At 40.5% G+C, this 60012-nt stretch overlaps 1 protein-coding gene across 1 annotated transcript; it reads right to left on the bottom strand.

The window, feature by feature from the left end:
* Positions 1-11397: 11397 nt before the first annotated feature.
* LOC117303226 (LIM/homeobox protein Awh-like) lies at positions 11398-46059 on the bottom strand. Its single transcript, XM_033787370.1, has 6 exons — positions 45673-46059; positions 33978-34165; positions 16945-17171; positions 14430-14620; positions 12597-12684; positions 11398-11966 (listed from the first exon to the last, which is right to left on the bottom strand). Exons 1-6 carry the CDS (start codon positions 45748-45750, stop codon positions 11887-11889), a joined length of 852 nt encoding a protein of 283 aa, XP_033643261.1. The 5' UTR covers positions 45751-46059; the 3' UTR covers positions 11398-11886.
* Between the last annotated feature and the right edge of the window lie 13953 nt (positions 46060-60012).

Below are 60012 nucleotides of genomic sequence, written 5' to 3'. Positions count from 1 at the left end.
TGTTCAAGATGCTCAACTTGGTCGATTTGCACCATCAAAACGCGATTTCCGGAGTTGACTATTAGAAAAACAAGATGGCCGCTCTTCCCTTTTCCCTGCCCGGGGAATAAACTTTTTAATTTTCGAGCCACCCCGAAAAGCCAAATTAGCGTGATTACTTCTTGCGGATACCCCACCCGAGTGTGCCGGTGCAAATTTGAACCCCTTCAATGATCTACTTTGGCGGTAGTCGACGATTTTTTGTCAAATTATGACGTCACTTTTGCACCAAAAAGTTGTAATTTCCAAGGTTTTACGAATTTTGCATGACTCCAGACAAGAAAGTTTTTCAGGATGGTCAACTTGGTCGATTTGCACCGTCAAAACGCGATTTCAAGCGTTGACAATTAGAAAAACAAGATGGCCGCTCTTCCCTTTTCCCTGCCTGGGGAATAAACTTTTTAATTTTCGACCCACCCCGAAAAGCTAAATTAGCGTGATTACTTCTTACGGATACCCCACCCGAGTGTGCCGGTGCAGTTATGAACCCCGTCAATGTTTTGCTTTGGCGGTAATCGACGATTTTTGGTCAAATTATGACGTCACTTTTGCACCAAAAAGTTGTTATTCCCAAGGTTTTGCGAATTTTGCGGGACTCCACACAGGAAAGTTGTTCAGGATGGTCAACTTGGTCGATTTGCACCGTCAAAACGCGATTTCCAGAGTTGACTATTAGAAAAACAAGATGGCCGCTCTTCCCTTTTCCCTGCCCGGGGAATAAACTTTTTAATTCTCGAGCCACCCGAAAAGCCAAATTAGCGTGATTACTTCTTGCGGATACCCCACCCGAGTGTGCCGGTGCAGTTTTGAACCACGTCAATGTTTTACTTTGGCGATAATCGACGATTTTTTGTCAAATTATGACGTCACTTTTGCACCAAAAAGTTGTAAATCCCAAGGTTTTACGAATTTTGCATGACTCCACACAGGAAAGTTGTTCAAGATGCTCAACTTGGTCGATTTGCACCATCAAAACGCGATTTCCGGAGTTGACTATTAGAATAACAAGATGGCCGCTCTTCCCTTTTCCCTGCCCGGGGAATAAACTTTTTAATTTTCGAGCCACCCCGAAAAGCCAAATTAGCATGATTACTTCTTGCGGATACCCCACCCGAGTGTGCCGGTGCAAATTTGAACCCCGTCAATGATCTACTTTGGCGGTAGTCGACGATTTTTTGTCAAATTATGACGTCACTTTTGCACCAAAAAGTTGTAATTTCCAAGGTTTTACGAATTTTGCATGACTCCAGACAAGAAAGTTTTTAAGGATGGTCAACTTGGTCGATTTGCACCGTCAAAACGCGATTTCAAGCGTTGACAATTAGAAAAACAAGATGGCCGCTCTTCCCTTTTCCCTGCCTGGGGAATAAACTTTTTAATTTTCGACCCACCCCGAAAAGCTAAATTAGCTTGATTACTTCTTACGGATACCCCACCCGAGTGTGCCGGTGCAGTTATGAACCCCGTCAATGTTTTGCTTTGGCGGTAATCGACGATTTTTGGTCAAATTATGACGTCACTTTTGCACCAAAAAGTTGTAATTCCCAAGGTTTTGCGAATTTTGCGGGACTCCACACAGGAAAGTTGTTCAGGATGGTCAACTTGGTCGATTTGCACCGTCAAAACGCGACTTCCAGAGTTGACTATTAGAAAAACAAGATGGCCGCTCTTCCTTTTTTCTCTGCCCGGGGAATAAACTTTTTAATTTTCGAGCCACCCCGCAAAGCCGAATTAGCGTGATTACATTTTGCGGATACCCCACCAAAAGTGTGCCGGTGCAAATTTGAACCCCGTCAATGTTTTACTTTGGCGGTAATCGACTATTTTTGGTCAAATTATGACGTCACTTTTGCACCAACAAGTTGTAATTCCCAAGGTTTTGCGAATTTTGCATGACTCCACAGATGAGAGTTGTTCAGGATGCTCAACTTGGTCGATTTGCACCGTCAAAACGCGATTTCCAGAGTTGACTATTAGAAAAACAAGATGGCCGCTCTTCCCTTTTCCCTGCCCGGGGAATAAACTTTTTAATTTTCGAGCCACCCGAAAAGCCAAATTAGCGTGATTACTTCTTACGGATACCCCACCCGAGTGTGCCGGTGCAAATTTGAACCCCGTCAATGTTTTACTTTGGCGGTAATCGACGATTTTTGGTCAAATTATGACGTCACTTTTGCACCAAAAAGATGTAAATCCCAAGGTTTTACGAATTTTGTATGACTCCACACAGGAAAGTTGTTCAAGATGCTCAACTTGGTCGATTTGCACCATCAAAACGCGATTTCCGGAGTTGACTATTAGAAAAACAAGATGGCCGCTCTTCCCTTTTCCCTGCCCGGGGAATAAACTTTTTAATTTTCGAGCCACCCCGAAAAGCCAAATTAGCGTGATTACTTCTTGCGGATACCCCACCCGAGTGTGCCGGTGCAAATTTGAACCCCGTCAATGATCTACTTTGGCGGTAGTCGACGATTTTTTGTCAAATTATGACGTCACTTTTGCACCAAAAAGTTGTAATTTCCAAGGTTTTACGAATTTTGCATGACTCCAGACAAGAAAGTTTTTCAGGATGGTCAACTTGATCGATTTGCACCGTCAAAACGCGATTTCAAGCGTTGACTATTAGAAAAACAAGATGGCCGCTCTTCCCTTTTAACTGCCCGGGGAATAAACTTTTTAATTTTCGACCCACCCCGAAAAGCCAAATTAGCGTGATTACTTCTTACGGATACCCCACCCGAGTGTGCCGGTGCAGTTATGAACCCCGTCAATGTTTTGCTTTGGCGGTAATCGACGACTTTTGGTCAAATTATGACGTCACTTTTGCACCAAAAAGTTGTAATTCCCAAGGTTTTGCGAATTTTGCGGGACTCCACACAGGAAAGTTGTTCAGGATGGTCAACTTGGTCGATTTGCACCGTCAAAACGCGATTTCCAGAGTTGACTATTAGAAAAACAAGATGGCCGCTCTTCCCTTTTCCCTGCCCGGGGAATAAACTTTTTAATTTTCGAGCCACCCCGAAAAGCCAAATTAGCGTGATTACTTCTCACGGACACCCCACCCGAGTGTGCCGGTGCAGTTATGAACCCATTCAATGTTTTGCTTTGGCGGTAATCGACGATTTTTGGTCAAATTATGACGTCACTTTTGCACCAAAAGGTTGTAATTCCCAAGGTTTTGCAAATTTTGCGGGACTCCACACAGGAAAGTTGTTCAGGATGGTCAACTTGGTCGATTTGCACCGTCAAAACGCGACTTCCAGAGTTGACTATTAGAAAAACAAGATGGCCGCTCTTCCTTTTTTCTCTGCCCGGGGAATAAACTTTTTAATTTTCGAGCCACCCCGCAAAGCCGAATTAGCGTGATTACATTTTGCGGATACCCCACCAAAAGTGTGCCGGTTCAAATTTGAACCCCGTCAATGTTTTACTTTGGCGGTAATCGACTATTTTTGGTCAAATTATGACGTCACTTTTGCACCAACAAGTTGTAATTCCCAAGGTTTTGCGAATTTTGCATGACTCCACAGATGAAAGTTGTTCAGGATGCTCAACTTGGTCGATTTGCACCGTCAAAACGCGATTTCCAGAGTTGACTATTAGAAAAACAAGATGGCCGCTCTTCCCTTTTCCCTGCCCGGGGAACAAACTTTTTAATTTTCGAGCCACCCGAAAAGCCAAATTAGCGTGATTACTTCTTGCGGATACCCCACCCGAGCGTGCCGGTGCAATTTTGAACCACGTCATTGTTTTACTTTGGCGGTAATCGACAATTTTTGGTCAAATTATGACGTCACTTTTGCACCAAAAAGTTGTAATTCCCAAGGTTTTGCGAATTTTCATGACTCCACACAGGAAAGGTGTTCAGGATGCTCAACTTGGTCGATTTCCACCGTCAAAACGCGAATTCCATAGTTGACTATTATCTACCTGGTAGATAATGGGCTACGTGAGGAACAGGCAGGTTTCAGACCGAAACGCTCCTCCCGTGCAGAACAGATCTTTACTCTCCGTCGCATAATTGAGAAGAGCCAGGAGTTTCAGGTGCCTCTTGCAGTCAGTTTTATTGACTTCAGTAAGGCTTTTGACAGTATTCACAGGCCTTCCTTGTGGGGAATACTCCTTTCATATGGCATTCCGGAAAGGATAGTCAAAGCGATAGGAAACATCTATGACAACTCCCGCTGCCGTGTTCGGACCGCAGACGGTCTCAGTGACTGGTTACAGGTACTAACTGGTGTGCACAAAACGCGATTTCCGGAGTTGACTTTTAGAAAAACAAGATGGCCGCTCTTCCCTTTTCCGTGCCCGGGGAATAAACTTTTTAATTTTCGAGCCACCCTTAAAAGCCAAATTAGCGTGATTACTTCTTACGGATACCCCACCCGAGTGTGCCGGTGCAAATTTGAACCCCGTCAATGTTTTACTTTGGCGGTAATCGACGATTTTTGGTCAAGTTATGACGTCACTTTTGCACCAAAAAAGTTGTAATTCCCAAGGTTTTGCAAATTTGGCATGACTCCACACAGGAAAGTTGTTCAGGATGCTCAACTTGGTCGATTTCCACCGTCAAAACGCGATTTCCAGAGTTGACTATTATCTACCTGGTAGATAATGGGCTACGTGAGGAACAGGCAGGTTTCAGACCGAAACGCTCCTCCCGTGCAGAACAGATCTTTACTCTCCGTCGCGTAATTGAGAAGAGCCAGGAGTTTCAGGTGCCTCTTGCAGTCAGTTTTATTGACTTCAGTAAGGCTTTTGACAGTATTCACAGGCCTTCCTTGTGGGGAATACTCCTTTCATATGGCATTCCGGAAAGGATAGTCAAAGCGATAGGAAACATCTATGACAACTCCCGCTGCCGTGTTCGGACCGCAGACGGTCTCAGTGACTGGTTACAGGTACTAACTGGTGTGCACAAAACGCGATTTCCGGAGTTGACTATTAGAAAAACAAGATGGCCGCTCTTCCCTTTTCCCTGCCCGGGGAATAAACTTTTTAATTTTCGAGCCACCCTTAAAAGCCAAATTAGCGTGATTACTTCTTACGGATACCCCACCCAGGTGTACCGGTGCAATTTTGAACCCCGTCAATGTTTTACTTTGGCGATAATCGACGATTTTTTGTCAAATTATGACGTCACTTTTGCACCAAAAAGTTGTAAATCCCAAGGTTTTACGAATTTTGCATGACTCCACACAGGAAAGTTGTTCAAGATGCTCAACTTGGTCGATTTGCACCATCAACACGCGATTTCCGGAGTTGACTATTAGAAAAACAAGATGGCCGCTCTTCCCTTTTCCCTGCCAAGGGAATAAACTTTTTAATTTTCGAGCCACCCCGAAAAGCCAAATTAGCGTAATTACTTTTTGCGGATACCCCACCCGAGTGTGCCGGTGCAAATTGGAACCCCGTCAACGTTTTACTTTGGCGGTAATCGACGATTTTTGGTCAAATTATGACGTCACTTTTGCACCAAAAAGTTGTAATTCCCAAGGTTTTGCGAATTTTGCGGGACTCCACACAGGAAAGTTGTTCAGGATGGTCAACTTGGTCGATTTGCACCGTCAAAACGCGATTTCCAGAGTTGACTATTAGAAAAACAAGATGGCCGCTCTTCCCTTTTCCCTGCCCGGGGAATAAACTTTTTAATTTTCGAGCCACCCCGAAAAGCCAAATTAGCGTGATTACTTCTCACGGACACCCCACCCGAGTGTGCCGGTGCAGTTATGAACCCATTCAATGTTTTGCTTTGGCGGTAATCGACGATTTTTGGTCAAATTATGACGTCACTTTTGCACCAAAAAGTTGTAATTCCCAAGTTTTTGCGAATTTTGCAAGACTCCACACAGGAAAGTTGTTCAGGAAACTCAACTTGGTCGATTTGCACCGTCAAAACGCGATTTCCAGAGTTGACTATTAGAAAAACAAGATGGCCGCTCTTCCTTTTTTCCATGCTCGGGGAATAAACTTTTTAATTTTCGAGCCACCCTGAAAAGCCAAATTAGCGTGATTACTTCTTACGGATACCCCACCTGGGTGTGCCGGTACAATTTTGAACCCCGTCAATGTTTTACTTTGGCGGTAATCGACGATTTTTGGTCAAATTATGACGTCACTTTTGCACCAAAAAGTTGTAATTTCAAAGATTTTACGAAATTTGCATGACTCCACACGGGAAAGTTGTTCAGGATGCTCAACTTGGTCGATTTGCACCGTCGAAACGCGATTTCCAGAGTTGACTATTAGAAAAACAAGATGGCCGCTCTTCCTTTTTTCCCTGCTCGGGGAATAAACTTTTTAATTTTCGTGCCACCCCAAAAAGCCATATTATCGTGATTACTTCTTACGGATACCCCACCCGAGTGTGCCGGTGCAAATTTGAACCCCGTCAATGTTTTACTTTGGCGGTAATCGACGATTTTTGGTCAAATTATGACGTCGCTTTTGCACAAAAAAGTTGTAATTCCCAAGATTTAGCGAGTTTTGCATGACTCCACACAGGAAAGTTTTTCAGGATACTCAACTTGGTCGATTTGCACCGTCAAAACGCGAATTCCAGAGTTGTTATTTAGAAAAACAAGATGGCCACTCTTCCCTTTTCCCTGCCCGGGGAATAAAATTTTTTTGAATACAATTTTAAGACTGTGACGTCATCACATGTTAATTTATGCTAATAATAAGCTTTAATGAGTTTTTCTTTGCAGCACTATATCTCAAGAAGTGTACGGCCGATTTCAAAGTTTTTTTCAGTATTAAACTCATTAGTCTTAGGAGAATTGCCTCGGGTAACCGTGACCCCGATTTGACCTCTACTTCCGGGTCAACCGGAAGTGGGACCATATCTGAAGAGTTATACAACCGATATAATTTTTTTCTTTAGTTATAGATTCCTAAGGCATTAAATTTTGTTGGGGAAAATGCGTGACCCCATTTTGATCTTTTTTCAGTTATAGACTACTAAGGCATTAAATATTAACTTTGAAAACTAAGACCCCCATGTTGACCTTTATTTCCGGGTCAACCGGAAGTTGGACCTTATCTCAAAAACAACCCAACCAATTTTCAGACTTTTTTATAGTTATGGGCTCCTTTGGCATTGGACAATCGCATCGGGTAGGTATGACCCCATGTTGACCTTTATTTCCGGGTCAACCGGAAGTGGGACCTTATCTCAAGAACTGCACAACCAATGTTAAAGTTCATTTCAGTTATAGACCCTTTGAGCTCTAAAGATTGAAATTGGGTTACCTTGACCCCAAATTGACCTTTACTTCCGGGTCAACCGGAAGTGGGACCATATCTCAAGAACCATGCAACCGATCTTCAGTTTCTTGTCAATTATAGACCCTTGAACATTGAAAATTAAAAACGGAACAGCTCTGTGTTTGTTCACAAACACTTGATGTCTAGTTTTTATTATTATTATTCTTTGTTTCCGCCTAAAACCCCATAGCGTTTGTACAGCTTTTGTTTAGGCCCCGTCTCCTAAAGTATAAGGATAAAAGAGTTAAATCATATATCAAATTGAAGCTTAGAACATAAGCTTTACTGTAACAAAAAAGTGTTAAAATTCTTAATTAATTAACCACGTGGTCTTCATTTGAATTTTTAATTTGTAAATTTGATGCAGTCACTTTCATGTTATTGTGAAATATTCTCTTTGGTAATACAACACAGTATGTATGGGGCGCCGTTTGTCCATTAATTGTTTGACACTTTTAAGGCATGTTTTTACCATGGTTTACAGCAATTAGATGTAAACCATAGAAACTGTTGCCAAATCCTGTTATGGTTTACATACCAGTAAAGTATTTGTTGTGTATAATTTTATGGTTTACAAACCATGAACATACAAAAAACATTTACAAATCGTGGTTCATGAACCAAGAAAATTTACGCATCTTAAAAACATGGTTAAAAAACCATAAAAACTGAAGCATCAAATTCATGGTTTACAAATCATGGTTTATAAACCATGAAAATTGAGACATCTAAAAAACATGGTTTATAAACCATGAAAATTGAAGAATAAAAATCGTGGTTTACAAATCATGGTTTATAAACCATAACAAATGAACCATAAAATCATGGTTTGTGACCATGGTTTATAAACCATAAAAATCGAGACTTCTTAAAAAACATGGTTTATAAACCATGAAAATCGAGACTTCTTAAAAAACATGGTTTATAAACCATGAAAATTTACACATCTCAAAAACGTTGTTTGTAAACCATAAAAATATGTGCACTTACAAATCATGGTTTACAAACCATAAAAATGTGCACTCACAAATCATGGTTTACAAACCATAAAAAATGTGCACTCAGAAATCATGGTTTACAAACCATAAAAAATGTGCACTCAGAAATCATGGTTTACAAACGATAAAAAGTATGCACTCACAAATCATGGTTTACAAACCATAAAAGTGTGCACTCACAAATCATGGTTTATAAACCATAAAAACGTGCACTCACAAATCATGGTTTACAAACCATAAAAGTGTGCACTCACAAATCATGGTTTACAAACCATAAAAAATGTGCACTCAGAAATCATGGTTTACAAACCATACAAGTGTGCACTGACAAATCATGGTTTATAAACCATAAAAAACGTGCACTCACAAATCATGGCACTGGCCCTCATAGCCTAGTGGTCATCAGTCGCGCTTATTTCACTGATACATGTGAGTTCGGATATGCGCACGGGAACAATATTTTTTTTTATCCCCCAAAACTAAAAAAATATTTCTTTTTGTAATATTTAAGTTAGATTCTTATCTTTATATCGATAGTGTTGCCTTTTCTTTTTCTCAATTGTTAGCCCAACATAACATGTGTGCATGCATGACACGATGATGTTTGAAAAACACAGTAAGCGGAAAATGGTGATCATATAAGCGCAGAGTTTGGTGGTTAAGAGTTCTGTGAAATCAAATCGTACTAGATCAAACATCAAACCACCGACCACCAAAAATGTTAAAAATCGTAATTAATTAACCACGTGACCCATATTTGCATATTTAATTGGGAAATCTTTGTAGTACCATATCTCAAGAAGTAAACTGCCGTTTTTTAGACTGTTTGTAGTTAAAGACTACTTGGGGATTGGAGATAAATTTTGAAAAACCGTGACCTCAAGTTGACTTCTACTTCCGGGTCAACCCAAAGTGTGGCAATATCGATTTTCAAACTGTTCTCAGTTAGAGACTCCTTGGGCATTGGAGATTAGCCTTAGGTTACCATGACCCCATGTCGACCTCTACTTCCGGGTCAACCGGAAGTGGCACCATAACTCATTCAGCATTTTCTTGTTTTTTTCAATGATAGACTCCTTGGTCATTTTAGCTCATAATCCAAACAAAAGAACACGGAACAGCTTACTGTTTGTTCACAAACACCTAATGTCTAGTTATCCTTCATTTTTTAATTTAACAGATTTCGCACTTTGAGACAGAAAATACACATCTTGTGATTTCATGAAAGAAAGACAATCCTTGAAAATCCTTACAATTCATTTATTACACAAACATCAACATATTGCGTAGAACATTAAAAGTTTATATATCGACGTTGCTGAAACTGAAGTTTAATAACTAAAGTTTAATAAGGTAATACACATTGGATGGTTAATATCAGTTTGTTATCGGTTCGTTGCGCTTAAGTTCCGTCTTCTTTTTGAAGAACTTTACAGTGGTAATTAGGTGTACACTCTATATGTTGTAAAATATAAACAACTTGTTTCTTTGTATAGATGCATATATCATCAATGTATTCCAGCATACAGCTCAGGTAAACAATATTGCACATTAAATAACACACATTTTATGTGAAAATTATACTCCTGCTACAAGCAGACCGTAGGCCTACTGCTTAAAAAGAAAGACAAAACAGAAGAAGACGAAAACATTGAAAACCCCAATCACTGACGATAATGGGCATTGTGATTCCTCCCTTTCCACGAAGGGTTGGATCTCGAATATCACTAGACATTGTACGTAATACTATAATGCACAGTCATTCTTCTACCACAAAATACGGGCGGCATCTTGAACATTACTATGGGGACATGAAGGCACTAATTCGTCCATCAAATACAACCAGGGCTCAATTTCATAGAGCTGCTATTAAACACAAAAACTTGCTTAGCATGAAATTTCTCCCTTGATAAAAACAGGAATGCCAACCAAATTTCCACGTGATTCAGGACCAGCAAACAACAGCTGAATACCAGTAAGAAAGCAACACGCAAAAAATGGAAATTTGGATGGTAATCCTGTTTATATCAAAAAATAAACCTCATGCTAAGCAAATTTTTGTGCTTAGCAGCTCTACGAAATTGGGCCCTGAACAGTAGGCATTTACCCAGTGATCACTGTTAAAACTTTACAAACAAATTACTTGAAAAGAACCCACAAATCTTACTAAAAAACAGGATTCCATGTTACCATGGGGATATAACAATGGATTTATAGCGTAGGTGAAACAATGGCGAAAATAAAAGACTGCAGTTTGTTGGTGTTTTATAGCAAGATAATTATATTTTCCCGTTATTAATGTTTTTTGTACTTACTACCCTGTATTAACGTAGTTGATAATCTTACATTTACAAGTCTGCCCCTTGGGCCAAATGGTAGCATTTGGTAACAATATTTACAAAATACTCTAATAATAATTGTACAAAACATATGATCATTTACACTGCATTATATTGTGAATTTCATACCTAAAGCGGATTGAAAACTGTGTTTTTATGCCGTCTCTGTTACCAATGTTGTGACACAATATCCTTAAAAATTGAATATCAAATACTGGATATTGACTGGGTATATCTTCCTTCATTGACTGCAAGAATAAAGTGAATATTTATCCTCTTAGTTTCTCACAATTACCTGAAATGATCGGTGGTGGAATGTATTATACAAAGCGTCAATGGATTTAATGATTCTGAGGACAAATTTCTTGCGAATTCTGGTTAAGGTACTGGTTGCTATATTTCTGACTGAACATTTGCTGTGTTGTTATGTTTGGACTGTTGTTTGTCTCGCCGGTTATGACCAATCCTTGAAGGGATACGTTGCCTTGGATCGGTCGAGTTGGTCCATGAAAAGCATTTGAAACCGTTTGTTATCAACTGCATTTTGGTTGGAAGGATGTATAATATAATGATCCTCACGAAAATGCACGGTTTTCCTTAATCACACGGCACGCAATTTAACCCCACAAAATGGCCGACCGTGTTAGTTCGCAAAGTAAAGAGAAAACCACCCAATTTCGAGGCATTTTTGTGTGGATCATTACATTCTATACTCTTTCCAACCATAATATAATGCATTGCATAACAAACGGTTTCAAACGCTTTTCATGGACCAACTCGACCGATCCAAGGCAACGTGTCCCTTTAACTTCCAATAGTCCCAATGCTATTGTTTGGAGTTTCTGTTAAGTTTATTCACATGACTCTGCAGCGTATCCAAAATTGTTAAGGAAATTATCCCTCAGGTAAGTTGGAGGAACGTATTCATAAACAAAATTACAACAAAAAAGAGGAAGAGGGGAAAACTCCAGTCGGTAAATTTAAACGGTGTGTAAGACCACGGTGAAACGGAAACTTTGAGCACATCATGTAGGCATACTGTACTACAGTGAATATAATAAAGGGGTTGTGAGCACTTCTTGGTCAACATTTGCATGGTCTGAACAAGAAGAGGGTCAGTTTAATCATTAATAGATTATTTAATAGATTGCCTTTATCGTTGCGTTTAAACTTGTGGTGGTTTTTGCTCAAACCGAATTGAGTTTGTTTATGATGAAGAATCAGCAGCAGATGTTGGGTCTTGGTTACGAGGAGCAAGTAGAGACTTCTTTTATACACAAACAGTAAACAGTACCACATTTCCTGCATGTATCTCTCCTGGTATCTGCAAAAGAATTTAAATGAATAATAAGTGGTGAAGTCTTTTATAGTTATGGTCTTATAAGTGCACTGCAGCCATTCGATCGTATAGAGCGTTAACAAACCTTGGATGTCACAACCAGGGCTGAGAGTCATTACTAACCAAAAAGACTGAAACTTGGATACAACTTCAAAGGTATGTTGAAATGATTCCATTTCTACATTTTGGTAACCCCTGGGGTTATAGATTCCAAGGAGCTTTTGGAAACAGTATCCAAAGAACTAGAGAACTAGACCAATGAGTAGGATTTCTCTATTTGTGTAAAAAATATTGTCTGATTTTCTTCACCAGGCCGAAATAAAAAGTCTGAATTCAGCCAAAAGACTGAACAATCTCATCCCTGCACAACGTTTTGCTTAAGGACACAAGTGTCATGACTATGGATTCGAACCCATACTTTGATGATCAGCTGAACACCAGAGTTTGAATTCGGTGCGCTTAACCGCTCGGCCACAAAACTTCCTTAGTAACACCATGTAATTGTTTCTGTAGGTTTTAGGAGGTGAGATATTTTTGTACCAAATGATATATCTTTTGAGATTATTTTAATTATTATTATTATCCTTTAGCTCTCAGTGATGATGACAATATTACCTTCATCGCCAGATGCTGATCCATGAAATACGTCGCTTGGGGAATCCTTGTGCTTTTTTTGACGAGCACGTGAGTTCTGAAACCAAACCTGCAATATAATAAGCAGAATTCTACAATTATTACGCATGACAGATACACCCGATAACCCTTCTCAAATTGTTTAAAATTTGTATTTCAATTCTTCTTGGTTTAGGATATTTTTAAATGTGGCAGTTACGCAAACTAAAAGTAAACTTACACTGGCGTTTGATTAAAATTCCCATCATAATGGGAATGGGGAATGGGCATGGGTCCGAGCTCAAGGACCTGAGGGACGCCTCAATGAAAATGAGATCGTGTAACTGGAAGAAGTATGCCCCCTTTTGGGTGCACCACATGCGCTAATTCATCTGCCAAACCTATTATAGATGAAGCGTTATATTGGTTAAATGTGTAAACTGTAACGCTTTAATTTGGCTCTCAAGTCCGTCTACAATAGAATATTTCGAGAAGCAAACAATGTTTAGGCAGCCGACGCTCTGTTCTCCCTGTGGAATGCACCCTTCTAGAACTTTGTGAGAAGCAAACAATTTTTAGGCAGCCGACGCTCTGTTCTCCCTGTGGAATGCACCCTTCTAGAACTTTGTGAGAAGCAAACAATTTTTAGGCAGCCGACGCTCTGTTCTCCCTGTGGAATGCACCCTTCTAGAACTTTGTGAGAAGCAAACAATGTTTAGGCAGCCGACGCTCTGTTCTCCCTGTGGAATGCACCCTTCTAGAACTTTGTGAGAAGCAAACAATGTTTAGGCAGCCGACGCTCTGTTCTCCCTGTGGAATGCACCCTTCTAGGACTTTGTGAGAAGCAAACAATGTTTAGGCAGCCGACGCTCTGTTCTCCCTGTGGAATGCACCCTTCTAGAACTTTGTGAGAAGCAAACAATGTTTAGGCAGCCGACGCTCTGTTCTCCCTGTGGAATGCACCCTTCTAGAACTTTGTGAGAAGCAAACAATGTTTAGGCAGCCGACGCTCTGTTCTCCCTGTGGAATGCACCCTTCTAGGACTTTGTGAGAAGCAAACAATTTTTAGGCAGCCGACGCTCTGTTCTCCCTGTGGAATGCACCCTTCTAGAACTTTGTGAGAAGCACAACATATTATCCACTAGTTACGCATTATTTTGTAGAAGCTTTATTTTTAATAGGTGAAAAAATCGTACCCGAAAGCTTCAAATGGTTGCAGAACGTCGGGTTGCGTTATATGCGGCCGGTGTTGAGAAGAACCGCCCCCCCCCCCCAACCCAACACACGCACGCATGCGGAGTGTGTAGGAAGTGGACCAACAACAATTCAAGAACAAGTTTCTACATCACGATGTTGCGTATAAAGTGAAAACACTGATGTTGGACACCATGGCTATACTACAACGATACAAATGATGGAAGAGTCGCGGTGCACCGTGGAAGAGTCGTGGCCGAGCGGTTAAGAGCACCGAATTCACACGCTGGTATTTCTGATCAGCAGAAAGGGGGTTCGAATCCCCAGCCGTGACACTTGTGTCCTTAAGCAAGACAATTTTGCTTCATCCATTGCTTCGTCCATTGCTTCGTCCTTCGGATGGGACGTAAAGCCGTTGGTCACATTGGGATTGTGTTGTGTTACGCATGTAAACGAACCCAGTGCACTTAGCGACAAGCTGCTGTATGCGCTGTAGCACCTTATAAACCCTTATAATGTGCTAAATAATTGGAACTCTGAATTAATCACTGCTTTCTGAAAGTTTGTATATACTCAGCGCCTTGAGTACCTTATTTGGTAGATACGTGCACTACATAAGAATTGGATATCGTTATTACTTACTTGTGTAACCCTTTTGCTAAGGCCTGTTTGTTGGGCAATTCGCTCCAAGTCTTGACCGTCTGGATTACTATCTACGTTAAAGTTGGCTTGTAACACCTCCAACTGCTCCTCCGAGAACGTAGTCCTTATTCGCTTCGACTTATGAATGTGTCTGTTTTCGCCATTTTCACATCCATAAAAAGAGCCAGAATCTATACTAACACAAAAATTGTATAATTAACCTCACAATAATTTTACTTGTATGCATTTCCACAATCGATTAAAACAACCAAAGGAATGAGGCGATTTATTGAACAAATTGAGAAAGGTGCGATTATAAAACGATAAGGTCCTGGAATGGCATTTTTTATACATAACTATGTTACGAATTATTGTAGCCTTTTATTTTAGCCCTCAAAGTTTGCTTTATCGATTTCGATATCGCCCAGTAGTCAATACAGACGCAGGGGTGACACTGCACATCCTGATAATTAAGCAATAACGAATTCAAATGTATTTGGGTTCTAATTAGAATCTGTGAAGAACAGTGTCGTCTTCAGCAACAACAACCTTCGCGAAATGTTCCATTACTATAGACCAGAATTACACACGAAAATCTCTATTTAAGGGGGGGGGGGGTGAGCGGCATTGTTTAGTATCAATCAACAACCGACAGGTCACAATATTTGGCACATTTATGATTTTGTACACTTTTGCTCTCAAATTTTTCCAATATATTTTGAGGGCATACACACAATTATAATGTGCTCACATTCGGGTTTCGTGTTATTTAGTGGGGTGCACTCTATAGATGACGTTTCCTTCACTGTTTGACGGGATACAACATTCAGGACATTAAGATCAATTTAAGGATCTTATTTCTTCAGGAAATTTAGATTTGTGTTTAATCCGTTGCGAAATGGCTAGCTTAAACAAACGAACGGACGGACGGACGGACGCAAAAGTGTGGCAATTAAAAACGAATTAAAGTAATTTTAAATTACGACGCGGGATAACATTGTCAATGTACTTTACTTATTATTTATGTGTTAGTTTTTTTTTTCTTTCTTGAAAAAGAATGGGCCTTGAAACGTTCAAATGAAAAGGAGTTTTGTTATCGCACATAAAGCCCTATCCAATGTCCAGCCATACGCTGGCAGTACTGCACTGATATCTCTATTCAATACCATGTTGTCAAGGCCAAACACTGACATGCAGTGACATTTATCGTGTAATTGAAAGGTTGATCAAAATGATCAAAACGCAGCACTTGAATTTAAAAGAGTACGGACTGCCATTCTTACGTCTCAGACTCCTCTGATCATACTCCAAACATGGGTGATTTATTTGTGTAACAAAGGTGCTTCATCTAAATGTGTAACTAAAGGAACGTAACAATCCCGCTTAACCATATTAATAATTCAACATTAGGTACATCATTGGGAGCTCCTATTCAACTTCTTGTCACCCGCGGATGCAGTTATAACTTTCGTTTCAGGTAAAACGAAATCGTAAGCAAAGGCACCTCTCGGGGGCTTGGGGTCAAGTAGAAACGCACACAAAGTATAACTAGTTTTTTCTACACAAGTATTTCAGTCATGGGATCATTGGTTCCATCATCAGAAAGACTTGAACAAATTTAAAGTAAAATAAACCGAGCCAGTGTACTCGATTAAGACCTGATTGCATTATAGATTGCTATATGTCGATCTTGTTACTAATAATCAGATTAGCTTATATTAAATTAGTGCTTCGACGCTCGTAATTTTTAATGAAATAACATTTAGAAAGGAACTGCAAAATCTAAACTGTAACACTTGGCCTTTATAAGACATAATTTCGAAAGATGTATAAGAACCAGTTCATTATGGATTAAAACAGAAGCCACCTCTCCAAACTAAAGATATTACTTGAAGTGCTGGATCCGGCCCGTTCTGAATTCACCACGTAGCGTTGGACGACGACCGTGCCAGTAGATGTATAATATTATTATACATCTACTGGCACGGTACAGGATATTATTTTGATATGATGCCGTCGGGTCGAACTACGGTTTTTCGCGGTTTTTCAAGCTCGAACAACGAAGCCGAAAACGAAGCCGCAACATACGGCTTCGTTGTACGAGGTTGAAAAACCTCGATAAACCATGTTTCGACCCCACGGTATCAAGTATTGTATATCAAATACCAAGTACCGTGCCAGTAGATGTATAATATGCAGTTCGTCGTAAAGAGCCCTGGACAAGGCTAGGGGTTCACTGGTAAGCAAACACATCGGCTGCTCTCGAAAAGTAATAATTGAGATTAAAAAATAGTAATAACTGCTCTTGAAAAAAAAATAATAACAACATTTTGTAACAATTGAAACACTCTTTTTACCATGTGCCTTTGTCGTGAATGAATACAATTTAGGGTGACAATTCGTGTTCTCTTTCATAACCAGTGACGTAACAAGACGACCACGCCAAATCCAGTCATTGCAAATACGATAGCAGAGATCACTCCCTCACTCCAAGATTCCTTAAAGTTCAACTTACCATCTTTGCCACTACTTGATTGTAAACTGCCTTCGACCATTTCAAGGTAATGCGCTTTACATAGTACTTTGTTCTCTATCATAGCAAATTCTTCACCTGTAGAAAGTTGGCGCTTGCAGTCATCGCAGGCAAAACACGCGAGATGATAAACATGATTCTTAGCTCGGCGAACCCAATCACTCGAGTGGATAGTGCGTGCACAACCAGCACACTTAGTACTAAAGCTCCTAAACAAAATACAAATAAAATAGATGTTAAGTTTGCATCGGGGATAAAGAATATTAATTTGGGTTTTTACCCATACACCGATGTGCGTTAGCACTGTTTACACAGTACTTTCCCGAGTCTTGTGAACAAAGATAACATGCATATTACTCGGGTGGGAACCCACGACCCTTGCAATTCTAGAGCAGTGTCTTACCAACTAGACTACCGAGATGTCCCGGTAGCTAGAAGCAGTTCGAATCGACATTGGATTTGGGGGGCTAATCATCCTTCTTGCAGCTAAAAGAGAATAATGAAAGAAAAACACCATTGTTGCACAAGTTTGTGTGCTTTCAGATGCCTAAAAGGTTGTTTTTTAGGTCTGAGGTCTTAAGAGCACATAATTTAAGCTCTGCTGATTCTGTTCAGCAGAGTGTGGGTTCGAATCCAGGTCGTGACACTTGTGTCCCTGAGCAAGACACTCGACTATGATTGCTTGTACCATAACACCAATGGGTAGTATGGTTCTTGTGATTGATATAGCCGACGAGTTAATGCACATGCTGTGTACTCCCAAGAGAGCTGATAAGGTTTAAGGATTGATTTAAGGCCCAGTGACCAGCGGTAATAATTTGAAGCGCTTTGGGCCACCCTTTGGTAGTGAAAAAGCGCTATATAAAAACTTAAATTTATCAAAAAGATTAACAAATAGTTATTGTCATGATAAAAACATGAAATTTGTCTTCCCTGTGTAAAGGAGACTATACAATACATACAAGAAAGGCATAGCAAAAATAGACAACAAGAATAAAATTAAAATTTACAGATATATACAAATATAAAGATATAAATATGTGGGGAGCTTGTAAAAAGTACAACAATGAGAGTGAACCAAATTATCTCGACCATCTTCTGTTAAAAAGCTGAATTGCACTAGGGAGAAAAGAATCCTTAAACCTGTTGGTCTTTAGGCATAGTTGTCCGCTCCTGCCTGAGTGGTTTTGGATAATGTGAGGGTGCAGAGGGTGGCTGGGGTCGCAAATGATCTTATTGATTTGAGAAATGATACAATCGTCCATAATCTCCCACATGCCTTTAACGTCAGCTCCAATAATCCTGCTAGCTCGTTTAGTAATACGTTGGAGCTTCTTAGAGTTAAATTGGGAGAGGGAATTAAACCAACAGACACAACAAAAGCTTAAAATAGATTGAATTGTACTTTAAAATTAAAAAAGCTTAAGAATATTCGTGTTTACGTTAAACGATTTCAATTTCCTTAAAAAGTAAAGCCGTTGATTAGATCTTTTATACACATGGGTAGTATTTGCATTCCAGTTTAGTTTGCTATCAATAAATGTAACCAAATACTTCAACTCTTTGACAATCTCAACAGATTCTTCCTTGATTGTAACAGGTTCAATAGTGTTTGCAGTTTTACGGAAATCAAACACAATTTCTTTAGTTTTGTTTACATTCAGAACTAGATAATTGTTTTCGCACCAAACAAGAAACTTAGTTATTTCATTTCTGTACCCAACCTCATCATTATTTGTAATGAGCCCTGTTAGGTCTGTGTCGTCTGCATATTTGGTAAGAACACATTGATTATTATCTAAAAGGAAGTCACTGGTATACATAAAAAATAACAATGGTGACAAAACACAACCTTGGGGAACACCTGTGCTAATGTGAGTGGTGTTGGAAAACGTGTTGGCAAATCTGACCCTTTGTGTCCTAAAATTTAAAAAAATCAGCAATCCAGAGGGCAAGATGTGGGTTAATGTTCATATTTAGCAATTTACTTCGAAGAATATGTAGTTTAATGGTGTTAAAAGCTGATGAAAAATCAATGAACAAGGTACGCACATAGGTTTTAGGTTTGTCGAGATGTTCGTAAGTATTATGCAATAATGTAGCTAAGGCATCCGATACACCACGGTTTGCCCGGTAGGCAAACTGAAAAGGGTCCAACAAGTTATAAGTTTCATCTAAAAGTACATCTTTAATAATATGTTCGAAACATTTCATCACGGTGGCTGTGAGAGCAATTGGTCTAAAGTCATTTAACTCCTTTGGCTTTGGCATCTTGGGGACAGGAGTGATGGTCGATGCTTCCAAAAGTTGTCTAAAGATTTCAGCCAGTTCTTTACAGCAGGTTTTAAGGATCCTTCCAGAGATCCCGTCTGGTCCTGCAGCTTTATTGGGTTTGATATTAATTTTTGAAAGACTTTTCAACTTGGGCAGTTGTCAGCAGAGTTCTATTGTTATCATTGATGTTCGAAGCAAATGTAGCACACAGTTGATCTTTAGCTAGGTCATGGAGAGGGCTATTGTTATCAAACTGCCGGTAGAATTGGTTCAAGTCGTTCAAGTATTCTTTTGGATCTCCTTGAGGACCAGCCCATTTGTTACTATTTCCATAACCTGTGATGTCTTTCATGGCATTCCATCCACTTTTGGGGTCACCATCATTAAACTTTCTTTCAAGTTTCTTGCCATACTGTTTCTTGCAGAGACGGATTTGTTCTTTGATTTCCGAATTTAACTCACGTTTCACTTGATCCTCATTATTGTAATGTGCCCGATGCTTTTGTTTTATGAGATGACGAACTTCTTTATTTAGCCAGTTTTTATTGTTGGGGTAAATTTTAACTTCAATTTCTGGGATGACTAGGTTTTCACAGAACTTTATGTAGTCAGTGATGACATCAGTAGTTTGATCAATTGAAGCAGGGTCTATAAAGATGTTCCAATTCGTGGTTTCAAAACAGCATCGTAAGGTTTCGATGTTCTGTTTGTCCCATTTCTTGACCTTTTTGATGACTGGTTTTGTTTGCTTAAGTTTCTGTTTATATTTTGGAAGCAGGTGAACCATGTCATGATCAAACATGCCGAGAGGTGCCTTTCCATATGCCCGATATGCAGCAGGAATGTTTCCATAACACTTGTCAAGAGTACGTTGACCTCTGGTGGGAATGTCCACATATTGGAAATAGTGGGGCATCACTGGTTCAAGATCACAATGGTTGAAATCACCTGTTATTATGTTAACTGCATCGGGTGATTTATTTTCCAGTTGGAGTATAATCCTTGCGATTGTGGCCACAGCATTGTTAGCATCAGCTTGAGGTGGAACGTAAACAACAGTCACAAAGATCTGAGGGAATTCTCTTGGTAGATAAAATGGTCGTAGCCCCACCGTTATAAGCTCGATATCAGGCGAGCAAAGTTTTTCTTTAATACAGATGTTAGTACACCACTTACGATTCACGTAAATGCAGACTCAACCGCCAATAGTTTTTCCCGATTCTTGGGTTCTGTCCATGCGTTCACATATGAAGCCATCAATATCAGTCGAAGTATGCATATCATTAAACCGGGTTTCACTGAAGCACATAAAACTGCAATCTCTATACTCGTGTAAGTACTTTGTATTTGCATTAAGTTCATCAAGTTTATTACAGAGAGAACGGGCATTATCGGTAATAATTGTCGGAAGTGGTGGATTTAGCTTCCGTCTTTGGAGACGCACTCGTAGTCCACCTTTCTTTTCCCGTTTGCGTGGTTTCCGTAGCAATTCCTCTGGAATATCAAAACTGGGTGTGGCAGAAGCTGCTGGTGACCCGCGGAAATTCAATAGTTCATTTCGTGTGTATTCAATGCGTGCATGTTGTAATGGCCACTCGCATTCATACGTAGACTCGGAGGAGAGTGTAAAAACACTGCTAAAAATGCTCGAAACACATTACTAAGATGGTGTAGATCCAAAACAGTTTTGCTCTATCTGCCATATTTAAGTGGACGGACAACCCAAACGTTAAAGGGACTTACCGGCCGAATTGGGCTATTTGGGCTGCAAAATAGACTAAGATATGACTTCAACGGTCTTCCAGGAATTAAGAAGAACAGTCCTTAAAAAAAATCATCAAATTTAGCCGTTTTTGAGCATTTAAAGACAAAAATTTGATTGATTATGTCAAAACTTAGGAATACCGCATTTTGTTATATTGACGGTGTTATTGTGTGAGTAGCTTTACAAAGAAGAAAAAAGGATAACAAAAACAAGAGCCCCGATCGTAAAAAAGGACAGGTGAATAAGAATTTTGTAAAAGGTTGAAACAAAAATAATGATAAAACAAAATTTCATCAAAGCATTATTTTGTCAAAAAAGTATAATTTTTTAATTCTGTTAATGAAGTGTTATTTTTGAGATTGTTGAGGTATTATTTGGTTCTGTTCCAAGCTATGCAGATACTCAGCTACGCTTAATCCAAGATACAATTAGGTTCCAGTTTCACTATAATCAAAAGGTACGCTTTCAATACCGAGTCAAGCTAGGCTTACGTTTCATACGCAGCTACGTTTACGTATTCCTTCAAGTTACGCTATAATATCAACAGGTACGTTTTCAAGCCCGAGTCAAGCTACGCTTACGTTCCAAGATATGTTTACGTTCCAAAAGATAAGGTTACGTTCTAAGCTACACAGCTACTCAGCTACGCTTACATTCCAAGTTTTGCTTGCGTTCCTTCAAGTTACGCTATAATAACAAAAGGTACGCTTTCAATCCTAAGTCAAGTTACGCTTACGTTCCATACGCAGCTACGTTTACGTTCCAAAATACCCAGCTATGCTTACATTCCCAAAAATATGGTTACGTTCCAAAAGATATGGTTACGTTCCAAGCTACATAGCTTCTCAGCTACGCGCAATCCAAGATACAATTAGGTTCCAGTTACGCTATAATCAAAAGGTATGCTTTCAATCCCGAGTCAAGCTAGGCTTACGTTTCATACACAGCTACGTTTACGTTCCAAAATACCCAGCTACGCTTACGTACCAAGATATGCTTACGTTCCAAAAAATATGGTTATACGTTCCAAAAGAAATGGTTACGTTTCAAGCTACGCAGCTACTCAGCTACGCTTATACAATCAAACTTGATATGTTTAGGTTCCAGTTACGCTATAATCAAAAGGTACGCTTTCAATCCCGAGTCAAGCTAGGCTTACGTTTCAAGATTTGCAGCTACGCTTACGTTTCAAAATACATTCTCACAAGGACACTTTTGAATCCCTCAAGTTGCACTCCCCCCCCCCCCCCCGAGATAAAACAATATTTCACTGAACAGGGCCCATTGATCAGTTTCATCTATTTAGCAGAAAATACTGCTAACAAATTTTCTTTACTGTTTAAAAATTTAGTCGGGCACCAGCCAAAAGTTTTCAAATTTAATTAAAATTTGGCTGGTAATCAGTTTCAGCTTTGCAATACTATTTTGTGCTAAGCAAATTTTGTGCCACTATGAAGGCATTATGAAATTGGGTCCTGGCACGTCGGGAGCACGTAACGCCACGATCGCATTCCAAACTGCATCATGGCTGTGCGGTAGTATGCCTAGTTTATTGGGGCCAGGAATGCTTTATTTACTTGTCCCTGTCCCATCATATTCTGGGTTAGTTTCTTTGTGTTCTTCGTGACGATCTTTGGATGTACGTCGAAGCACGAAGGTCTACCTCCATCGTCGAAGGATTTGCCTGATCCGTTTATGCTGGTTGTATGGATATACTGGATCCTTATGCTGCGTCATAGTAAACGTTGCTATAAACAAAGCACCAGTCTACTTACAACATTGTGCGACAATTTCACGAAGATTTGACAGTTGCAACGGCTGGAAACACTTATACGCTGGCCTTATACTGCTTTGGTTTTTTAAAATCGTTTTTCGCTAAATACGTGACATTTTGATGATTTTTTTTTTACAGCAACCATCTATAAAAACATTATTTATGATTCTACACCCCTAAATTGCGTAAACGGTGAGCCTGTGTGTCCCTTTAAGGAAACACAGACGATAAGGTGAAAATAGCAGAAATAAGGCAAAAAGTACAGAATTTTTTTTACACAGGGTGGACGTCACAGAGCAGCGCCCTCTATGTTATTTACAAGTTAGTTTTTATGCTTACAATTATTTTGAGTGTCAAGTGCCTTTAATGTGTTTTTTATTCTGGCAGAAACAATGGAAAGTGCACGCCCAGTGGCAACTCAATTGCCACCAGACAGCACATATTATTCAAAGCTATAGTGTCGGGGCATGTGTCAGATGCAATTGTGTCCACCATGCAGTATTGTTATACCTCGGTAACAAATTGTGAAGTTTGATTGGTCGAGAACCAATCACGTGTACAAACACAAAGACGCATATTACATGGCTTGGGGTCTCGTAACGTGAATAGTGATGTACACCGGTGTACATCACCTTGATAATTCCCAGCGTTGGTCGATTTCTAGTACTGTGTACGAACCACCGGCGGGTTCGAGGGAACAGTGAGGAATTGTTTCTTATTTGAACTGTTCGTCTACTTATTAAACTATGCATACTCCGTCGTAATAATGTTGTGACAACATAACTTTGAGAAGAGGAATGACATCGTACCAAGGTATAACAAAACAATTGTTGCACGCTGTGTGATTTGGTTTCGCCTCGGGTGCCATTTGCCCCCTCCTCGGGCTGACAAAACGCCATGGATCACGTCACAGCGTGCAACAATTGTATACTGTCCGCTCTGGAAACTTTTGCATATGCAATTGTGTCCGGGGCTAGTATACAAAACCATCCGACGTACAAGAAAGCCAACATAGGGAGATAAGCTGCACGTTCCGCGTGAACGTGAACGTCAGAAAAATGTGTCGTTAAAATCTCAACAGAACCAAGAACCACTTTGAGCTTTATTTTTATTTGTCCGATGTCATAGCCCACCTGAGAGGAGAATTTCAAGCCCGTAGAACGCCATCGAAGCACAACGGAGGTCGTCGTATGCAAACGACCACACTTTGTCGGCATACGTTTTGCGTCACATAAATTCACGCACGTCAAAACGGGGACCCTTTCTATGCCGCCTTTTCTTCTAAGCACTCGGGTCAGTGCGGCAGGGAAACTAGAAGGCCAATACTGCCAGTTATGACTATTTACCCCATCAATTGTTGGGTTTCTACCAGGCTAATTAGCTGAACCCCCATCTTACACCCGGCCCAACCTGTGGTGAAGCCATCAATTTACAAAACTAAGTTATACACTACTAACATGCTGTTTTTTCATGGTTAATTGTATTATAACAAGTTATGAATAATAAATGAGCGTATTTTTTATCAATAAGGCTTCTGAGGTTTTGGGGTTTTGTTTTTTACCCACGTGCAAATTACAATAAAATCGTAATTTCTAGAAATGTTCCTAAAAGGCGCACGTCCACTTCAACCTTCCACAGTTTTTTGTATCCCCTCTGTTGTCATGTAAAAATCATATGATCTTGTAATTGAAGTAGTGAAGTATGGCAGACAACAAACGCAAAGAACTTTCAGGGTTTTTTAAGTGTTTTTATCAACCATTTTAGCTAGGCATATTTTGTGTTTAGTCTAAAGGTAAGATTTTCTACTAAAATTATAGATTATCTAAAATATCAACCAGACAGGCTACGATTTGTCCCATCTTTGCAGGAGATTGAAGATTATGTTGTATACTTTCATGAAAGCTAAACATTATGTCATTGCGTTTTGTAAACAAAAAGTTACGCGGCGGGAATATTTGTAACGCGCATGCAATCAGCCCAAAGTGTGGCGACGTCAACCAGAAACAACACATTTAATTGTTTTGACAATATTAAAGCCGGCCTGATGGGACCTACACCGTCCATATTGATTTGCGCTTCGCGTTATGCGTTGGCGTATAGTTCGTCTTGTTGAAAAGCCAGCTATATTTTCATCCTGTGGCCCCATTTCAAAGCGCTGCTTACCATTAAATGGTAAGCAAATTTCCGTGCTACTTATAACAGGAAATGTTGCTTAAGCGAAGCGTATTTCACAGGTTGGTTACAGTAAGCACCGGAAGGTATAAGCATGCCTTTTCGTGTGCTTATGGAACCTTGAGCAGTAAGCGAAACAACATGTTTGCTCGTCCCCAGCGCCTTGCCTTAAAGGAACACGTTGCCTTGGATCGGTCGAGTTGGTCTTTGAAAAGCGTTCTGTAACCGTTTGTTATAAAATGCATATGGTTAGAAAGATATTGTAAAAGTAGAATACAATGATCTACACAAATATGACTCGAAATTGCGTGGATTTCTTTTTACCTCGTCGACTAACACGGTCGGCCATTTATGGGAGTCAAAATTTTCGTGATAGTTCGCGACGTAAAAGGAAAACCGTGCAATTTTGAGTGATAGTTGTGTGGATCAGTATATTCTACTTTTAAAACATCTTTCTACCCATATGCATTTCATAACAAACGGTTTCAAACGCTTTTAATAGACCAACTCGTCCGATCCAAGGTAACGTTTCCTTTAAACAAAGGCGCTGGGATGGGCAAACGTATCAAGCACGCTCATTCGTTGGGCGACGAACTGCACGGTACTGCAGGGAGTACTTTCTACCGCGGGGTCGAGGCATATAGTTTTTCAACCTCGTACAGCGAAGCCGTTGTGCGATGTTGACCCCCCCCCCCACCCCCCCCCCCCAAAAAAAAAAAAACATGCTTCGACCCCACGTCGGTGCAAAACTGTATCAAGTAAGTACATGTATCTATATGCAGTTTATAGGATTTGAGGCATTGCATGGTGAGGTATCAATGTATATGCGGTTTTTCGTCCAACGCTACTTCATCTGGGCCCAATTTCATGGCTCTGCTTACCGCCGAATTCTGCGCTTACGATCACGATTGCCTAGTAACACCGAGTACGCACGCGCAGAAGCCAAAATTCGCCGCTTACCCGTGAAATACGCTTGCCGTAAGCACATAATTCCCTGCTTCCGTAAGCGCCGATTCTGTGCTTACGGTAAGCAGAGCCATGAAATTGGGCCCAGGTTAACTGAGCGGGCCGGTGCTTGCGTAAAGATAGAGCCATGGACAAGGCTCGCGTGATAAGTTGATACCTTCTTAAGTACAAATACCAGATGTATTGAAACAATGATATAGATTTAAAAGCAAAACCAGGAAAAATAGCCTTTTGTGTGTGAGAGGAGTAGGTATAGACATTTAAACCGAGGACCTAAAACTAATAGAGTCCACGGTTCCACAGTTACAAAACCAAGGGGAGCTGTTGCAAACAAAGTAGGGTATAAAGAACAGAGGGACAATAGGAGGTACACGGTTGCACGCGTTACAAGCTTTTGTGTGTATTGACAATAGGAGGTACACGGTTGCACGCGTGTACAAGCTTTTGTGTGTATTGTGTGTGGGGTGGGGGGGGGGGGGGGGTCACGGGCTCAAAGGGTTTTCTAAATACCCCGTAGCAGCAATGTTATTAACGTTTATATAAAAGTGTACATTCCTAACTTGTTGAGTAACATGCCTACGTTACAATACGTAACCCAATAATGTTTAAATTTTGAGCCGTAAATGTCAGTAACTTGTTGGGTGGGAAACCTGCCATAAGTCAGATGTGTCAACAGAAAGCCAGACAAGTTTAAGATAGAACGGTGAAGTTTGATGCAACTACGCCATGGTCCCGAGGGAAAAACAAAACAGGATAGCCAATAATCACTGGCCGACTCGAGTTACATTTCGTGCTTCATTTGCCAATGTCACGTCTGATTTCACATTCTCCGAAGAAACACAAATATTTACTAATGGCCCTTTTAATTAGGTAGAATATTATATAAAATAAGATGAAACATGCACTAGATAACAAACGGTCATTAATTTGGCTTGGGGACCGGGAGACGTTCGATACTAATCAAGGACATACTCAACGCAACGGTGATGACTTCCACTCAGTTTGAATATACAAACCTACAATGGACCTACGCGGTGACTAACCAACCTCGGTTAATTACAAGGTTTAAACAATGGACAGTAATGAGCTAGGAATGTTACTCGTGTACAACAAAAGTTTACGCGTATAGGGCGACCTCACAGGATCTTTAAAACAACCTGTACAGAACCCCAGATATTTTCTTCAGCGAGTTTGTATTTGTGTGGATACTGTACACACCACAAAATCTATCAAATTACATCAATGCATTTTATTTTGTATTTTCCATGATGGATTAATGATACATGCACTCCGTGCAATGTTCACAAGGATCTCTAACCATCAACTTGTATGATTATAGTTAAAACTCATATTTATGGAATTGGAACCGTCATACAACAGTCCTACTTAGTAGGAAATCATCAACAATTACAATCCATAAACCTTAACTAATTATAATGCGACATCCAAACCACTCATTAATTACCATTATAACAGTTGGAGAGGGTGAGATATGTCGTAAATGTTTGTGTGCATGCAGATGACTCGTCATATATAGCGTGTTACTAAGTCAAAGACAACAACATGCGTAGTGGACTGATGTTGAGTGTTCAACCAAAAGGGTCCAATACGAAATATGGATGGAATCAAATGTTGGCAAACCCAATTCCATGGTCATCGAGACATTTTGGAAGAAGCCAAGACTTATTTTTCTAAATGAACCTGCGTTTAAATGAACATTACAGAATTGGTTTTTGCTATCAAAACAATTGATGGCAGTGTAAGCGCTTTATGTATTCCACCATATACAACTGACAAACCTGTAGAAGTTTGAGATCGATCGGCCATCTGGGTCACGAGAGAATAGTGAAAAACCGAATACAAGTTTTGCATTCCATCGATGCCAAAACAAAAAATGAATAAAACGCTCACTGAGCGATAAACTCCAAACGCGAAATTAGATTATTTATTTCTCATCAAGGGATGTTTTCAACTATCATCATCATTAGACTGTGTAAGTTTTATGTAAATATGTGATCTTCACGATTTTTGTTTCTTACCAATTCTGTAACGTTCATTTAAGTTAAAAAGCAACGAAATCATGCCCCGTAGCATGATTTCAATATACAATTGTTGAAAATCTGTTGTAACGTTGAGATTGGTGACAAGTTGGCAACTTGTAAAATCTTTGAGAATGACGGTTTTTGTTTCTGTAAATATCTGTCTCACTGACCAGGGGTAATAATGTTGGAAGTGCTTTAAGACGACCTACATGTGTGAACAGCGCTATACAAAAACTGGCTAGTAGGAAATAGACGAAAAGTTTGTTTGTTTGAATGATTTTCCCATCAAGGGAACTCGCCAAACTCCCACAAGGGATATAAACACCAAGCTGGCAACAACCAATCTCTCTCATACAAACATTGCTTTAACGTCTATGATTATGAATTACACAAATCAAGAAATTGTGATTCATTATCTAGACGACAAGATCTATTCCAGTCATTGTGAAATGGGCGGTAAGCTGGGGGAGTAAATGTAACGCAATTTTTACACTTGAATTTCGCAAACAACTCTACGTTAAGAAAGTACACCGCTAATCAAATCAAAGCACAAATGACATTGTTTTACTCTTTTCCCAAAAACTACATTACATCACCAAGTTATATTTTAAGAGAAGCTTTCTACCATAACTATTTTCAAACCGTGAATGTAAATATGTGGACATAATGTTTTGTGCTACAGCTTTTTAAAACATATCAATATAAACCACAAGGGAAACTGACTGGGTAAATTTTGAAATGATTTTTGGGGTTGAACAAAGAATTGACTAGAGCGGGATTTGAACCAACGACCTCCGGATTAACGTGCCGGCGCTCTACGAACTGAGCTATCTAGCCCTATATTGGCGGTGTCCCTATTTTGTCAATATCTTTGTTCGGGGGTAGAGCGCCGGCACGTTAATCCGGAGGTCGTTGGTTCGAATCCCACTCTAGTCAATTCTTTGTTCAACCCCAAAAAGCTTTTTAAAACTATACACTCCAAAAACGGCCAATAATAATGGCAACAAAATATTTAACTTCCGAATGCCCAAAATATCGTCAAAACAGTAAATTGGTACATGATATTCAATCGGAAAGGACTATTACTGGATGCAATGTCAATTCGCCTTTATAGTAGGACTACATTGATAATTTTTGGCGAAAATGAAGGCTAAAATAACCGAACCCGAGATAGTATCTCCTTTTACGGATGTTAAGCTCTCTTGGCAACAGCTATTGTTTTGTTTTGAGTGTCTGCTCTTCACAATAAGCTATGAACAAAATTCTAAACCGACCAACCCTTCATTCCTTTGGTGATGTAACCGGAAATAAATTTTTCCCTTGTGTAATACAAGCATTTTGAAAGAATCTGATGCCTTGCACTATGTCTTAAGGGAATAAAAGGGTAGCGACGAGTTCTTCAACGGCCGTTTAAAGCCGGCAGGGTCGGCGCGGCCGTGTGATAAAGGCCCGAGCACGGCAACGACCCTGCAAGGTTTTAAACGGACGTTTAAGAACGAGTCAATACTCTTTTATTCCCATTTATAAATGCCTATTTGTTAAAAAACGTCAAAAAACACAATTATAGACACTTTAACAATTGAAAAGTCGAGGTTTTAAATATTGTTTTCCAAAAATGCGCGTGGGTTGTGTGTATACGCGCGCGCGCTTAGATTACGTGTTTATACTATAGCTATGAATTGCGTTCCGCGTGATAATCTTGCGCGCCCGACACGCGGAAGCCAGCTGGTTATAAACACTGGTCATTATCAAAGGTTTGTACACCCCCACGTGACGCGTTCTACACCAATAAGAATAGCAGAACTGTCTGAGGTATTTATGAATGAAAATTTAAGCATTGACCAAATCCAAAAGGACCACATTCTACGCTCAATTTTTAAGGCTATTTGTTTTGTTTCCTTCATCAATTATGCCTCTAAATGGCCTTAGATCTAAAAATGCAAAAGTTTCCGGGGCCATTTAGCGGCCCAGACCCCATACCGTATCAGCTTGGCGCTCCGCACTCGGCTTAATCTTCTCTGACAGATTTAGCCCCCTCCTAACATTTTGGGTCTGAATCCATCCTTGTTCTGAAGCGCCCCCCCCCCCCCTAGAAAAATTGATTTTAGAAATATTTTAATTTGGTTCAGAAAATTTACTTTTATACGGTTTGAAGTAAACTAGAAAGATTTATCAGAACCACTTTTGGCTCAAATAAATCACGTGGCCTTAGTTTTTAGAAAAATGCTCCAAAATTGCAAAATTACATATGGTTTTTTTTCAAGGGACCTTTCTTTTTCATTGCTTGGAGGCATTTGGGGTCGTATTTTAGTATATTTTGTAGCCCCAAAAAGCCCAACACAGCCGGTGTGTCCATTTAACTGTGTCATATGCGTTAATTTTAAGCCGACATGACCATTGCGCGTCTACACATAGACAATTATGCTTACCTTCCTGCTTAGCGAAAAAAAAGCAGGACACCAGTTACAAATTGTACACATTGCAGAGTACTGTCATTGGCTGACAACGTTATTCTGGTAAGCATTTTTGTGCTGAGCTGTTTGTGCTTAATCAGCTCTTTGAAATTGGGCCCAGCTTTGAGAAGTGGCAAATTTCGGGAGTGGATTTACAAAAGGGGTTTCTTCAAAGTAAAGATCAAACTCAAAAACTGCAGTCATGTGTGTTTCCCTTTGCAATAATCAAGCTTGTGAAACTTGGACGATGAATAAAGCGGACAGGAAACATGTCAATAAGCGCAGAATGCTAGGAATCTGATGGAGCCTGAGTGAGAGAACAACATGAGAGTGTGATTACTCAAGTTGGGATTCCACGGCTTGTTAATCAACAATAAGATGTTCCCTCATATTTTGGGGCACATAACAAACAAGAAGGGCACAGCCTGGATGAAATTATCATGCAAGGAAGAGTCACACACATGAGTTACTGAGGGACCGAGGCTCAGATGGTTGGATCAAGTGAAGACTCTAGCCGGCATGTCACTCAACAAAGCAAGCAGCATAACCCAAGAAAGATCAGATTGGAGTTTCATCGTGCGAACCACGAAGTGGTCGTCAGTAACGATGCGATCGACAAAGACAAAATACCAAATAAGTATCATTGTCCCAGAATTTGTTTTAACAACATTTAACAACCTACTCGTGGATTTAATATGAAATCTAAAAATTATAATGAGTATTGTATTGGTTTTAGAAAACAAAACATATCCTTCGTTTAACGTGTTTTCTAGTTCCGATCGCGGAATCATCACGGGAGACTAGCACAAATAATGGTACACCCTGCAGCAAAATAATAGCAACATGAAACACCGTGACGACAAGATACACACTGTGCGGTTGCGGTGAGCGATCAACCAAAACTTCCACTCATGATACGCACCGCGGCAATTTTGTATGTCATTGTCGTGAGTACGCCCGACCACGTAGTCCTTGACGGAATGATTTGATCAAGTTATCTCCCGGAAGCCAAAAACTGTCCCTGGCCGTAAAACGAAAAGTTTAACATTTAAATTAACTTGTAACCGTCAAACAGGCCTTAAAGCCATTGAACACTTTTGGTAAACAGTATTTTCCAAGGCCCACACTTCGGGTATCACAACTTATATATAAAATAACAAACCTGTGAAAATTTAGGCTCAACCGGTCATCGGAGTCGGGAGAAAATAACAGGAAAACCCACTCTTGTTTCCGCACGTCTCGTCGTGTCATGACATGTGTTTCAAATAAATCCGTAATTCTCGATATCGAGAATTGATATTGTTTTAATGTTTTCTCAAAAAGTAAAGCATTTAATGGAATAATATTTCAAGAGAAGTCTTTCACCATTACCTTCTGTAAACCCTGTAAGTTATTTGTAAATCTGTGAACTTTTTTTTCTATTCCGAAAGTGTCCAACGGCTTTAACTGCATCCACAGAATGGAACAACATCCCTTCTTTCATTAAAGCCGCAAAATCCACAGACCAATTTAAAAAACTTCTGAAACACATCTCTTCCCTGTTTAAAGACACTTGACACTATTGGTAATTGTCACAGACCAGTCTTCTCACTTGCTGTATCTCAACACATATGCATTAAATAACAAACCTGTGAAAATTTGAACTCAATCGATCATCAACGTTGCGAGATAATAATGAAAGAAAAAACACCCCTGTCACACGGAGTTGTGTGCTTTCAGATACTTGATTTCGAGACCTCAAATTTCTCGAAACTACTCCACTTCAGAGGGAGCCGTTTGTCACAATGTTTTATACTACCAACCTCTCACATTACTCGTAACCAAGTGAGGTTTTATGCTAATAATTATTTTGAGTAATTACCAATAGTGTCTACTGCCTTTAAGCTTTTCTCTTTTTCTCATGCTTTTCAAACATTGTTTATGTAGCTTTTCCGATACGATTTTGTTGTGTATTGTGCTTTAACTTTCAGTTTTTGTAAGCGCTGTGATATAGTTTTCTATGGCTAGCTTATTATCTGGCAAAGGGTCTTTATGTTGAGATTATGCCAATTATGTTGAGAATTGGTTTCTCGTACAATACATTACTGAATTCACAACAACGAGACATGTAGAGGGGTTTAAAGTTTTCCAGTTCCATGACGTTTCCAAAGTATTTCCACTTGAATCCAATAGGCCTATATACGGACACATTTTCAAAAAATAAATACATGTCTGTCAGCAAAGCTTTACATACTTGTAGCCTTTAGTCAAAGCGCCCGCGGCACAAAAAAAAGAGAATTGTTTTGTGTGTTTTTTTCTTCACAAATGAAACAAAACTGGTATTCCTATTTTTGCTTCTAAAAGGGCTGTATTTTATAATAAACAACGGATTCGACAAGCGAGGTTTATCGACTGACAAACCCACGATAACAAACATTTATTTTGACGTCTGGATCCTAACCCCTCCCCAGCTCCTGGTTAGAACGGCAAGATGAGGAGTTCATCGCGCCCGTGGTTTTATATCTCCGGCTCCACGACACAACCGCAAGGCATCGGCATACGCGATATGCCCCGAAGCTTACGTTCAGATTGCTTCACGACACGAGGCCATAGGACACGCTTCCGTTACCTGGACATTCTGAATGTGAATCTTACGTTCGATTTTTTTTAAACTATTATTTACAATTCGTATTCACTGTCTGAATACATGGTCTTTATTGTCATGTGGAATTATTGTAAACAAAAATATTTAAATTTGGTTCAGAAAATGTACTTTTCTACGGCTGGAAGTAAAACTAACTCGGAAGATCACGTGATTAATTATAACCACTTTTCGGTTCTAATAGATCACGTGACCTTCGGGTGTTTTTTAGGGACTGTTCTTCTCCATTCCTGGAAGACCTTTGGAGTAATATTTTAGTCTATATTGTAGCCCAAATAGCCCAAAACGAAGCCGGTGTGTCCCTTCAACTCTTTATCCACAAATCCGCATTGTATAATAGTATACAAATATTGAGTGGCTCAGAGTGGAATGGGAGCAATGTTATCTCAAGGTAAATGTTGGACTGTTCCATTTCACGAGGCGAAGCCGAGTGAAATGGAACAGTCCAAATTTTACCGAGCGATAATATTCCTTCCATTCCACGAATTAAAGCCACTCAATATTTGTTTTATATAACTGACTTATAGATCCTTGTCATTTGATGTACTTTAAAAGTATAACATTATGAAAAATCACACAAATTACTGGTTCGGAATAAATTGTATTTGATTTCAATTGTAAATCATATAGCGCCGCGTAGCGGCAACAATGCACAAATTTAATAGCAATCGGATCACAACCTTTTGCACAGGTGTTCCTTTGTTTTAGCAGCGGCGCGGCGGCGCTGTACTGCTCAAAAACATTGGTAACAAGCATGATCCTAACTGTTGAATGGGAAATGCTATTCCCCATGGGCGAATAGGTCTTTTTGATCGCCGGTGCGGATGGGAGTAATAGTGAATGTCACGTGAAGTAAGTTCCACCAATCAAATGACAAGGATCTATATGTCAGTTATATAACCAGTCATATGTCTATACAGACACTTACCTTGAGTAGCAGTGCTTACAGTACACCTGAGAGTCTCTGCAGTAGCATGTTAGCCGAGTATCCAAACTGGCTAGACAATCAGCACAACTCAAACATTTCATATGCCAACTCAATCCTCCACCAACACGAAGCAAGAAACGATCAGTAATAGAACCACCACAACCACTACATCGTTCACAGCTACCCACCTAAATGACAACAAATGTATTGCAAAATGTTACTATTAATATAACTGAAAATAAGAACAAACCCAATTATTATTCATTTTGGTTTTACCCTCACACCGATGTGCCGTAGCACTGTACTGCAAACTATTTCTAGTTGAAAAGCTGAGCTGAGGACCTATTACATTGCAAAAGGTTCGCTAAAGCCCTTTTCACACTACCGGGAAATAGCTTATTCCCGGGAAATAATTAACCCTGCTCAGGGGTAGGGGTAAACGAGTTAACCCCGGGGAAAAACGTTTTTTTCCGGGAAAAGCAGCTAGTGAGAACGAAAGCGGGTTTAACTTATCCCACCTTTTGCTTCTACTGTGTTGAGACGTCATTAATCTCGAAAGGTCACAGACGTCAAAAATAGCGCGCCAAATAATTCGCGCGGTAACAATAGCCCTTTTTGTTTTCTCCTTCTGAAAGTGTTTACATTTAGGTACGAAAATAAAAGTGAATTACACCTGTAATTTACAAATAAATATACGAATTAAAAAATAGACTACTGATAAACACTGTTTATCGAAAAACTATGTTTATCAAGCGATAAACACAGTTTTTCGAGGTGATAAACAGAGTTTTTCGAGGTGATAAACAGAGTTTTTCGATAAACCGTGTTTATCAGGTGATAAACACGATTTATCGAAAAACAGTGTTTATTGGGTTGAGAAACAGAGTTTTTCGATAAACACAGTTTATCACTTGATAAACAAGGTTTTTTGATAAACATAGTTTTTTAATAAACACAGTTATTCGCCAACGCCAAATGCTCAATAATTCGATAAACTCTGTTTATCACTTGATGAAGACTTTTTCGATAAACTCTGTTTATCACTCGATAAACACAGTTTCGGCGATAAACATAGTTTTTCGATAAACTGTGTTTATCAGTCGATAAACAGAGTTTTTCGAAAACACTGTTTATCGAATTATTGGGCATCTGGCGTCAGCGTAAAACTGTGTTTATCAGTTGATAAACACAGTTTTTCTCGATTAACAGTGTTTATCAACTGATAAACACTGTTTATCGAATTGTTGGGCATCTGGCGTCGGCGTAAAACTGTGTTTATCGACCGATAAACACTGTTTTTCGATAAACCATGTTTATCACTTGATAAACAGTGTTAATCGAAAAACTCTGTTTATTACCTCGAAAAACTTATCACCTCGAAAAACTGTGTTTATCGCTTGATAAACATAGTTTTTCGATAAACAGTGTTTATCAATTGATAAACAATGTTTATCTCGAAAAACAGTGTTTATCGGTCGAAAAACAGTGCTTATCGGCGATAAACAGTGTTTATCGGTGATAAACAGTGTTTATCGAATTATTGGGCATATGGGTTGCCATAGACGTCTTCCCCGAACTGCAAGACCTCTTCTCCGACGTAATCACACAAATATTGGTAGTATAACAACACGCAAATACACAATTAATGTGCAGCCATTTTGGGTCGCATGTGGCAAGGATTTTGCAGCCGGCCGCGTGACATTGTGGGAACGGACTTCCGTCCACAAACATTTGTAACATCCGCATGGGCTGACCTGTTTACCACATTTCATGGGGTTTGATCGTAAGTGTGAAACGACCGTGCATATTCCTGGGAAATAGTACTCCCGGGAATTACGAAATTGGGATAGTGAGAACGGTTGCTAGGGTGGCAGTGGGGTTAAAAACTCCCAGGATTTTCCCGGGAGTTTATTTCCCGGGAAATGGCTCTGTAGTGTAAGGGCTTATATAACGCCACTATTTTTCTAACCAATACACAGTTTCAGTGCTGCTAAACAGTAAGCAAATTTTCGTGGTTTCTAAAGAACATTCCATTGTTGATAAACAAACCGCACGTGGTTTGCATGGACGGCCGAATGTTTCGCAAAACATTCAATCTTGTCTTCAGGGCCCAGTGTCATGGCTCTGCATACTGCAAGCAATTCAAGTAATCGACGTTTGCGGACGCAGGCAGTTTTGCGCTTACGACGTCAAGCACATTTCACGGCTTAGCAGGGAATTTTGGTTTGTGCGCGTGCGTACTCAACATACAGTAGGTCTTCGCTTTCAAAGGAACCCGGCGCATGTCCTGCAAGAGAAGAATGGTGATGGTATGTATGACAATGACATTGAGATCATTGTCGTAAGAATGGTGATAATATGTATGACAATGACATTGAGATCATTGTCGTAAGAATGGTGATAATATGTATGACAATGACATTGAGATCATTGTCGTAAGAATGGTGATGGTATGTATGACAATGACATTGAGATCATTGTCGTAAGAATGGTGATAATATGTATGACATTGACATTGAGATCATTGTCGTAAGAATGGTGATAATATGTATGACAATGACATTGAGATCATTGTCGTAAGAATGGTGATAATATGTATGACAATGACATTGAGATCATTGTCGTAAGAATGGTGATAATATGTATGACAATGACATTGAGATCATTGTCGTAAGAATGGTGATGGTATGTATGACAATGACATTGAGATCATTGTCGTAAGAATGGTGATAATATGTATGACATTGACATTGAGATCATTGTCGTAAGAATGGTGATAATATGTATGACATTGACATTGAGATCATTGTCGTAAGAATGGTGATAATATGTATGACAATGACATTGAGATCATTGTCGTAAGAATGGTGATGGTATGTATGACAATGACATTGAGATCATTGTCGTAAGAATGGTGATAATATGTATGACATTGACATTGAGATCAATATAAGCGTCTGCAAACTGTCGTTTTAACAAAATACCTCCCCTGTTTGGTTGCTTTGTTTCCAACAGATTCATCACTATTTTTTGAAAAGTTGTGCGACATACAAACTGTGGCTACCTGGTGTTTTTTTTAATTGGTCCCTATATAGTATGGCTTTCCTAGTTTTCCAACGTCGCTTGCCAAAAACTAGGGCGCCGACGTTGCGAAAGAAACGTCTAGTGACTTAGCGATGGGTCTTTTCATAAAAGAAAAATGAACCACAGCTTGCGCATCGACCATTTGCATTGTTAGCTCGTTCATTCTCGTACAGTAAGCACCGGAAGGTTAGCATGCGGTTTCGTGCGTGTGCTTACGGTTAGCAGCGCTATGAAATTGTGCACATGAATTTCATCTTTGCAAGCCCGAATGCTACCATGGCAATACAAACCGAATTACACCATAGATTGTTTATTGGAAATGAAAAGCCATCTGCTGAGACTGCACCTCTGTTCCCTATCTGCATTTTTAATTGACGTAAAGAAAAAGTCTACTAACAAGGCTACCGATCAATCAAGCTTGATGGCGCGTGTCTTCCATTGTAGGACTGAAGCCACAAAGCCCAAATATTTCTAATCAACACCTCTTTCGGTATAGGTGCAGGCTCAAGGTGTCTTCACCGTTATGTTTGCTCGGCAGCCCCCCCCCCCCCCTTCACACTTACAAATAAAAAACAGTACGCTTCTTGATGATAACCTTTTAAATCCAGCAAGACTAATTTTCACTTAGAAAACTAAACAAGACGAATTTTGACTACGATATCAAATAACGGTGTTCATATAGTTATGCATTCAATTGTTTTGTTGTAGAAACACACACATCAACCAAACTTTTCTAAATTGTTAAAAATAGGCCACGTATAGTTTGACATGGACCAGCATGTTCGACACGGAATGGTTCATACTTTACACTCAAACTTAACGATTTGTCGGACACAAAACGCTCAAATTCAACTCAATAAAGGTTTCCTGGTTAATGGTTCGTAACTGGCAAGAAATTCTACATAATAATAAAAAGGACAACATTACGATACTTCCTATAAAATACAGCCCAAAATCTACCCTAAACGAACGAATATATCGACAGAAAATAGGCAGACCGGGGCTATACCCATAGAGCTAGCCTCTATGGGTATGGCTCTGTTGTAGCCCAAGAGAACGTTAAACTTTTTAAAGTTTTACCCCAGTCAATTTCCCTTATGGTTTAAATTGTAACTTGTTTTAAAGGCACTGATGGGTCGATTTCACATCTTATCTCGAGTTAGGACGAGTAACTCAACTTAGCACGCTTCCTAGGAATGTTTTCACAAAAGATAAGAAGGGTTCAACGCCTCCCAACTTCCATGGTAACGGCCCCGAACTCGTCCTAAGGGTCGTCTTGGCGTTTGAGTTTGTGTTGCCATTCAAGCGCGAAGGTTAGAGGCGGGCGGGCGTTACGCACGATTCCGTCACACACTGAACTGGCATGCATTTTCGGCGTAACATAATTTGTAAAATAACATAACGAAGTGAAATTTGCTCTTTCAGTTATTCATAATTGAATAAATTTACCAGCTTTATGTGTATATCTCTGAAATTCAAGTATTTTAATACCACAATATTATACTAATGTGCAAAACATGTATCGTTTGCCGAGCCGCGGCCTGCGGACGAGCAGTGAGTGATGGGGGAAATTCCTCACTTTTCACGTTCTTACACAGTTGTTCAACTCACTCTGGTTTCCCCTGTAAATTCATGTAAGTCACATATTTGGCAACCACCCCGAGCTTTTCATGACTCCCAAGACTCAAGAAAAATGTATTTTGTTCATATTTGGCGGCCATTTTGAAATTTTCTGATTTACATAAACAAATACAAATTTGTACTCTATTTGTACTCCGTCTGGGCCATCTTACAACTCGCTGACATTATGAAAGACAGTCTCCTCCGCCTTATTACACATCCTGAACATAGGAGAGACGTATATGCTTTTTCTATATCCTTGCTGCCTTCATTAAAAGTTGTCCTTATGCTACTCTCACACTTGGGCGAATATTCTTGCGAATTATGAATATTTGAAGCTTGCGATGAATTCGCCCAAAAGTTGCAATTTGATAGTGAATATGTTCTCGGTCGTCCTTAAATCTCTCCTTACCAATATCTTATATCATACGCATAATGCGCACGCTTTACAAACAGTACCAATGGCTGGGCTATGCTTACGAAAATCGATGGGAATTACCGTCTTCACAACATCCGCTGAAATTTAGGAAGCCCTTCGTATTGCTGCTCTCACAGAGTGGCGAATGTTCTTGCGAAAATGAATATTGGAAATTCGCGATGAATACGTCCAAATTGCCGGTTGGATAGTGAATATTTTCATCTCGATCGTCCTCGGTCGGCCCTCTCCTTACCAATATCTTACGAATATATTACGAATGCTTACCAACGCTTGCCAATGGCTTTACGAACGTTGCCAACGCTTACGCACGCTTTACCAAGTTACCGATGCTTACGAAAATCGACGGCGAATAACCTTCTTCGCAACATTCGCTGAAGTTTAGAAACCGGTTTCTAAATTGACCGATCTTTGTTAGGAGGTGGGGAATAATTTGTGAACGTGCAATAAGCACATTCGCTAGCATATTCTCCCTAGTGTGAGAGTAGCATTATGCTACTCCCACACTGGGGCGAATATCTTGCGAATATGAATGTTTGAAATTCGCGATGAATTCGCCCAAAAGTTGCGATTTGATAGTGAATATGTTCTCGGTCATCCTTAAACCTCTCCTTACCAATATCTTACGCATAATACGTACGCGTTACCAACAGTACCAATGCGCGGCTTTTTTTTATTTTTATAAAGTGACCAATCTTCGTAAGGCGGTGGAAAATGACTTGTGAACGTAGTGAATTTGCGGTGAATGTTGCGAAGTTTGAGCGATTGTTAAATATTTCCGTTCGTAAGCACATTCGCTAGCATATTCTCCCTAGTGTGAGAGTAGCATTAGCCAACACGCATTTTGGTCCATCCTTAGTTTTCTTGTGACACCCTATATTTTGTACCACGCCATGCGTTATATGACACAGCGATATATTATGGATGACCCGCTGAACATAATTCGTATGAAATGATACTTAATCTCGAAAATTGTTTACATTCGTGAGTTGGGTGCAATAGTTTCAGCCCTGATACTTCACGATGGCAACGACGGCATTGCCACAATGCCCTTCAAAAAAACCACTTTTCATGACAATTTGTGCCGTGCCCTTTTCTCATCACTTCCGTCGTGCCCTTCTTTCTGAAAAAAAAACTAAGTTTAATATGTTCATTCTTGCTGGGTGATGTTCTTTTAAGAACTGGGGTGGATTTCACAAAGAGTTAAGACTAGTCTTATCTCGAGTTAGGACGTGTTACGCGTTCTAACTTAGGACTAGCCACACGTTTTGTATATCCCCTAATAGCACTAGTCCTAAGTTAGGACTAGTCCTAAACTCTTTGTGAAATCGACCCCTGATGGTCTCGCTAACCGCGGGTAGATTTTTCGTAAATCGGGAGACTTCTCAGTTTTTTTACAATTACCAATAGTGTCCAGTGTCTTTAAAGGGAAGGTACACGTTTGGTAATTGTCAAAGACCAGTCTTCTCACTTCTTGTATCTCAACATATGCATAAGATAACAAGCCTGTGAAAATTTGAGATAAATTGGTCATCGAAGTTGCGAGAAAATGATGAGAGAAAAACACCCTTGTTGGACGAATTTGTGTGCTTTCAGATAGGAATATAAGACTTCTGGCTAGAAGTCTTTTATTATTTTATTATTTTATGCTACTTCAGAGGGAGCCGTTTCTCACAATGTTTTATACTAACAACAGCTCTCCAATGCTCTTTACCAAGTCAGTTTTAAGTTAATACTTGTTTGGAGTAATTACCAAACGTGTATCCTTCCCTTTAAAAGCAGTGGACAACATTGGTAATTACTCAAAATAATTATCAGCATAAAACCTCACTTGGTATAACGAGCAGTGGGGAGAGGTTGATAGTATAAAACATTGTGAGAAACAGCTCCCTCTGAAGTGACGTAGTTTTCGAGAAAGAAGTAAGTTTCCACGAATTTGATTTCGAAACCTTCAGATTTATATAGGTCTCGAAATCAAGCATCTGAAAGCACACAACTTCGTGTGTCGCAACTCCGACGACCAATCGAGCACAAATTTTCACATGTTTGTTATTGTATGCATATGTTGAGATACACCAAGTGAGAAGACTGGTCTTTGGCAAATACCAATAGTGTCCAGTGTCTTTAAACGTCGTCAACAGATGTGACATCTCATTGTGACATAACTGTGGCGACAGTCGAGGTAAAACTGTGAATTTCCAGTATGCCGTTTTGTCTTGTTATCAATAGTTACAAGAATAACTTTGCAACATATTTAAAAGCCTGTAATGGTTGGTTGCATTATAATAATAACGAGGAGACCAAGGATTGGTGTTGTTGATCGATCGTAGATGCAGATTAAGACAGGTAGGCTGGCACCCTGCTGATAACGTCTTTAGGCAAGGACAACCAAGGAATTATCTCATTGACACAATTACTTGGAAATTCCTGAATATGTGATCGATAGAAATAAACACTTAAAAAACTATTACTACGGGATTGAGTGTAAAACCACAAGATAATACAGTGTACACAGTGTCTATGGTGCTTGTTCATACTTAACATGATCATAACCATTTAAATAGTAAACCCCCCCCCCAAAAAAAAAAAATATATATATATATGTATATCAAATAATAAACCACAAGGGAAACTGACTGGGTACATTTTTAAATGATTTTGGATTGAACAAAGAAACATTGACTAGAGCGGGATTTGAACCAACGACCTCCGGTTTAACGTGCCGGCGCTCTATCAACTGAGCTATCTAGCCCTATGTTGGTGGTCTTCCAATTTTGTCAATATCTTTGTTCGGGGGGGTGCCTGTCAGAAGCCATTAAACCGCAAACTGCCGTGTAGCCAGGGATCACACCCGGGTAACGATACAACCTGGGAAGCGACAGAGAGGGGGATCACCTTAAGGGGATGCGACTTTTTTATATCAGATATCAAATAATAAACCACAAGGGAAACTGACTGGGTACATTTTTAAATGATTTTGGATTGAACAAATATATATATATAATGAATAGGGTAGATGGCCTTTGCTTTCGATCCAATCCGGTCCTTCTTCATATATATATATATATATCAAATAATAAACCACAAGGGAAACTGACTGGGTACATTTTTAAATGATTTAGGATTCAACAAAGAAAAATTGACTAGAGCGGGATTTGAACCAACGACCTCCGGTTTAACGTGCCGGCGCTCTACCAACTGAGCTATCTAGCCCTATGTTGGTGGTCTCCCAATTTTGTCAATATCTTTGTTTGGGGGGTGCCTGTCAGAAGCCATTAAACCGCAAACTGCCGTGTAGCCAGGGATCACACCCGGGTAACTATACAACCTGGGAAGCGGCAGACAGGGGATCACCTTAAGGGGATGCGACTTTTTATATCAGATATCAAATAATAAACCACAAGGGAAACTGACTGGGTACATTTTTAAATGATTTCGGATTGAACATATTATATATATATATAAATGATAAAACATTTAAATAGTGAACAAAAAAATAATAAATAAAAAAACAAAGAAAAATAATGATGCAGCAAGAGATACAACATTATTCTAAAAGACACCAAAATCTGGAAGTAAAAACACTAAATACAACTAGACCAGCCAGTGATTAAACGTTAATTAAAAAACAGTCAAACATTTAAAAGCTTTCTTTTTAAACAGGTAAGTTTTAAGAAAGCTTTTAAAACCTTCAATAGTGCTGTGCTTCATAATAAGCATAAGTGTAAGTTCATTCCATAGTCGCGGACCAGCTGCAGTCAAAGCTCTATCACCAATAGCATTCTTTGTCTTGGCAACCTACAGGAAGACATGATCATGACATCTACCGGAGTACACTGCGTTTGAGCGTGGATTGATAAGATCACAAAGATAAACAGGGCAAAGTTTGTAAAATGATTTAAAAACCAGCAGGAACATTTTAAATTTGACACGATAAGACACTTTCAATGAAAATTTATAGCTAAAATTTATCATTATTACATATTAAAATAAACGTACTTTTCCCAGCTATTATTAGGCTTTTAAAGCTAAATACGAACTTAACACTTATTTATTATGCACACTGAACTTTCTTTTAGAACAGCAGCTCAAGCCCCCCCCCCCAACACAAAATTAAAATAAATAAATAAGTGAGTAAAAATAAATAAATAAATAAATAATAACAATAATAGTTATATTAAATAAAGAAATAAATACAAAATAATAATACAGACAAACAAAAACCGCAAACGAATACCACAGAAAATCATAGACAAAACACCGTAAACGAGAACGAGGAAATGTTTAAAAGGGAGGTTATATACCTTAGATACTTAGACTCACTCCAGAATTTATTATCGTAAAATCTTACTCTCGATATTCAAAACTTACTCTCGGTATTCAAAACTTACTCTCGATATTCAAAACTTACTCTCGGTATTCAAAACTTACTCTCGGTATTCAAAACTTACTCTCGATATTCAAAACTTACTCTCGGTATTCAAAACTTACTCTCGGTATTCAAAACTTACTCTCGGTATTCAAAACTTACTCTCGGTATTCAAAACTTACTCTCGGTATTCAAAACTTACTCTCGGTATTCAAAACTTACTCTCGGTATTCAAAACTTACTCTCGGTATTCAAAACTTACTCTCGGTATTCAAAACTTACTCTCGGTATTCAAAACTTACTCTCGGTATTCAAAACTTACTCTCGGTATTCAAAACTTACTCTCGGTATTCAAAACTTACTCTCGGTATTCAAAACTTACTCTCGGTATTCAAAACTTACTCTCGGTATTCAAAACTTACTCTCGGTATTCAAAACTTACTCTCGGTATTCAAAACTTACTCTCGGTATTCAAAACTTACTCTCGGTATTCAAAACTTACTCTCGGTATTCAAAACTTACTCTCGGTATTCAAAACTTACTCTCGGTATTCAAAACTTACTCTCGGTATTCAAAACTTTCTCTCGGTATTCAAAACTTACTCTCGGTATTCAAAACTTACTCTCGGTATTTTAAACCTACTCTCGTTATTTTAAACCTACTCTCGATATTTTAAACCTACTCTCGATATTCAAAACTTACTCTCGGTATTCAAAACATACTTTCGGTATTCAAAACTTACTCTCTTTATCACACGGCAACGACCCTGCAAGGTTTTAAACGGCCGTGAAAGAACGAGTCACTAACTACTCTTTTATTCCCATTCATAAATGCTTTTTTGGTTAGAAGGCGTAATAAAGTAAGAAACTCTGTAAAACTTATCCGTTTCCGTATCCGTTTGAGCTCTGTATGTACGACGTCCGTGTGTTGCAATTGTGACGCCTATTTCCGACAGTTTATTGATTCTTTCGTGCGCGTGCGCGTGCGCGTATAGTCTTGGTGTTGGTGCAACACGTTCTGGGCAAAATTTCATGGCTCTGCTTACCCCCGAATTCTGCGCTTACGATGGCGTTTCCCCACTTACGTGCAAGCGCCGAATTTATAAGCGTAGAATGCCTAGTAACGTGAAGTACGCACGTGCAGAAGCCAAAAATTCGCCGCTAACCCGTGAAATACGCTTGCCGTAAGCACAGAATTCCCTGCTTCCGTAAGCGCCGATTCTCTGCTTACGGTAAGCAGAGCCATTAAATTGGGCTCTGGTTTTCCTTTCACACACAGCGCGGCCTACTCACCGACAGCGTCCGCATCGCCGTAACAATAACGTCTTGCACCAAGACTAGCGCGGAGTATCCGCTCACAACCGGTTATAAACACTGGTCATTGTCAAAGGTTTACACACCCCCACGTGACGCGCTCTCCACCAATAGGAATAGCGAAACTATCTGAGGTATTTATGAATATTTTTTTGTAGGACAACAATCGAATGGTTAGCGAACGAAAGGTATTCTTGGTCTTTAAGCCCGACTGCAAAATGGCCTCACATGGAAGAGATCTGAACGTAAAGTAATGGACACGGGGCTATAGATACACATGACTGTATAGAAGATCTGAACGTAAAGTAATGGACACGGGGCTATAGATACACATGACTGTACAGAAGGCAAGCCCGACCTTAGAGGCAGTGGACACTATTGGTAATTACTCTGAAGTACCGTAGTTTTCGAGAAAGAAGAAATTGTCCACGAATTTTATTACGAGACTTCAGAATTAGATTTGGGGGTACCGAAAAGCATCTGAAAGCACACAACTTCGTGTGACAAGGGTGCTTTTTCTTTCATAGTTATCTCACAACTCCAACGACCGATCGAGCTCAAATTTGAACAGGTTTGTTATTTTATGCATATGTTGAGATACACCAAGTGAGAAGACTGGTCTTTGACAATTACCAATAGTGTACACTGTCTTTAACTATGTGCTTCACGTCGTTGATATTATTTAATTAACTCAACATAAACACAACTCTCGTGAACATGTTCCGGAAGATAGCTGGCGTTGACATTGATTATTCATCAAATGTAACTCAGTTGTTAAGATTTGTAACATATAAACAACTTCGGAAGTGAGGTTACAATCCGCATAGGCCATCATAAGTTAACGTAAACTGGTAGACAGTTTGATATTCTTACCGTGGATTCCAGTGTCTCTTGTTTAACGATGACATTCTCCTGTGGCGAGGCAGCCATTTGACCCACCATATGAGGCATCAATCTGTCATGTGCCCCCTGTATATGGGACCTGGTATCGTGTCCGCAATGGTTTTAATCCAATTCGTATTAAGCACAAAATGTGTTTTTACTGCCGCAGGATAGTGCCGAAATGATATGTCACTGCATAAACACCTTTTTATGACCATGGACGTTCATGGGGGAAACAAGGACAGAAAAGAGAACGCTCACCATGGGTCAACTGACCGTACTGCTGTTTTTAAAACTACGAGTATTTTTTGCTGAGCTGCGGAGATGAATAAGAAAGTGGCAATTGTGACATCAGTGTGTCAGTCTGTTGCGTGTACTCTAAATGACCGCCTATGTACTAAAGGCCACATGACCTTCTTTTGTCATGCATTATCATCCAGTCTAAATGAGGTGGGCGGAGTTATTGACGCTTCTTCGCCAAGGTGGCGTCGATAGCCTTAAGAAACGTGTGGAAGACCTGTCAATCAAGCATTCCCCTCTTTTATTTTACCTCCGTGGTTTTCCGTTACGTGACAGGTGGGCTACATCGTTTGACTTCTGTAACACTTTGAAAATAATTTATAATTGCAAAGATTTAAACGAAGTCGATAAAACGATACTAAAAACGCATTCGCTGTAAGTGTTAGCTGAAAGAAAAATTTTCTGAAATATCTCAATCTTTGTCAAGTAAACGTCTTGTATCTGGCTGATGCATGTTTCGTCATCATTCTTGCAATGTGCACTTTGAACACGTTGCTTTAGATCGGTCAAGTTGGTCTTTGTAAAGCGTTTGTAACCGTTTTTAATTAGAAAGATGTAAAAGTAGAATACAATGATCAGCACGCCTCGAAATTGCACGGTTTTCTTTTTACCTCGTCGACTAACACGGTCGGTCATTTATGACTCCCATAAATGGCCGACCGTGTTAGAAAAACAACGCAATTTCGAGGCAAATTTTTGTTCATCAATGTATTCTACTTTTAAAACATCTTTCCAACCATATGCATTTTATTACAAACGGTTATAAACGCTTTTTATAGACCAACTCGTCCGATCCAAGGCAACGTGTTCCTTTAACTATCTCTGTTTTCTTAAAACATTACCAACTTTTAAAGAATTTTCAAATTTTTACAACTTACATTTTACTTGCTAAAGTTGTTTGTTAAGACACAAAAACTGGCACATTAAACAATCTAAAGTAGCTCCAGAAGAAGGAGAACAATAAGAAGGCAAACAAGGAACAATACGTGGGGGTAGAGAGCACAATTAGCAAAGGGGGAAATAACAACAGCAAAACAATATTACTATTCTTCAGTCAGATGGGCCGGTGTGGCAGGAGATTTTGTGCCCCGGAGATTCGGTTCTTGCAAACTGTGTACAAACTTAAATCGTCCTCTTACAGCCCACGTTAATTTCCCATGAGGGGACAAAATTGCTATAATTATGAGCCAAACAATGTTTAAATAAATTAACAGTGACCAGACTAAAACATGTCGACCGCTATTTTTTTGTAATTGGTTTGCCAGTGTTTATAATAACTTTGAAAGTTATTATGACTGTTTTTCTTCATAAATATCTTATTAAATACTGTTTATTATTTTAAATTGAGTATTGTTTGTGTAACAAGACGCCTTCAACATCAGTTTCTGTGTGTGCGTTGTTTTCAGAATAAACCTACAGATTGCACCTAGTTCCTTGTCCGTTCCCAGTTTTCGATTTAACGACTCCGTCACAGATGGCCTTAGCTTTCGATCGAAACTGGACCTCTTCGTATAAAAAGAAATTCTTGATGTTTTCCCACAATTATTTACTCCTGTTTTTTTTTTAACTATCGGGATAGTTTCTGCTTGTTTATGCCTCCGACGAGAAGGTCCGGTAAACGTGCCCTGCTTAAACACAAGCTGAAGTTACGCTTGTTGGTATCTCAACAACTTGGAAGGGCAATCCCCCTAAAAATATTTACTTTTGGCTAAAAATACACGTGAATTTTCATAAACATGTACACAACAAGCAAAACTTCACTGGACACAACCAGCAAAAGTAGACTATTAACAAGCTAACGTGAAAAATAAGCAGTGGATTCAGCATTCATGTCAGATGATTTCAGTTCAGTTTAATCACAGTAATTAGTAGATAGTTCAACACAATCAGTTAGGTAAATCAGGAACGGTAAGGTTGATTGGTAAATTCCAGGCTAATTGGATCACTCGGTGATTGATCAAGTATAGGATATAATCAAGATGTAGATTAGTCTGCAAGACCAAAGAAAAGAACACAGGAATTAGAAAATCAATTATGCAAGATAACCACAAAACGGCGATTCGCATCTCTATTGACATACGCTATACATGTAATCATATTCCCATTGAGTTTGTGTATACATGGAAATTGATGTATTTCCGACACCTAGAGAATCATCACTGGTTTTCACTGGAAATTCACTATAATTACACAACAGTATTGTACCAAATATGAATGATTAACAATCTTTATCATTTATAAGAAACAATTAGATACTGGGTTTAAGCATCACACAATCATAATAATCAAGTAGTTTACGTTAAATGAGAGAAACTCACCATCTGATTTTAGCCTCGAGAGCGAGCATGTGAGAGCAACCTTTTCTCGCCGCGCGGTGGCGCACTTTCACTGCCGCCCCTAAATTATGCGCAATAGTTTACACAATAAACAAGGTGATTAGTAAATCTGGAACAAACACTTTGATCATAATGAGGTTAATTAGAATAGATCCAAAATACAACAGCAACAACTTTAAAACAAAATGGCCGCCCCATAAGGGGTCTAACACTGGAGCTTTACTGCGGGAAGGATCTGCATATCCACAAAAGTCTACTTCTCAATATCATCATTCATGATGACTTCGGGGGGTTCGTCCTCATCTGGTACTACTGGCAGCTTGATGAGACGGGCCACTGGTCGAGTGAGTAACCGGTCCTCCGTCTGCACCTTCACGGCGCGTACTCGTCCATCTTCGCCAGGTAGCACTTCAATGACTTTAACCACTGGCCAGCGGGCTCTGACTTGCTGGGGATCGATCATCAGGACTACATCACCAACAGAAAGGTTTGCAGTCTCACCCCGCCACTTCTGGCGTGCCTGCATGGCAGGTAGATAAGACTGCACAAACTCTTTCCAAAATCTCTGCATTAGGACTTGGCATTGTCTCCAACGCTTTCTGCTGAGCATGTCTTGACCAGGGTAGACAACTTGTGGTGGCGCATGGTCTCGCCGCCCCATGAGTAGCATAAAGGGAGTAATTGGATCAGGATCAGAGATATCCGAAGACACGTAGCCCAGGGGTTTGGAGTTCATAAGACCTTCCACTTCAACAAGCATGGTATACAGTACAGCTGAGGTTACTGTCTGCTTCCCAAGGATGGCGTACAGAGCGTTCTTCACAGACCGGATCTCCCGCTCCCAGGTTCCACCAAAGTGAGGTGCGACAGGAGGGTTAAACTTGAAACGAACCTGGTGCCTTGCCAACTTCTCCTGTAAGCTGGGGGACATCTCCTCAAAGGCCTTCTTTAACTCCGTTTCTGAAGTTTGTCCCATTGTCACAGAGAATCTCATGCGGGGTACCACGACGAGAGCGAAAACGATTGAAGGACATCAAGAATGCATCAGTGTCCATTGACTCCAATATGTCGAGGTAGACGGCTCTCACTGTCATACATTTCCATATGATCCCCCATCTTTGCTCAGTGCGTCTACCAATCTTGACAGTGAAGGGACCAAAGCAGTCAGTACCAGTTGAATAGAATGGAGGCTTTCCAACACGCAACCGAGCTGAAGGCAAGTCAGCCATCTTAGGGATGGACGGCCGTCCTCGTCTTCTCAGACAACCTGTACAGCGGGTTTGGAAACTCCTAATAGACTGTCGTCCTCGTAAAATCCAGAAACGTCGTCGCAAATCAGCTAGGACCGCCTCTGCTCCAGTGTCCCAAGCGTGTGTCTGCAGCCTTTATAAGAAGTTGGACTATAGGGTGTCGAGGGTCAAGCACGATTGGATGCTTGGTTCCTTCATCTAGTGTCTGTGCTCGACGAAGTCTCCCACCTACACGGATGAGGCGGTCAACCTGGTCAAACTCTGGAGAGATGTCAGCAAGTTGGCTCTTTCTTAAGACATCTTGCCTGGGTGAGAGAAGCTTTCAGACTGGGCCTGGTGGTAGAGTAACTTTTCACTCTCTTGCCAGTCATCAGCACTCAGGAGTTCTGGCTTATCCTCTCTTTTTGATGCGTATCTGGCTGAAATTGATGCCTCCACCAGCTCATCCCACGTGGTGTGTTTAGTAGCATCCATCTTCGGATAACTGTCTGTAGTCGCTATAGTGACTGCACTGAAGCCTTCCTTTTTCAGCTCAGACTTGGCTTCTTCCGGATTGTTTTGGGTTGGCCACTCAGGCCACCGGTCTTGATCGTAGTGAAGGAAAGGTGGAGCATGCCATCTGCTAGTCTCAGCCAGTCGTCCGAGTTCCAGACCACAGGTTAGGTCATCAGCTGGGTTTCGTTCAGAATTAACATACCGCCACGTGGCATGATCGGTTAGCCGTTGAATTTCAGCGATACGTGCACCAACAAAGCGGTTGTAGCGGCAAGACTCGGACTTGATCCAAGTAAGTACAGTGGTATTGTCACCCCAGCAGATGATCGAGAGGGTCATCTTCATTTCACTCTCAATCAGTTCTGCTAATTCGGCTCCACACACAGCTGCGAGTAGTTCTAATCGTGGCATCGTCTGAACACGCTTTGGGGCAAGACGGGATCGGGACATTACAAAGCGCACAGACACTTCACCACTGGTAGCTGTGGATCAAAGGTAGGCAACTGCCTCATACGCTCTCTCCGAGGCATCTGTAAAAACGTGGAGTTGGTATGTCACTCCATCAGGGTTGAAGTTTTCAGGTAGGTAGCAGCGGGAAAAACTAACACGAGGAAGATCGGCAATTTCGGCTCGCCATCTCATATGCTGAGCACCAAGGCCTGCCTCTCCCTCATCTGGAATTGGATCATCCCACCCCCATGGCCTCTTCAACAGCTCCTGGAGTAGCACCTTGCCTCTCACCATGAAGGGCATCAGGAAGCCTAAGGGGTCCTTCCCTGCACATCTCATTACGTCACTTAGTACGGCTCTCCTGGTGAGAACAGGCCAGTCGTGGAGTTCCAACTGATAGGTAAAGGAGTCAGATGCGAAGTTCCATCTTGGGCCCAACGCAGCCTCTTCTGGTGAAGTGCAATTGAGGTTTAGCCATCTCTCAGCACTTTCGGATCTAGCTGCGGTGTGAAGGTCGGCTACAACTTCAGGCACATTACTTGCCCGTTTGACGATAGGGAATCCTCCTTCACCGAGGGATTTGCACAGCTTCTGCACTAGTTCCTTGGCCTCGCGTATCGTTGCTTTTCCATCCAGACAATTGTCTACATAAAATGCACTTGTGACGCTCCTCGGTACATCAGGGTCTTCAACATTCTCCTTAGCATGCTTTTGTAAAGCAAATGAAGCACAGCAGGGGCTACAAGTCGTACCAAACGGAAGTACGTTCCACTCGAGCTCCTCCGGTTGGTCTTCAGTGCGGAGTGCCCTCCACAAGAACCTAAGCATGCAACGATCTCTCTCCAAGGTATAGACACAGTGAAACATTGCCTTAATGTCTCTTGAGATAGCCACAAGATGTTGTCGGAACCGCAACAGTACACCTATCAGGGAGGAACCAAGTATGGGACCAGGTAGGAGTCTATCATTCAGGGAGTGGCCACTGTACTTGAAGGCGCAATTGAACACCAGTCGACATTTGTCATTCTGTCTGACATCGTGATGAGGGATATACCACTGGCGCCCTTCTTCGTTACTATTCTCCTGGTCAGAGACAGTTCGAACTAGTCCTGCATCCTTCAGGTCTTGTATTTTTGTGCAGTGAACCTTTGCAAGCTCCGGATCTCGCTTTAGGCGATGCTCATTTCGAAGAAGAGTTGGCATAACAGAGCTTGCCGGACTTCTGAGGTTTCATCATCCTGCCTCCAGAGAAGCAGGGTTGCCACTCGGCGGATACCATCCACTTCCACATAGGTTGACTTGGCCTCAAGAAGATCTATGGCTCGTTGGTCTTGCTTGGACCGGGTGACTTGCTTTCTCTCAGCATACATCTTGAAGTCATGATGCCATAACTTACAGACACCTTCATGTAGAGTTGAATCAGAAGGTGTGGGTCCTGACATGTAGTTAAGTTCGCCACGATGTCTGTGATTCATGGTGGGGCCTTGCACTGCCCATCCAAGTTCAGTTCTCACGGCCACCGGAGCGCCCTCGGGACCAAAACGACTCTCCATAGGAACCACCAGCTCAGGATGATCACTGCCTATCAGTAGAAGAGGTCGTACATCTTTACACTCATGCAGGGGAACATCCTTCAGATGAGCCCATCTGTGGCGCAAGGCTTTTGCGGGAATGGGATGTTCAGACAGTCTGAGCATTTTGGATGAAAATACACTAGAGATGCTAATACGATGTTTTGGGTCGTCGGCTGGTGAAACATCAAGCTTGACAATCTTGCCTTTGCATGGTGTACATTCTTCTCTGGCTGTAGCAATAGGTATCACTGCATCCTGACTGTCCAGACCCAATGATTCAGCGGCCTCATCGAGAATCATGGTGAAATTAGATGCATCATCCAGTAAACAGTAGGTTTTCAACTTAGCACCTTTACTATGCAGGGTAATCGGCAGGATTTTCATGCAAACATCGTGGGGGCGCCAAGGATTGCCATCTCCATAGAAAATGGAAAGGTTAGGGCCAAACTTGGAATAGTAGACCCCATACCCCGGCTGGACAACAAGATCATGAAGGATAGTCAGGTGGGTTTGGTCACACCTTGCACGGCTTGCGCAGGTCACACTCCAGCCCTTCTTTGTGCTTCCGGGCACATTTCCAACAACGACGACCTTCTTTAATCCACTTCAACCTGTCAGGAATTGAAAGCTTCTTGAAATTAAAGCAACGGGACAACCAATGTTCCCCATCACAATGAGAACATTTGCGGATGAACTTCCTTTCATGTTGTCTCGGTTTGGGGGCATTGCTTTCTTCAGACTTTGACGGGAGAGTAGTACTGGTCTGACTGCTGCTCGTACTTGTTTTTGAATAGAATGCGACGGCACCTTTCCCTCGTTTGGCTCGGTTGGAGATTTGAGACTCTGTTGGTCGGTTATATTCCAACTGCATCCTTTTACGGGAAATTTCTGATGTTTCCTGTAACCACTTGTTGATGTCTTCAAGGGAGAAATTTGTCACATCTTTCTTCTGCATAATTCTCAGGAACGCTGTCTGGTGAGTAGGGGAAAGTCGGCTGTACAGAATACAAGCAGTGGAATTTGCTTTTAACTCTGCCTGTCCCTCGGGAGCACTCTGGAGTTGAGTAACTAATGCCGAGACGGTTGATGCGAACTCAACCAACCCCTTGGAGTCGTTGGCTCGTAGTTTCGGCCACGATGTGATCTCTTCAATTTTTGTTCTAATGAGGAGTCCGATGTCACCATACAATTTCTTCAACACAGCCATGGCCTTGGTAAAGGACTGTTTATTACTTCCATGTTCAGTCCACCCGCAGTTGCCACCAACATAGAACTAAGCATCATTTGGTTGATTACACCGGAATCTGACACGGATGGAACAACTGGGTGCTCTGCAACTGCAGTAGATGTAGGTTGTCTGAGTCATCACCGGGGGTGCCAAGGAAGGATGCTAGATGTGGGGTGGCGGACCACAGACGAGGAGTGTCATCAACTGTGTATGTGACACTGGGCTGTGCTGTGGAAAAAGCAGAATTAACGGTTATGGTTTGAGATGGCACAAAGCTAGCAGCTGGTTTGCTGGCCGCAAGCATGCGCACAGGTGCAGCGAAAACGCAAAGCGCAGGTGCAGAGCGCAAGCTCGTCTCATGTGGCTTGTCGGAAGGTGACTTCACGGTATGGGAGTCTTTGGAATTGACCCTAGGAGTAGGGTCCAAGGATATACTGATATTTGTTAAGGAACCATTATCATTAAAATGCAAAGCATTGTTCTCAGTCTCAGTTTCAGTGAGGATGGCAGACTCAATTCTGGCTTGAGCGAGGCTAAGTTCTGCCTCAGTGAGTCGGTTCTCAAATTCTAATTGGCTGGAGAACTCCTGTTTTCTCTTTAGGATCCGTTGTTCCTCCTGATCAGCATCCATGCGGGCTCGTTCCAACTCCAACTCTTCATCCTCTTGTTCTCTTTGTCGCTGATTGTGCAACCTTTTCTGGTGTAGGACGAATTCTTCACGGGTCCTCTGCGCTGCCAAAAGCTCATCCTCTATTTCCTCTCTCTCGGCTCGAGCTCTTGCTTCTATCTCTGCTTTCCTTCTGGTGGCAGCTAGCTCCTTTTCTCTGGCAGCAACTTGGATCCGGGCTCTCACGGATAGCAAACTGACACTTAGGCTACTTTGTTGGCTTAATATGGATTGGGTTGATTTCTGGAATGGTGACTTATTATTGATTTTATTGATTTCTTAGAATGCTGGCTTGCGAGGCTTGGAGGGGGTACGTGGCCATCCATGGTATAATGGTATCACGTCTGGGTCACCATGAAAAATAAGCAGTGGATTCAGCATTCATGTCAGATGATTTCAGTTCAGTTTAATCACAGTAATTAGTAGATAGTTCAACACAATCAGTTAGGTAAATCAGGAACGGTAAGGTTGATTGGTAAATTCCAGGCTAACTGGATCACTCGGTGATTGATCAAGTATAGGATATACTCAAGATGTAGATTAGTCTGCAAGACCAAAGAAAAGAACACAGGAATTAGGAAATCAATAATGCAAGATAACCACAAAACGGCGATTGGCATCTCTATTGACATACGCTATAATCAAATTCCCATTGAGTTTGTGTATACATGGAAATGGATGTATTTCCGACACCTAGAGAATCATCACTGGTTTTCACTGGAAATTCACAATAATTACACAACAGTATTGTACCAAATATGAATTATTAACAATCTTTATCATTTATAAGAAACAATTAGATACTGGGTTTTAGCATCACAAAATCATAATAATCAAGTAGTTTACGTTAAATGAGAGAAACTCACCATCCGATTTTAGCCTTGAGAGCGAGCATGTGAGAGCAACCTTTTCTCGCCGCGCGGTGGCGCACTTTCACTGCGATTTCACAACATAACGGCTTAACAAGATACCAATCAATGCTTTGGTTCTCCCCATACCCTACTGCTGCATAGTCTTGGCCTAAGACGACAGTGACTGATGATAGAGATCAGTGTACACAAATATTGACTGCTACGAGTGCTATGGTTAAAACTACGACACCCGAGGTGATCCCCAGAGTGTTCTATTTTCCCGAGGCCAAGCCCAGGGGAAATGGGTGACGGTCCGGGGATCACCGAGGGAGTCGGAGTTTTAATCATAGTACCAGTAAAAGCAGTCAATATATGTTTTATAATACCCCCAACAGACTATTTATCGTCATCGTTAGCCTGTCTACCATGAGCTGAATCTGGGGGCACAATACCCACGAAAAACAGCAGGCTGCCATATCAATGGTTGATTTTTTCGTAACGGGAGTTTTAGACTACCGGTGGAAATTGCTGTACCTTGACTGGACTGGCTACGATCCGGTCTCGCTTTTAACATTTCCGGGAAGAATATGAAATAATCTATCCATATATACTAATTGGGGACTGTTGCCGACATTCATTACGGGAAAATTTGCCGTGTTTTTGTCATTGTTTTCTGTCTTTTTGAAGCAATTTTTAACGTACAATTTGTTCTGTTTAAAATTTGAGTTGCATCAAATTTTTTCATACATAACGACAGATATGCTCTTCGTTTCAATTTACTGGTACATTATATTGGTTGAGTCTATTATATTTTGGCTGTAATCGAAAAAATGTTGTCAAATTATGACGTCACTTTTGCACAAAAAAGTTGTAATTCCCAAAGTTTTGCGAATTATGCATGTCTCCACACATGAAAGTAGTTCAGGTTGTCAACTTGGTCGATTTGCACCGTCAAAACGCGATTTCCAGAGTTGACTATTACACAAAAAAATGGCCGCTTTTCCCTTTTCCCTGCCCGGGGAATAAACTTTTAGGTTTTCGAGCCACCGCGAAAAGCCGAATTATTCGTGCGGTTACCCCACCCGAGTGTGCTGGTGCAAATTTGAACTCCGCCACAATATAGTTCGGCAGTAATCGGCAATCTTTGGTCAAATTATGACGTGGGGTGGGGTGACCGCAAAAAGTAAACGCGCTAATTCGGCTTTTCGCGGTGGCTTGAAAATTAAAAAGTTTATTCCCCGGGCAGGGAAACGGGAAAAGCGGCCAATTTGGATGCAATAGTCAACTCTGGAATTTGCGTTTTGACGGTGCAAATCGACCAAGTTGAGCATCCTGAACAAATTTCCTGAGATATGACAAACGTATGTAGCCCCCCTAATTAACGGGTTAACTTTGACCTTCCAAACAAGTTTATAGCAAAGCAAAATGTAAAAGTGTGTTTTTCTTGAAAAGTGTATATTTTGAGTATACCAACATGTTTTGCACTCCCCATCTCAATGGTGCATATTATTTGTTATATACAACTAACTTCAAACTTGGCATACATTTCCAGTGTAATATTGGCATACATTTCCAGTGTAATATTAAAATAAATTAACGTCGTAAAAACTGTTTTGTTTTTTCTTCTTCAGTAATTCATATTAATGACCCTGTTAACAAATTTTAGGTCTGAAAATGCAAGTATGTTGATACCGCAATTATAAATGTGCAAAACATTGATCGCCACCGACCTACAGGGTCAGCAGATTGGGGAAAAACTAGCCCCCATAAATCGGTCCAATCCAATCCATATCCTTGGCCCAAGCACCTTTGATATAACATTCTTCCGCTTGTGAAAGAAAAAAAAACCGATCTGCAACGATCTGCATCATGAAACATACCGTATGTAATTCTTTTAAAGTTGTAGATAGCCCTACACCTAAATTTGTTTTAAAAAACATCACACGTGTTGGGTAAAAATCAAATGATTTTTGAGTGTGAACTTTCTCAAAGATCAGCTTGAGAACTTGCACGTTTTCGGCGGAGCGCGCATACGGACGACGGTTCTTATATAGTTAGTCGGGTTCCTTCAATTGTAGCAATTAATTGTACCATAATTGATAAGTGGTTATGGGTACCCGACCAAAAAAAGAAGGAATATTATAGTGCTGGGGCCAAGGATACGGAGTGGATTGGAAAAATTACATTCACGCTACATTCTTACAGGTTTACTCCCAACTAAATTTGTATTTTCCCTCCTTACTCAGCATTCATCCATATCAAGACAGCTTAACTCTGCTTTATTCAAACACAAACAAGATTGTTCACTCATTCAGGCTTATTTGACTGTTAACTAACATTACTCTTTGTCATCAAAGCAAAATCAAAACGGCCATGGCCGGCGATCTGTTTTTTTTTCTTAAGGAGAAGTACACGATCACGTGATGTGCAATTAATGCAACAACGGCTGCTACATGTTTATAACATGTTGGTTGTATAGATCAGTGCACTAAAAATGTTGGCCCCCCCCCCCCCAAATGTCCTATGCTATTGGTAAACCTGATTTTTAAATTATTATTTAGAAGTCAGTAGTGCATCTCCATAGACAAATAATATGCTCTATTTTCTCTCTGCATCTGTTTACAATCCTTTATAAAAAAAAAATACTTTTTTAAACGTGGAGTACACACGCGCATAAAGCAACAACAAAAAATCACGTAAGCTCGCAATTCACTTCCTCCGTAAGCGCCAAGTTCTTTGCTAACGGTAAGCAGAGCCATGAAATTTTGCCCTGCACATGCCTGGCGGCAATTTTTTTCCTATTTGTTTTTAAGGATTCCTAAAAAAAACCGATTTAGAAGAAACAACTTTCCCATTTGAAAAGCACTAACGACAGTGGCAATTTCGTAATACAGAAACAAATGCTGCCTGGGGATGGCGCGGTCTTTCATTCTGCAAAAAAAATCACGCCCCCCCCCCCACCCCCGTTTGGAAAATCCTGGATCCGCCCCTGCACGTGTTCTTGCTCACACGTGCGTCGTGGGCGGAGCCTACTCGATCGGTCTATAGACGTCCCTTTGCACAACGCGGAACGCACTTCCAAAAGCAACTTTCCGGCCGCCATGCATGACAGGGGCCAAAGTAGCACTTGTGGGGGTGTTCGCTCAGCCCTAGCGGCCAGTCCATCCTGCCCCCGATTTCACCAAGCGCTGCGACGCGTCGCAAGTGCAAGTTGCGACCGGTTACACGTCGTAAGTTGCGATGCGTATGAAATCGATTTCATCAAAGTTACGACGCGTTGGATGCGTCGCAAGTTCCTTGACAACGAGGAAGAACACGTCGTAAGTTAGGGTCGCACTAAATACCGACAACTCACGACCCCTCACGACAACTCACGACAACAATTTTTAAATGCACTTTTTAACAGAACAATAATTCAACCGGTAAATATATGCACAAGAGTCATATGCACCCAAATCACTTTCAAACTGTTGAAAAAGTTGTATTTTTAAGGGTCCAAAAAGTGTTTTTTGTCCCGTATTTAGTAACGAACGGAAATACCTGCCATGTTGTCTTTCGATGTACTTGGACGATTCCATTATACCGCAGGGGTGATACAATATGCAAGATGATTATTTACCATTTTATGTGCCTCTCATAGTCCCCATAGAGTTTTAAAAAATATTATATTTAAATCTTCCCTTTTATTGAATTCCAGAGTGTCGGCTTAGTTACTAACAAGAAAAAAAAGAAAAAAACAGCAGCTAAAACCAAAAAGAAAAAAATACAACTCAGCCCTCAGAAATTACCCATGCCCCCTGCGTTGTAATAGAATCGTCCAAGTACATCGAAAGACCAAATGGCGAATATTTCCGTTCGCTACTAAATTCGTGGTAAAAAACAGTTTTTACAGTTAAAAGAACAAAATTTTCAACAGTTTAAAAGTGATTTAGATGCATATGACTCTTGTTTATATATTTAACGGTTGACTTATGTTCAAATGTTTTGTTAAAGTGCATTTAAAAATTGTTGTCGTGAGTTGTCGTGAGGGGTCGTGAGTTGTCGGTATTTAGTGCAACCGGTAAGTTACGACGACCCATAGGGTCGTCATAACGACGACACATAGCATTCTTACCACGACCCTATGGGTCGTCGTAAGAATGCTATGTTTCATTTGTTTACGCACAAAATGCATGAAAGGACATAACAATTACCACACGTAACTTCCGTGATGCGTGAACCAATCGGGAAGACACTAGACGGAAACAAATGGAAAAAGTTTGGGTAAAAGAAAAGAAAACGAACACAAATAAACTGAAACAACTAAACAAATAAATAATTATAAACCAACCAAAAAACCCCAAACCTAAACACTAGTCCGAAACGGTGTCTGCCATCTTGAATGAACTATAATACACAACTGTTTCATGACCAAGTTGTACACAACATTAAACAGCCGCAGAACTTTAGCAGTCCATCCTCGTCCAAAGGGTTGTTTTTATTAAGAGTGAATATAGTTTGTATTGCGACTCGTCGCGCTTACGACGTGTTTGGTGAAATGGATTGTGGAACTCGTCGCAGCCGCGACGTGTCTTAGGTCTGCGACGCATCGCAAACCCTACGATGCGTTGCTGCTTGCAATGAGTTTCGTGAAATCGGGGGCAGGACCGCTGGGATGGGCCAATCGCTTGCACACATTCTTGTTCAGGAAGTACGTCATGCGTACAGTGCATAGAAATATGGTGCAGTGTGAGTGTGATGCATGATGGGACTGCGCATTATTAAACCAATGACAGTGCATGATACGTTTGCCCATCCCATCCCAGCGCCTTTGGTTAAAGCAAGGCGCTGGGGACGAGCGAAGTGGGGGTGCTGACACACGTATTTTGCATGACTGTGTAAACAACGAGTGACCTTTGGTGAAACTTTCTGATCAATTGGAGGCACTATGACGAGCGCCTCCAATATTGATCAGAAAGTTTCACCAAAGGTCACTCGTTGTTTACACAGTCATGCAAAATACGTGTGTTTAGCACCCTCACAAGTGTTACTTTGACCCCTGTCATGGCGGACGGAAAGTTGCTTTAGGAGGTGCGTTCCGCGTTGTGCAAATGGTCTATTGTATGAAGCTTTCATATATAATTCTACACGCCATTTCATTATTTACAAACAAAGATGATTTTTTAATGTAAATAGTTAAT

Source organism: Asterias rubens, chromosome 19 (genome assembly GCF_902459465.1).
Source record: "Asterias rubens chromosome 19, eAstRub1.3, whole genome shotgun sequence".
In the NCBI taxonomy this organism is placed as follows: Eukaryota; Metazoa; Echinodermata; class Asteroidea; order Forcipulatida; family Asteriidae; genus Asterias; species Asterias rubens.
This window is presented reverse-complemented; position numbering and strand designations above follow the sequence as displayed.

Coding starts and splice junctions, on each gene's coding strand:
- LOC117303226 (XM_033787370.1), bottom strand. CDS start 45,750: ATGCCTCATATGGTGGGTCAAATGGCTGCCTCGCCACAGGAGAATGTC. Junction 14,621..16,944: donor ATCAAGTAGTGGCAAAGATG/GTAAGTTGAACT, acceptor GTGTTAGTATAG/ATTCTGGCTCTTTTTATGGA. Junction 11,967..12,596: donor ATCAGCATCTGGCGATGAAG/GTAATATTGTCA, acceptor ATTCTTTTGCAG/ATACCAGGAGAGATACATGC.